Here is a 68790-nt window from a genome sequence, read left to right as displayed (position 1 = left end):
AGGTGAAAGTCTATAAATACTCCTCAACCTTCATTGAGGAAAGAATCCAGAACTTAACCTAAAAGACACTATTCATCTGGTATAATCTTCCTTATCTCTCTACAATATACTTTCAGCCAAGTAACAACTTATCCCTTAAGTTTACTGACTTGAGCGTCGGAGTGAGTACGCTTGGCACAAAGCCAAGCCCTCAGTTCGTTCATTGTTGCAGGAGAGGCCGAGAGGAACAATTAAGGAAAGAAGGATTCAACCAAAGACGACATTCTACAAGCTACGAGTGGTAACGAATATCTGCTCTGGAATTACACCCGGAACAATTGGCGCCGTCTGTGGGAAAATCGCTACTAGACGCTAGTCACATTCATTCCCAAACAAAAAAAAAACACAAAAACCCACCCAAAAAGCTAAGAAGATGTCGAAACAATAAGACGCAGTCGTGACCGACGAAACCGCGTTCTACCAAGATGATACCTTCAACAATTGAGTCGTGCGGCCCTCCACCGTGAGAGTAATCCAACCGGAGTTCGGGATGCCAATAATACCAGACACGCGCCGCGCCACCAACCAGTCACCATCATGGGACATGTGGTTGACGTAGCAAAACCGAAAATGCTCCCGGACCTAATTAGTAATACGCCCGCTCACACCGTCACGCCCGACAAGAGCGGCGGAAAACCGTCCAGGAGACCAGGGGCCAAAATGTGACTCCGAGAAATTTGAACGGAGCACTAGGAGAAGCGACCCGTCAAGTCGCCGGGGGAGCCCAAAGTGGGCGTGGTAGACCTAAGTCCTTCCCGTACTCATGGGAGGACAGCGTCCCCGCAAAGACGAACGAGGCTTACCCCAAAGGAGCCGAGGAGTCCGACTCGGCGAGTTGGAGAAGAAGTCCAAGTCGAAGAAGGAGTCCTTCCCGCTACGAGGAGAGGAGCCGGATTAGGAATGCGAGGAGCCGATCGCCGCGTGTCGTTCGACACGTGGTCGACACCCCCTCGGCGCCTACGTCCTAGAAGTCCAGGTGCCAACTAAGCTCAAGTTGCCACCCATATCATACAAAGGGGAAAGTGATCCAGCCGACCACGCCGAGGCTTTCGAGTCTTACATGTCGGTATGGGAGCAGCCCGATGAGGTCTAGTGCCGAGTTTTCCCAACAACTTTGCATGGGATGGCTCAAAGTTGGTACAAGGGGCTCCCCGACGGCTCGATATACTATTACGCCGACCTAAGGGACGCCTTTTCTAGCCCAAGACTCTTGCAACAAGAGAAGGGCCGTGGAGACATCGGACCTCCTAACTATCAAACATGAGGGGGGGCGAGTCTCTACGAAGCTATGTGAAGAGGTTCGACGGAAAGGTCCAAGCAGATTCGAGAAATTAATCCCGAACCGGCGGCCTTCGCGGCGATGAAGGGCCTCCCAAGGAGACTTAAAAATGAGCTCATCAAGTGCGGAGGCACGGGGTTGGATGCCGCCAGAAGATGGCCGACCAGGCCATCAAGGTAGAGGACTATCACAAGACCCGGTAGGCCCCATCGAGGCCGAGCACTCGAGAAAAGAAGAGCCGACGGGAGGACAACCCGGATGAAAGACGCCGTGACAACAACGGGTCACGGTCCGATGAAAGACGCCGTGAGAATAACAGTCACGGTCGGACAAATCTGCCCGGAAACAGGACTCGACGGCGCCGGGTGGAGTTCAGAACGTACCACCGAGGCGGTATAATGATAAAACCCCTCTCGTCGTATCGCCCGCCGAGGTCTTCGCCCGAGCAAAAACGAGGGCCGAAGTGGGAGAGACCCCCAAGCCAAAAAGACGACGGTGACACGAGCCAAGATCTTGAGTACCACGCCACACCGCCATTTAACCAACGATCACCCGCATCCAAGAATGCCATTGAAGAGCTGATCCGGAAGGGGAGCCTCGGCAAGTACGTTGCCAAAGGCCAAAAGACCGACGCCGATTCGGGTAAGAAATCCGTCTTTGAACGGATAGGAGTGATCCATGTTGTCATCGGGGGTAACGAGAACGGAGGGTCCGCTCATGGACACAAACGGCACTCCGAACGAGCTATATCGAGCCATCAACTTTGTGCCCAACACAACGATCCCCGCTTCCAACATCCCCGATATAACCATTGGAAGGAAGGACTACGAAGGAGTCATCGCTCCTCACAAACACCCACTTGTAGTCAATTTGGACATATCCAACCACCTGGTCAAGAGGTGCCCGATTGACACGGGCGCGTACACGAACATCATGTTCGGGAGTGCTTCCTCGGCCTCGGCACTGAAAGTCAAGGACTTGAGCCCCCGCACCAACCCACTATACGACTTCTCTGGGGCCGGCCTGGTACCACTGGGATCAATCAGACTCCCGGTGACGTTCGGCGAAAAGAATGCGGCTAAGAATGTCCTAGCTGAGTTCGTGGTCATCGACGGCTCGTCCGCCTACAACGTTCTCATAGGCCGAGTCACCCTGAGCGAGGCTGACGCAGTGATGTCCATCCGGGCCCTAACACTGATGTATGTCTCGGACCGGGGGGGAAGCGCATAAGCTCGTCTCCAAAGACGAGAATGACGAGGTGGTCAACGTCCAGATAGCTGCCAGAGGATGCAACATGCAATCCCTCAAAGTGGCAAAGAAATCAGAGAAAGGGAAAAGTCTATCCTTACAACAGGAGGGCGACCTCATGGATGTAGCCAGCGGTTGACCGGGAAGGTGTGCCTTTGATAAAACCGTTAGGACACTGGTAATCTCGGGAAAACTCTGTGTAGCGGCGGAGGTGTCCAAAACAGCTGTGGGCACCCCGACGCATGTTTTTATCTAATGAAAAATCGTCCAAGTCTTCCATCAAAATGTTCATTTTCCCCATAGTCACTAGGAAGCGTGAGACGCGGCCGCACTGTCATACCGACAAGAGCGGCGATCTCTATCGATGTGACGTCGACTCACACCGTCATACCGACAAGAGCGGCGCTCCATCAAGAAGTAGGCGCCGTCGCAGTCACCCCAAGTAGTAGACGCCACGGCAGTCACCCCAAGAGGTTTGACGCCGTCGCAGTCACTCCAAGTGGTAGACGCCACGGCAGTCTCCATCAAGAAGTAGGCGCCGTCGCAGTCACCCCAAGTAGTAGACGCCACGGCAGTCACCCCCAGAGGTTTGACGCCGTCGCAGTCACTCCAAGTGGTAGATGCCACGGCGGTCACCCCAAGAGGTTTGACGCCGTCGCAGTCACTCCAAATGGTAGACGCCACGGCAGTCAATAACAAGGAGCACTTGCCGGCTGACACCGTCACACCGGCAAGAATGGCAATCACCCTCAGGAAACAAACACCTCGACGGTCACGACCGGCGCAGTTGATACTCGCAAAGCGATCAAAACGCCTTAGAAGCGTTACACAGTTGAGGAACGCACTCTAGACTGCCTCGGCCAAGCCAAGGCGGAAACAAAGGAGACGCCCAATTAATAACATGAAAAAAAAAAAAAAAAAACTCAGACAAGGACGAGAAAAGACCTCGGCCGAGCCAGAGACAAAGTGAAAACGTTAAGTACAGATTGAGGCGCTCAACTATTAGCACAAGAAAAAGGAATGAGGTAAAGACCTCGGCCAAGCCGGAGGCAGAAGAAACGAGCTCTTATTAAATATGTTCAACAAATTACAAGAAATACAAACGACGGCCGTCCCCATAAGGGTCAGCCAAAAGACAACCTACCAAAGTTGTACAAAATACAAAGACAGAAAGGCAAAAGGGTACAGATATCATCTCCCTATGTCTGTTGCTGCTCGCCATCAGCAGCGGTAGCAGCATCTCCTTCGATGGGCAACCCAACGGTTTTCTGGCGGCCTCGGCTTTCGGCGCCTCGGCCTTTGCCTCGCGGCCTCGGCTTCCTCATTCTCTTGGCCTCCTCATTGGCCGTCTTTGCCTTCTCAGCAAGGGCTGCTGCCTCCTCGGCCGCCTCTTTCTCTATCTTCACCCTCACCGCCTCCTTGGCTCTCTCCTCCACGGCATTCTCCTTAGCTTCGAGCTTGTCGTCAAACAGCTCATTAAATCTGCCCCACGGGAAGGAACCTTCAAGAGGGAAGAGTTCCCCAATCACTTCCCTGGCAGCGTCTTCGGCCAGATCCCGGAATTCGGCGCACATGTTAGGGAGCATGTCGGTTTGGAGCATCTCAATGTCGTCCTCCTTTTGCCTGATGATGGCCTCCTTGCTCCGAATCACCTTCCCCGGATCTCGAAACCGTTCCTCGAATTCATTCCTCTGCTGGAGATAAAGGTCGGCGTGCCTCGAACAAGGTCACACTTCGCAAGACGACTTTTCAACTTCGGCCGCAGCGGCCTCGGCCTTGGCTCTCTCAAAGAAGGACCTCCTTTTCAGCGTCCTCCCCGAGCTTTCTCTCCCAAGAGCGCTTTCTCAGCCTCCCCCTAAGCCTCTCGCTCATTGAGAAGATCCACTTCGCCTTCGCGGCCACCTTCTTAGTGGCATTAAGCTCAAAAGCGGATTGAGCCACGGCCTTCTCTGCTCCATGATACGAGCACCGGTCGGCTCGTTCGCCTCGCCGCTCTTGATCAACCTCGCGCTTTCCGCTACAAGCTGGGAGGGGGAAACCTTCTGGGATGAAGAGTCAATGGCGACGTTATGATCACCAGCCTGCGCGGGGTTCTCCTCCACTCGCTGCTCAACAAGAGCGGCGGTCGACAGCGGCTGATCTACAAAATTAAAAAAAAAAAAAAAAAAAAAAAAAAAAAAAAAAAGCATCGTATCAACATACATAGGCATGCCAAGAGCTGTCATCATCGCGGCGCTGATGAACCGGCTAAATCTGAGCCACCGGATAGATCAATACCGTGCTTGGCCTTCTTGGCCGAAGGGCGCATTTCCTCGTCGGCAGCAGGCAAAACAAGCGGAAAAGGCATGCGCTTTCTTTTACGGACAAGGGGCGACCCCTCCTCCTCATCGGAGTCATCCCCATTGGAGATATAAACGATCTCCACCGTCTCCTTCTGAACAGGGGGGATGGAAGGCGGAGCCGATGTCGACGCCATCACCGCCGAAGGCTTTGTTTTTCGCGTATGGCGCGGCATGTTACTAACAACCTTCGCCTGGGCCTCCACCACATTCAAGCTTTTCAGCTGCTGGTCCATAAGATCATTCGGCGACGTCCTGCGGTCATGGGTCAGAGCCTTGGGATGCAAGTTAGCAACGGTTTTGTCTTTGTGCAGCCCCATTCTCCGGAGGATATCCTCAGACAAATCCGGTCCAAAGTAGTCTGCGAAGGAAATAAAGCAAGAATTAAGTAGAAGAAATAAATCGAAGTTCGAAAAACAGGAACATTGACAGCGGTGATGGGCCTCATACCGACCCCACTCACCCTGTGCTAAGGCCGGTATGAGGCCGACATGGCAGAGCGGCTCATCCTGAAGAATGATCTGCGTTGGGGGAATCCATCTTTTCGGCACCCCACTCTTGTCCGCCTCAAAAAGCCTCATCGCCAGCTTCTCATCCTCTTTAAGAAGGACCTTGCTGGCATCCATCTTGAGCTTTTTCCGGGTGACCCATCTGTCATGCTCCGCCTTAGTCTCACACCGCAAGTTAACTTGGTGCTGAAAGCAGCGGGGCAGCGGATAGTCATCCGGCACCTTAACGTACACCCACCGGTCTCTCCCGTCTTTGCAAGAAGTAAGTTTGTCAACAGAGACATAACCCTTCTCCATGTGCACACTGTACCAACCAACGCGGCCAGAGATTGACGGCTGGAGATAATGAAGCCGGCGGAATAAATTCACCGTCGGGCCTCCCCTTGAAAAGACAAAGCCACACAAAGCCGACTATCGTCCTCATGGCCAACGGATGCGGTTGGGCCACAGCGACGTTCATAGCTTTGATAATGGCCATGACGTACTCATTCAAATGAAACCGGAGCCCGTACTCCAAGTGTCGCATGTATACGCCCGGTATGGCCCGTGGAGGGCAACAGACGGCCTGACCCTCCTCGGGGATAACAATCTTGTATCCCCTGCCAAAGAAGAAATGGCCCTCGAAAAATGTCTCACCGGAACAACCGGCCAACTTATGGGTCCAAGCTCGGTCAACGCGTACCTTGCGTACGTCACCGTGATCCATAACGTCTTGCCTCCCCTCTTTGGGACGAGCCTTTTCAGCATCATCACCAAAATCGTCTGCGTCATTTTCGACATCATCGTCATCCTCCCATTCCTCCAAAATTCGAGGATCAACTTCAGGAGAAGGAGACCTAGGGCCCCCAGGCCTTATCAGGAGGGCGTCCAACTTCTCCTCCTCATCAAGACGCGACGGGGAACCCCCCCGCGCCGGTTTGCTAGGCCCGACGTCAGCAGAAGACATAATAGCAATAATTATTTAACAAAATAAAAAGTGAAGAAATTTGTTTGTTTACCTTGAAGAAAAACACTCGCCGGAGTAACAACTCTGAAAATTAGAAGACAAAGAAGCCCTTGAAAGTTTAGAGAGAAGAAAATTTTGGAGAATGAAATTGGTGGCCAATTTCACGGAATAATCGCCCTATTTATAGGAAAAGCCCATAAAGAAGGACCAATCGAGAAAAACGACCCATGAAGCGTCATCCAATCAAAAACGGACACGTGTCGGACATGCAACCACGGGATGTCAATCGTTGCAACAGTTGGACGTCAATCAATGCAACAGTGACCAAGCGTCTTCAACACGCTCATTCATATCTCTCCGCCTATTCACCTTCCTCAACAAATTCCCAAGCATCTGTTCTCCGCCGGCCACTCGATCAACCAAGCTAGGTAGCGCCGGCCGGGGGCAATCAAAAACAACCGGCACTCTCAACCCTGGTCTCGGCCAGCGTCACTTTGTTTTCCACATCGGATGCCCTTTACGCATCCACGTGGAGGGGCGATATGGTACGGCCTAAGAAAGACCAGGCCGAGGTAAAAGAAGCCGCCGCAGAAGAAGCCGATGCAGAAAATTTTTTACAAATTACTTGCGCAGAATATACGCTCAAATGTACATCGGAGCCCATACCACGACATAGACTACGCTGGGGGCAAATTGATGGGGCATATTCTGCACCGCTGACCAAGTCAACATATTGAGCAAGGTCAAAGATATCCACAGCAAGTCGACGACTTAGGCAGCCTAGCCGATGCAGCCCATCGGCCTATCAGCCTGGGTCTCGGCATGGCAACCCGCCAGCCGGGACACATACCCGCGTACTCATATCCAAGACCCCTCGGCGGTGAGCCAACAGGGCCCGCCGGCCTGCCATAGGTCCCTCGGCCGAGGGGTAGATCAGTCTTTCCACCTGCTAGCCACTTGGCCACTTGGCCACTACGTGACAAAAGGTGAAAGTCTATAAATACTCCTCAACCTTCATTGAGGAAAGAATCCAGAACTTAACCTAAAAGACACTATTCATCTGGTATAATCTTCCTTATCTCTCTACAATATACTTTCAGCCAAGTAACAACTTATCCCTTAAGTTTACTGACTTGAGCGTCGGAGTGAGTACGCTTGGTACAAAGCCAAGCCCTCAGTTCGTTCATTGTTGCAGGAGAGGCCGAGAGGAACAATTAAGGAAAGAAGGATTCAACCAAAGACGACATTCTACAAGCTACGAGTGGTAACGAATATCTGCTCTGGAATTACACCCGGAACAATTGTTAATACCCATTGTTTGTGATTAGTTCAATGGTTGAGTTTAAATTGTCATTAGTATCTTAGTTAGTAAGTAGAGTCTTAACTAGTGGTTAATAGTTTACAATTCAAGACTTTAGCTTAAATGTCATTCTCTTGGGTTCGACCCTTATTTGCACTATGTTATTTTAACAATTAGAGTAGTCTAGAGTTAGTTTGACTTATAAATTGTTTGTTTGATAGGTTAATTCTAGCATTTACGACAACCGGTATTTTTCCTTTCAAGCTGAACTGAACTTTATAAGAACTGAAATTAAGTCCAAAAGAATAGGCCTTAGATATCCAATGAATTCTAACTACTCCCTCCGTCCCGGTCAATTGTTGTCCTTTGGTTTTGGCACAAAGACCAAGGAAAGAGGATAGGACCAATAACCAAATGACAAGTGGAACAAATTGAATGAGAATGATCAAATTACTCATCAAGTTCATTCTTAAAATAGAAATGACAACAAATGACTGAGACACCCAAAAATGGAAAAGGACAACAAATGACCGGGACAGAGGGAGTACATGTTAACCCCTTGAAATCTCATATTCACCTCTTCTCCATGTATTCAAACTTTATACATTTATGTTTATTTTCTCAATGAACCAACAAGTTTTAAAAGGTATGGAGTTAGAATCTCATACTCCTATGATTTTAAATTCCAATCCATCCTATTTATTAAAGGAACAACCTCAGAGCCTATGTGTCGCTCTGTGGTTAAAAATCAAAAAGTCAAAAGTAGAATTTTCTTTGCTGAAAAATTGGGCCACGTTCTATGATAGAATTAATTACACATTTGATATTTGATACATGCGAGAAGAAACAGGCTAAACTTTACAAAAGTTTACAACAATTCACAGTTTACCTCAATACAAGTTTATAATTTATTAAAAACATTATTTACAATTTTTTATAATTGACAAATTATTTTTTTTGACTCTTATAATTGACAAATTATTAGTTATGAATCGATTATATAATTTTCAAAAAATAGATTTCATTGCATATATAGCATACTACCGCAGTCTTATACTTTTTATATTGGGATTTAACAAAATTTGCACGAGTTTTGTATAACGGATTTAACAAATTTTGCACGGGTTTCGTATATTTTTTTTTACGGTAAAAATAATAATAATAAATTATTATTAGTAGTAATTAATTTTTGAAAATAAATATAGCTAATAATTAACCAATATAACTAATAACCAAGTGAGTACATCTTATTTACACCCAAAAATCATAATTAAAATTTAAATAACCTTCAGTTAAAAAGAAAATTTATAAAATGATCATATAAACAAAAAAAATGATTTTTTTTATAAAAGAAATGCACGTAAATTATCCAGCTCAATTGTTAATCACCAAAAAAATAGATTTTACATTATCAAAACGAAATCAGTATAACTACACAAGTAAATAAGAAGGATTCAGTCTAATATGAAAATACCTAATATATAAGAGCACTAGATTTGGATTGTCACATGCTCAGAAGTAATTTTGCATAAAAGACTGATGAAATCAATAATCAAAGATTGGGTTTTTTTTTTTTTGGGTAAAGTTTAAATCAAAGATTGTTGAAATTAATTAATCAAAAATTGAGATGGAGAAGGATTAAAAGAGACAAAAGGGGTAGAGGAGCGGCTACTTACTAAGTTGGAGGCTTGGAGGCTGGAGCAACTGATTGTAGTGGCCAGGGCTACTTTCTTTTGCATTTTATATAAAATTTAATTGATAAGAAAATATAATGAGCATTTGATGTGTTTATGTGGGCCATTTTTTCTGAAATTTGATTTACATGGGCCTTATTAAGATCGGTCTACTTAACACCGTCTTAAGTTAAGACACTTTATAACTTTTTTATTTACAACTTTACTTTAGTCGGATGAAAGAATTGTTTTAAACTAAAACCGTCTTTATACGAATTTGTATATTAAGATATCTCATATTGTTATTCGTTCTATATCTCATAAATCTGTTCCTCTTATGAGAATACTCTCACAAATAATATAAATTGTGAACAAAAGATAGGAGTACCAAATCTTAACTTGAAAAAAAAATTATCATATTATCACTTTTTTTAAAATATTAATCTTATAATACGTATTTTTCTATTTATATATACATATACAAATTTAGCTAATTTATCTTATTTGTGAGTTAGGTCACATATATTAACCCCAAATTAGCATTAAGTAGGCTATATATCTGATGTATTACATTATATGGTATAGTTTTTGTGTTTAAGATAAAAAATTTGAGTTTTATTTTAAAAATTATGAGTTTTATTATAAAGCTTTTGAATTCATACACTTAACCATTAAACTCGAAAAATTACAACATAGCTCAAAAACATTACATATAAACTCAGAAAAAGTTTAAGGTAAAAAAAACTAAAATGTAATTTATAAACTTTATAAAATTCAGAAAAAATACACAAAAATTCAATTATATATTAAGTGATATAGTACATCCGATATATAATAATTTTTCCCCCCAAATTTTGGGGTTATTTTGTTTCGGGCCTTTTAAATCGCAAGTCAAGATCTAGCGGGTCAATTTAACACGTCCTTCCAAATTTTTCATCTTCACCTGATTGTATTGTGCTATGTTCCTATTATTAACTTAGAGTAGATCTCCTGAGAGACGATCTGCCAATTCAGTTTTTGAGAGACCGGTTACAAATTGATAAAAAAATGGTACAAAACACAATAAAACGAGTATAAATAGTATACAATGAGATACTAATAAAATGATTACAATATATAATAAAAACAATTGAAACTTGCACGGGTCAATTCTTATTTTGTTCGTCTACCAAGTAACAATTTGTACTAAATGAAAATTAGGTCAGAATTTACATTTTAAGATATGTACGGGTCAAAACTTTCATTTGGTCATGTGCACGGGTGCAATTAAATGGAAAAACGGATTAACAATTTGTAATTTCAATTCACTAATTCTATGGTAATTTTAAATCAATAATTTAGTTTTATCTATGTAAGTCAACTTTTTTTGAGGCCGCCTGAGTAACAAGGCCGAGTAGAGACTCAAATTTAGCTAACAAGACTCAAGATGGCGTATTTTACCATGACAATTATCCGGCCAATTGACACTAATATATTATTTATACTAATTGCACATGAAATTTTTAATTCAAATCTAAAATCTTCTTTATTATAACTCAATTGTCTATATAGTTAAACAAAAAATAGGGAGATTTGATTACTTTATTTTAAAACTTACTCTATAATTACAATTTTTATAATTCCTTCTCAAATAATTTACCCGTGCAATTTGCACGGGTTTAAAACTAGTTCCATTTCTAAGCGGCCAACCAAACGACAATTTTTTTTTTTTTTAAAAAATGGTTGTAATTCGGTGGTGATGAAGATTGAAGCGTTGAGCAATAGAGAGTCTCGATTCCAAAATGTTGGGCGAAGACGATTGGGAGTGGGAGTAAAGGCCGAAAAAGAAGGTAGTCCTGTAGTCCGTATTAAATTAATATAATAATAGAGAAAAATGGCGTTAGTGCAGTGGACGACAATAACAAGAGTGAGACACACATACACATACAAACCCCCGTACTTGGGCAGCAGCAGCAGCATGTCCAGTAGTTATTACAGACCCATTATGTCATCATCATTATCATCATCGTCGGAGGTTGGTGTGCATCCTTCTCTTGATGTATGCGGGGGTGGCCTGATTAAGTACCTCCCTTCCCTCCACAACACTCTACAGCGCCCCTACCGCCCTTTCCCTGTTATCGGATTGAACCGTCACTTGGAAACCATTTTCGCATCATTCTTCAGGTCACTCCCCACTCTCACTTTCAAGCGCGAGTGTATCAGAACTCCTGATGATGGCGCTGTCGCTCTCGATTGGGTCGCCGGAGATCACTTCAACCTTCCTCCCGACTCTCCTACCTTGATTTTGCTGCCGGGTCTTACTGGAGGTAGCGGCGACTCTTACGTCAGACACATGTTGATCAGGGCCAGGAATCTGGGTTGGCGTGTTGTTGTCTTCAATAGTCGTGGCTGTGCTAATAGCCCCGTTACTACCCCTCAGGTATCAATCAATTCCTCAACAATTTAAACAAATCCCTAATAATTATAGAATACTACTCATACATTATTTTATTATCAATTATTATTGCTGCAGTTTTATTCCGCTTCATTCACAGGGGATATCACTCAAGTGGTTGCCCATGTTGGGGCTAGGTATCCTCAGGCCAATCTATATGCTGTTGGCTGGTCTCTTGGTGCTAATATTCTTGTTCGTTATTTGGCTCAGGTTTCCCATTACTCCTTTATTCTTGCCCCCCCTCTCGTTCTGCTTCGTTTCATTTATCATCTTCTTCGTCTTCTTACCTACTACGGAGTACATTATCAGATTCTCATATGAATTCTGCCAATGCTCACTAATGGACTTTACCAAGAATCATAATGCTACCTAGTGTATAACGTAAATATAGATGCTCATGCTGCTACTATAGCCCATGTTTAGGAAGGAGAATATGCACATACCCATCACCCATGCCCTCTTGAATTACCAGTCACGATTCATGCTTCACTTTGGGCCAACTTCCGTAACAAGATCAGATAGGTTACATGATCATATGCATTTGTTTTGCGCTCATTTCTACCTTTTCATCTTTCAATATGTTGCTAACCTTGCATCTTGGTCTGTGTCAATCGATTTTAGCGATATAGTAATCCGTAGTCTGGTAGAAATGTTATTTTTTAGTGAACGATACTTTTTATTTCGTGTGAATTTGTATGGAAGCTATACTTTTGCCATATATAGTGAAACAAAACCGTTGCAGTTCATTATGTTGAAAAGCTTGACCGAGATTTTAACATTCTCTGTGTTTTCGGCATCGCAGCATTGAGTAGATGATAGTATCTTTGCTTTAGTTGTGTACACTCTCGTCTGCCTCCAGCAAATTTTGCAGTCCTAGTTATTCTTACCATTGCTAATCTGCTATCTGTTTCAGGAATCTCATAACTGCTCACTTGCTGGGGCGGTGTCCCTGTGTAACCCTTTCAATCTGCCCATCGCAGATGAGGACTTCCGCAAGGGGTTTAATAACATTTATGATAAAGCACTTGCAAACAGTCTCTCTAGAATTTTCAAAGTGTAATGATGCTGAAACTGAAAACCTGTTATCCTTGTTTAGATGCTCTTAAAACTGCTGCTGTGATTTCTTAAATTTTTGGTTTGAACTGCATTTCATGATCAATTTGCTTCCTCAGACATGCCCCATTATTTGAAGACATTGGTGGGGATTACAACATCCCAATGGTTGCAAATGCCAAGACTGTGAAGGAGTTTGATGAAGGGTTGACACGAGGTCCATTCAAGTCTTTTGCTATTCAGTATAAACAGTTTTCTGTTTATCTTTTCGGTATCTGTGGCTTATGTGCATTACTATTGAAAATTGCTGCAGTTTCTTTCGGGTTCAAGTCAGCTGACGACTACTATTTGCATTCAAGCAGTGCAGACTCAATTAAATACGTTCAGACGCCATTGCTTTGCATCCAAGTATACTTAACATTGCCTACATTCGTGGTTTTTCATTTTGCTGGCATTGATTGTTGCTAAAAATAGAACAGAGGAGGGCATCAATGCCTTCTTAGGGTGTGTTTGGATAGCAAAAGTGGAGGGAAAGGGAGGGGAGGGAGAAGGGGGGAAGAGAAAAGGAGGGAAGGGAAGGGGAGGGGAAATGGGATGTGGGTGTTTGGATACAATTTCCTTCCAAATCTTGCCTATTGTGGAGAGATTTTGATTTGCCTTGGAGGAGGGAAAATGGATCCCTCCCAATCTCTCCCCCTCCATTTCGCTCCACCCTTATTTCCTATCCAAACAAGGGAGTTTAAGTCCCCTACTTTCCCTCCCTTTCCTTTCCCTCCAAATCCATCAATCCAAACACACCCTTAAGGTCTTCTGCCTGATAAATAGAACGATATCTTACAATAAATGACGCCATAAAGTAGGAGAAGAAATTGAAGTACTGTAGATAGATCTGCCTTAACTTTGTTCTTCGGGCATGGGTATTGGTATCTCACACGGTTATATATCTAAGTGTCCGACTCGTAATGGCTCAAACCCTTAGACACCATGATAGAGATATGTCTTTAGAACATAAATCTTATAAAAAGTGTGAAATATTGAGATTATTGTAAGTGAAAAGAAAACATGTATGAGACACGTCTCCTTAAAATCGTCAAAAAAATCATACAGGAAGTTTCACATACCATACATTTCCTCCACTTTTGTCATGCTCATGCAAGCCTTTCTTTTTTGCATTTTCCTCAGAGAAGTGTCTAATTGGCGAGTGTTAGGTAAGGATTCAATACCCAGGTTCTTGAGTGTTACAACAGATAAGAATATGGCCTCAAAATTGAAGAGTCTGAGTACCATAGCCAAGAAAATGGGTAACCTGGCTCCTTTTTGGGCTTTTTTTTTCTTTTGTTTTTTTCAGGCGTGCTTTTGGAAAGGTCATTTCATTCTCTTTGGGCCATTCAGGATTGGCTGGTTTAGGGTAGAGTGGTTTTGGTTAGGTCATTTGCGGTCCCAACAGAGTACTGAGGCTGTGTACTTGTCTAATGAGTCACATAATAGGTCTTTAGGGTGTGTTTGGATGGAGGGATTTGGAGGGAAAGGAAAGGGAGGGAGAGTGGGGATTTAAAATCCCTTGTTTGGATAGCAAATAAGGGTAGAGGGAAATGGAGGGGGAGGGATTTGTAGGGATCCATTTTCCCTCCTCAGGCAAATCAAAATCTTTCCACCATAGGAAAGATTTGGAGGGAAATTGTATCCAAACATCCACTTTCCATTCCCATTTCCACTTCCCTTCCCTTCCCCTCCCCTCCTTTCCCTTTCCCTCCTATTTTGGTATCCAAACAAGCCCTTAGACAAGAGACAAGGTTTACTCTTTTCGGTTTTATGTAACAATCGGTTGAGCGAGAGTATTACCCTTTGTTTCGATAAAAAAATTAAGGGAAAGGGAGCTGATTTTTCCTCCAAATCTTTCTTTTGTTGGCCGGAAATAATAGAGGGAAAATAATTTGCATTGGAGGAGAGAAATGGAGGATCCATTTTCCCTTCCCGTCAAATCACTCTATCCCCATTTTGGTACCCAAACAAAGGAAATTGTCTCCCTCCAAATCCCTTCCCTCCCTTTCCCTCGGAATTGATGGAAGGGTGTTGGATGAAATGGGAGGGATGTGATTTCCCTTGTTTGGGTAGTAGGTTGGGTTTGAGAAAAATGAACGGAAGGAAATGGAGGGATTAATTTTCCCTCTTATATGGCAAATATTTGGAATAAAATTGTCTACATCCCTTTCCGTCCCTTGACCTTCCATCCTTTTTTGAATTTGTATCCAAACAAAAGAGTTGCTATTGTGCAGGCTGCAAATGATCCCATTGCTCCAGCCAGGGGCATTCCCCGCAAAGCCATTGAGGTATGGCTTATCTTGTTTCATTTTGTTTTAAGGCTAAATTATCAATTACTCCCTTTTATAGTACACTTTTTCAAAATTACTCCCTTTTATAAAAATTTTTAAAAATTACTCCCAAAAAATTGCTGAAATTTTTAAATTGCTCCCAAATCCCTATTTTTGTACATTTAGGACGAAAATGCCCTTGATTCTCATATTATTTTTTCATTCTTCTTTCTCTCTTTCTAATTGGGCAGAATTGAGTCATTTTGTTTGCTTCATATCTGGAGTTTCACATACACAAAAATTACGTTCTTTATACGGATAGAATCTTGAAGAAGTCTACTTTCTAATGGCGTTGGAATCAATAAGTTTTACCGTGTGAATTTTGCCCAACAAGCCTTCAAAAACTGATACGATTTTATGACAGATTTGCGTCCTTCCACGAGAATTGCGATTCCCGACAAACTACAAATCACCCAGAAGTCTACCTTACTAATTCGGAAACTAGACTCAAAGGGCTACAACCATGTAAAAGGGCGTTTACATTAAATCAAAATAACACCAAGGAAATGGCTCCTCAATATCAGACACGAATCTGGAAAAACAGGGAATTCCAAACCCGAATTGGGTCATTTTGTTTGCTTCATATCTGGAGTTTTACATAGACAAAAATTACGTTCTTTATACGGATAGAATCTTGAAGAAGTCTACTTTCCAATGGCGTTGGAATCAATAAGTTTTACTGTGTGAATTTTGCCCAACAAGCCTTCAAAGACCGATACGATTTTAAGACCAAATTCCCTATTTTTCCAGATTCGTGTCTGATATTGAGGAGCCATTTCCATGGTGTTATTTTGATTTAATGTAAACGCCCTTTCACATGGTTGTAGCCCTTTGAGTCTAGTTTCCGAATTGGTAAGGTAGACTTCTGGGTGATTTGTAGTTTGTCGGGAATCGTAATTCTCGTGGAAAGACGCAAAATCATCATAAAATCGTATCGATCTTTGAAGGCTTGTTGGGCAAAATTCACATGGTAAAACTTATTGATTCCAACGCCATTAGAAAGTAGACTTCTTCAAGATTCTATCCGTATAAAGAACGTAATTTTTGTGTATGTGAAACTCCAGATATGAAGCAAACAAAATGACTCAATTCTGCCCAATTAGAAAGAGAGAAGAAGAATGAAAAAATAATATGAGAATCAAGGGCATTTTCGTCCTAAATGTACAAAAATAGGGATTTGGGAGCAATTTAAAAATTTCAGCAATTTTTTGGGAGTAATTTTTAAAAAATTTTATAAAAGGGAGTAATTTTGAAAAAGTGTACTATAAAAGGGAGTAATTGATAATTTAGCCTTGTTTTAATTATTTTTCAGGATTATACTTCAGAGTTTTGCATTTCGCTCCTATCTCACTATCTCAGTACCTACATAGCTAATAAATATTTTTTTGGTGGTGTTATGTTTTGAACGACAATACCATATTTTACCACCATTGTAGATTTTGTTTTCTGAGCTGTCTATGTTGTTGGCTTAGTCCTTACTCCCTAATAGTGTCTAATTTGGCTGGAGGCAGTTTGCTGTATACCCTGAAGGCCTGAAAGTCTGAAACCATGTACTTATTTAGACTGTTACCTTGTGTCAGGAAAATGAGAACTGTGTATTGATTATCACTCCAAAGGGTGGTCATTTGGGATGGGTTGCTGGAAATGAAGCGCCGTTTGGGGCACCGTGGACTGACCCATGCGTGATAGATTTTTTACAACACCTTGAAAAGAGTTCAGCTGAAGTTTCAACCCTATCAAACCAATCGAACTGTGCCCAGCCGGTATACAGGTGACTTGTTGATGGCAGAGGTATGATTTTCGGTTGAATGCTGCTGTTAAGTTTGTACAATAGTTAACTGTAATATGATTCATTGTCCAACTTGGCCATTTATTTATTGAATATACACAAAGAATGTCCAATTTGTTCAGCTGGAAAATACACGGTGAATACAGAATACTATATGGGATGGAGACGAGGCATACATGATATGCTCAAATTTTAAATAAACATGAGAATATTATTATCATACGAAGTAGTTATTACTCCAGTAGTTAGGCCCTGTTCTTTCTGGCTTTTTAGAGCTGAGCTGAAATAATCATATTAATAATAATAATAATAGTATTCAATATTATTGTTATTATCAACTATAATATATTAATATTCATAGTATAATAGTAATACTAAAATTAATATTTATAAGAAAAAAATTATAATATTATATATGAATAATCATGAAAAAATAGTATTTTTCTACTAATAATATTTTTAATAACAATAATAAATAATGTCATATTAATAATGATATTAGTAAAATAATTGTTTAGAATAAAACACTCTCGAATTCAGGTCGAGTCAACGCCCTACTCTCATATGGCATCTCGAGCCTATGCTTGCTCTCTTCGGATGGATCTTTCACGCGTAACAAAGGCCTCAGAGGGTATGCAAAAGGTCCTTCTCTGATGCCTTACGGTAATGGTGGATAGTCGGGACCTTGCTTGAAGCTAAGGTCTATGTGCCCTCTTGTAGTAGCTCGAGTAGTCTTACTTCTAGAGAGAGGAAGTTGTTGGTGAGAAGTTTTTACTATTGATTGGTGAATAGTGAGATATTTATAGGTTTTATGTGTACCTCAAATGATGGTTTGACAAGCACGGTTACCATATTCGCTATGAATACGCCTTACCGATTCGCGATTCGCTTATAAAAAATGTGTTACATGTATTTTCGATGAATCAACTTAGATTAGAATTTTAACGATTTGTGATTCGTAGGGTACCAAGCGAATTTGTAACCATGTTGGCAAGCGTGTTGACTTGTAAGACCCCGTATTGGCAAGTGAGTCAAATCGGTTCGGTGTGCCTCATTAATAATATTAATAATAAATGTTATGAAATTTAATAATAATACCAATAAATGTTATGAATTTTAATAATAATATCAATAATAATTATAATAACAACGACAATAATAATAATAATAATAATAATAATAATAATAATAACAACCACAACAACATTAATAACATTATTATTCATTTTAATAATAATATTCATCATCATCATAATAATAATAATAGTAATAATAATAAATAAGTAAATAAATAAATTATTAACAATATTATTAATTATAATTATAATAATAATAAATAATATTAATATTTAAAAAATAGTATTATTGTTAACAAAATTAATAATAACTATTATTTAAATTAGTAAAGTTCTAAAATGAAATTTGAATTTAATGGAGAGTGAATTGAATTTGAATCAATCGAATGGAGTCAATCAATCGAATCGAATGGAGTTGAACTTAATCGAATTTAATCAATAGAAATTGAAATTTGAATCGAAATTTGAAAATAAAAGCGGAAAAACAAGCGCTTTATTGGTTTAGTGGTGGGAAAAGGAGTGTTGATACTACTAATCCCGGGGGCCACGTCAATGATTCTATCATCGTGATGATTTACTTTAATACACTTTAGAATTTGTGGAATTCTTGTTGGCTATACTTGTATACACTAATGTGGTCGTACTAATCGCTCTCTACTTTGTATTTGTCGTTGGCTTCTACGATGGATATTGACGTTCTGAGTTGTGACACCATTGGAACGGAACACAAGGTGGCATACTGTTGGTTTTCAGTGGTTTACAGACATGGTAAAAAGGGCGACTTTGATGATATAGTGTCATCTTAACTCGAGTGATGGAATACTCGATTATTTATTTGAAAATATAAGATGCAACAACATGACAAGTGCATCTCGAACCTAGTCGAGGAGGAGGGTATATGAATTTGACATGTTGGAATCTAGTCAAGTCTAGAGATTACTACTACAAAAGGAGGTTGAACCGATGATGAAGTTAGTTAACTTTATTTAGAAAGAGATGAGGACAAGCACACTTAGCACAGGTGGAAGGAAGGAAGGAAGGAAGAGTATGGGAAAAAGAAAACAAACATGATAGGGTAAACGACGTGGATACTTATAGTGCCTTGTTGACTTGAGACCCACATGTGTTCAAATAAAGTATAAAAACTCATTTACAAATTGATAAGATGGATGGAGGAGAATCCGACTTTGTCCAAGGCAACTGGAAGGATATTATCCATTTCTTAAAATGAACACAAATTCTCACTTGTGATGGACACTATCCTTTACAAGTAAGACTAGCTGTAAAATGAAATAGAGTTTCATTACCTCTTTACTTTAAAGGTATTAGGGGAACCATAAAGAGTTCCCACCAACTTGGAGAATTAGATTTAGACTTGGTGCTTTATTAGGCTTTTGTTTCGGTGGAATTTGGTAATCATTCTTATCTCGTTAATTAACAACTCACTTTATGTATGTACTCCATGACGTACCACACTCTCTCCACACCGACGACGCTGTTTACCTTGTTTTTTTTTTTTTTTTGCGAAGATTAAATCTTTCGATTGGTCGCGCAAGTTCAAATTTCAGCTAAGGCTCGTACGAGGAAATGAAAATCCATTGGGTATGGGAGCCATACTTGCCAGTTACCACTAAGAAGGTGATATTAAACAAAAACAAAAAAAAAAACGTGGTAACAAAGAACAGTCTGAGAACGAATGGAGGGTGTGGTGTGAGTGATCCGGCCCCAATCAAATATGAACCGTCCACTTTGCCTTTGATACCTCACATGCAAAACACGTAAAAGACGAAACATTTAAAGCCCAAATCAATTCATTCAACTTTTTTGTCCAAACATAACTTAGACTCGCATGCATGACGAGTAGGGGTACCTAACTTCCTCATCGATCCATCATTTTTTAATTCTATTATGAATTTTATTCAGTCTTGGCTAATTTTATGTAATTATTAAAACGTAATTATAATTTAGTAATACTCCTCCGTAGTTAATTGTTCGTTATTGAATTTAATTCTGAAACGATTTACTATATCATTAAAAAAAAAGGAAGGTTACCCGTGATAGTGTAACCAATGGAAAGAGAAATCATTTACTCCATTTGGCAATGTTTGTGGAATATTCAAAAATATACTCCGTAATGTATTTGGACACGAAACTATTCTGTATTACAAGAACAATTAATATTGACCCTCTAACAAGACCTGGTGAATTTTATAGAAAGGAGCCAAGGCTGCTATTCACACCAACCTGATATGTTTACTGTTATAGAAGATATAATTACTTATTTTAAATTATACATTAATTAATAAATATATTATACTCCGTATTTATTATTAAGAGAAAAATGACGTACGTATCTGGGTAGTTTTGATATGAAACGGGAAACCTGAGGGCTGGCAGTGGCCCCCTCTACTCTATATAAGTATCCTCAATCTTTGGGACTCAAACTCACCACTTTTCTCTCTTAAACCCTTCTTTTTTTTCATTCATTCATTCATCCATTCATTTCCGAGCAAAGAGTATTATGGCCACCGAAATTAGTGGAGCAAATATGGTTGCAACTGCTTTCCCCCACACCAAGGGTAATAAGAAACGCAGTGCCGGTGATGATGACAATGACAATTTCACCCCCACCATCCTCATAACCAAGAAACCCCACCTCAACAAGGAAGACCCTGTTGTGGCCCTAGCCAACGTGAGACACGAGTTTGGGGAACACGGAGGGGTAAACATGTCAATTGAGGCATCCGCCACGTTTACAGTCATGGAGCCTGAGACTATGGGGAGATTGTTCTCAGGGGAACTCGGTCCTGACAGGGACTTTTATGTATACAGCCGCCACTTCAACCCCACTGTCCTCAACCTCGGACGGTTGATGGCCGCCATGGAGGGAACCGAGGCAGCCTACTGCACTGCCAGCGGCATGTCTGCAATCTCCTCGGTTCTCTTTCAACTGGTGGGTGCTGGAGGGCATGTGGTTGCCTCCCAGACCCTCTACGGAGGCACCCACGCCCTCCTCACCCACTTTCTTCCCCGTGCCTGCGGTATTACCACCTCCTTTGTCAACATTAGTGACCATGCGGCCGTGGAGGCTGCTATTCAGGTGGGCAGGACTAAGCTCCTCTACTTTGAATCTATCTCTAATCCAACCCTCACGGTAGCCGACATTCCTGAGCTCTGCAGGATTGCTCATGCCAAAGGGACTGTGGCCGTGGTGGATAATACTTTTGCGCCCATGGTCATTTCTCCTGCGCGCCTTGGTGCTGATGTCGTCCTCCACAGCATCTCCAAGTATATTAGCGGTGGCGCCGACATCATCGCAGGTATATTATTATTATTATTATTATTATTATTATTATGAGCGTCACCGAACCAAGTGTGTGATTTCTCTTGAGGGTTTATCTAATGTCCATAGAAATTGATTCACATAGAGATATGTCACATGTAAGGTACTCCTGTTCTTTTGATGGAAGTATTCCCTCCATCTTAATCATTTGTTTACCTTGGCTTTGATTAAAATACTCATCAGAAAGAATACTAAAGTTAAACAAATGAATGAGACGGAGAGGCACATTGCAAATTAATATTGTTAAGAAAATTTGAATTAGGCTTGTACTCTGTATGAGCAAGTTTGGTCTATGTGGAGTTAAAGTCTATGGTTAAGTGTAGCTATCATAATGATATTTTGATACCTTAAATTCGGATGTGATTATGATATATTGGCATGGAGTACTAGTTTAGGAATGTGGTGGTGTTACTATCGCAACCACGTACCTTGATTACAATTTATGCGAGTAGTTAACAATCAACACCAAGATTAAGTAAAACTGGTACTATTCAATTCGTAGGATATAACCTGCATCTCATTTATATTCTGTTTATGTAATTTTGATGATCAATGATATAGAGACTTAACTATAATTTGTCACTTTTGATTATCAAAACCATTTGTTTTAGGGTCCGTTTGGATACAATTTTAGGAGGGAAGGGGAGGGGAGGGGGAGTGAGGGGAGGGGAGAGAAGGGGAGGGCAAATGAAATGTGGGTGTTTGGATAACAAAAAATATGAAGGGAAATGGAAGGGGAGGAAGGAGGGAGATGAAGAATGGATGGAGGATTGAAGGATGTTGGTGGTATAATTAGAGTGCAAATAATGTTTTCTTTCCAAATCTTGCCACCATTGGAAAGATTATAGTTTGTTCTATAGGAGGGAAAACAAGTCCTCTCATTTCTCTCCCCTTCCATTTCCTTTCTCCCATATTTTTTATCCAAACAAAGAAAATTAAATCCCTCCCTTTCCCTCCCCTCCCCTTCTCTCTAATTCCTTCAATCCAAACGAACCCTTAATGTTGTCAAAGTGATAGACGATGTGAAGTCACCAAAAAAAAAGCTATTTGCGTGTATTGTGATAATATATCAATCAATCGAAGTTGACTTCATTTGATCATAAAAATCAAATGGGTTAATAATGCCTACTTTATGTTGTTTTTTAGTAATGGCCCGTGCATTTTTACACGTGTTTAAAACTAGTAATGTTTGATGATTGTACTTTGATTAATGCAGGTGCTGTATGTGGACCGGCGAGCCTGATAAATTCAATGATGGACTTGCAACATGGGGCCTTGATGTTACTTGGTCCAACAATGAACGCAAAAGTAGCCTTTGAATTATCAGAAAGAATACCGCACTTGGGGTTGAGGATGAAAGAGCATTGTACAAGGGCATTGGAATATGCTAACAGGATGAACAAGTTGGGTCTGAAAGTCATATACCCAGGTCTAGAAGATCATCCCCAGCACCAGCTACTCAAGTCCATTGGGAATCCCCAGTATGGATTTGGCGGTATCTTGTGCGTGGATATGGAAACCGAGGAGCGGGCTAACAGGCTCATGTATCAGCTCCAGAACTGCACCCAGTTTGGGTTAATGGCCGTAAGCTTGGGTTACTATGAGACTCTTATGTCTTGCTCCGGCAGCAGCACCAGCAGTGAGATGAACGACGAGGAAAAGGCCCGTGCTGGCATTTCACCTGGCCTCGTCCGCATGTCTGTCGGCTATACTGGCACTCTCGACCAGAAATGGGCTCAATTTGACAAGGCTTTCTCTAAATTACAAGCTCCTACAAAGTTCTCTGTTTAACTCTATGCTTTGATTTCCTCTGCTCATAATCATCACTCTTCCAGATCTTTGTACATTTGCTCTCTCAATTAATGTCCAAGTGTGGCTAATTTTATTGCATTAGCAAATCAATAAATAAATAAATACGGAGTACAATAAAACAACTCTCACTGATAGGTGACAACCACACCATTAAATTTATCATTCTCCTATAATATACTAATATAATATGGTTTATATCTATATTTTTTGTATCACCCTCCTTTAATCCCAATCAAAAGTCATCTATTACTTTTAACACAAAAACAAAAATAAGAAAAATAGGTAATTTTGGAGCACACAAAACATATAACTCCACATGCACATAGAAGACGACCTAAAAAAAACTACCAAAAAAGAAAATAGATAACCTAAATATTCCATTACGAGGGTATATATACACATACAATGGTAGAGTTTCCATAAGATACTATATTCTATAATCTTATAATATATGGACATCCATATAATAATAATATTTCATAACACTCCCCCTTGGATGTCCATTACTAAATAACCCTATGGGAAAATGCTAGAAAGGAAAATGGTATAATAATCTTCAAACACACGTGATAATAGCTGCCTCGTTAAAACCTTTTCATGGACCCAGTGAGACAAAACCACGGATAAGGAAAAAGAGTACAGCGCGTGTCAACTCCCCCTGATGGTTACATAACTTGATAAATCTTGAAATGAACCATGTTTTGACGTAATTTCTCGATCGTTGAATAAAATCCATCGTAGTTGATAAACTTGATATCTTCAAATCCTTGATAATTTCAATCTTCATATTTCTTTAATTCTCACAATCAGGGTGTGTCATTTGTGATGACTCTTGGATCATCATTTCAAATAATATTTCCACAATAGTGATAAGGAACTTCTTGATAGATGACATAACATTATATGTTAAGAATAACTCATCTTAATAATCATAGCATATCAATGCGCTTATTGTGCTACCTCCTTAAAACCTTGCTAGGAAAACCCTTTGGGACAAAAAACCTAGTCGAAGGGAAAAAAGAGTGTAGCCATCATTCCTTAATTCCTTATCTTAAGGAGAATCAATCCGATAATTATTGAATAAATCATTCAATAATTTTGAGCGCTTTTCTTTACTAAACCACATATGTATGAATTGACATTCTCATTGTAGACTTTGACTACATTATTTTTCAATCGTTATGGTACTTCTGGATCATAAACTAATTTCACATGTTTAGCATGAAGCTCATTTAAATCATTATTCTCATATGCTCAAACTTCAGGTTGAGACAATAATAATTTCCTTCAAGTAAACTCTACATGAATTTAAATATTCCATTTTGGAAATAATCAAGATAACATTTCAATCGTGTCGTAGAGGTTCATATATAATCATGAGTTCCCAAAACTCAAGAGGCTCCTATAGGGAGTTATCCTCGTTGGAGTATCTCGTAAGATAACATTTCTCCTTTTTTTAAACATTTATCCATTTAAAACAATATTATAAAACATGTTCATACATATGATATAAAACTAATTCTAAACAACAGTTATATAACAATGCAATAATTTATATAAAATAAAACTAATTAACATGCAAAGGATGAACTTAATCTCTAAATGCACAAGATAATGACTCGATAATGCAAACTGTACAGTTTCATTTTCCAATATTCATAACTTCAATTGACTTCAGGTCAATAATTGAACATTTAGTCCATGAGCTCATTTATAATCATAGATTAGATGTCGACAATCAAAATTGGACTTACTTATAAGATCCCCATTTTCTAGTCCATTAATTTCCGCGCGCAAATGCATATCGGTTTGTGGACATGGGTCACCCGCGCCTCGCGCACCCGCGCCTCGCGCACCCGCGCGTTGATTTTGTGGCGGCGACACTTCTCCCACGGAACCTTGGTTTGCCAAAGCACGTCATGGGCCGTTACCGATTTGTGAGGCATTGAAACCGGTGAAAGGTTGGATAAGCCTGCATTTGTGGAGAGGCCACCAATTTATTGTGGAAAAAATGGAAACCATTCGAATACCTCGTGCCATGTCAAGACACAAAGTAATGACATAGACACTAAGAACTCGTTACCCTTAGCATTCTATGTCTAGAATGACTCTCGAGATGTCAATGGACACGGATGTCCAGAGATAACTGGAGTAAGGGGTGATGGTACGTATTAGGAAGCTCTTTAATTCGAACACCTAATCCCGCCCGCCTCGATAGCGGCCTCTACTAATGATTAGGGAAATCGTTCATATTTGATATGCCGTCGATGTAATGCATGCAATGCAACAAACATAGATTTATCCTAGCATGTGAGATTAGACTATGTCGGTGAACACGTAATTTAGCAAATAATTTGGGTCGAAATAGAAAGTTAGAATAATTACATGTGAATGCCATACAATTAAATCATACATAAATAATAATTACGGTAAATAAAATATGATAACCAAAATTACAAGAATTACAAAGTTATTTGATCTACGTCAAAAGCACGCTCAAAACGGGATTTTGAAGAAGAAAATAAAAGAAAAGTAAAATAGCTAATTCCGCTCCAACTCCGTCCCGCTAAAGCTCCCGAGCAAGGTACCTACAAGAAGGTCAACAAAAGCAAGTAACATAGCTCGAAAACACCATGTGTGCAAGGCATGGTGGGAGGGACACAGATTAAGCTAAAACGAGTTAAACTGACATACTAAGCTAGCTAAGGGGCGACAAAAAGGAGACCTAAGTATCGAATTATGAGGGGTAAAACGCAACTAAAATCCTACTTATTATTATTATTATTATTATTATTATTATTATTATTATTATTATTATTATTATTATTATTATTATTTTTTATTTTTATTATAAAGGGATGCGCGCAGCTTTCATTAAAAGAAAAACAAAAGTTTACATGAAATTGGTGGGGAGCCGAGAAACAAGCTGGGCTCCGACACCCTTAGCAACAGCAAAGCTAAGTTTAGTAAAAATGTAAGCGGCCACCCGAGCCCCCGCATCCTGAGATACCGAGAATTTCTGGATCCGCTTGAGCAAGGCAACAGCATCCGAAACCAACTCTCCAAGTGATAAGAAAGAGAATGGAAGGAAACCATAACCCGCTACCGCGCACAAATCCCCATACTTAGCACACTTCCGCTGAGCAGCATCAGCAACAACCCGGCCAGACACAAAATTCGTCATCTCAGTCTGAGTCAAAGGAGAAGACCCGGTCAAGTCAACGCACACATCACGCTCCCTGTCCCAAGAATAAAGCAGCAAATCCGCAGGACGAAGAGAACCCCCATGCCCGTCAACCAAACCAACATCAACCTCCTTTCCCGCCGAAATACCAGATCTATAGCAAATGTCGAAAAGAGTGTCACGGACGAGGTTATGCCGATGTTTAACGCCCACAGTACCAGTACAAGAAACAGCGTGGTCCCCAAAAGCATCATCAGTAAAATCCCGAGAGCAAGCTGGACATGGCCGAGAGACCGTGAATAACGGAACACCCAGACGATACCCAAGCACACTACGCTACGTCCTCCCGTTCATAGTCTGCCCAACCCCGAGATAGGAACGCACGCAACCAATCGGAGGAGTGGGAACCTGCGAGATCGCCACAAAGCAAGTCAAGCGAGGTATCAAAGAGAAAACAGACCCTGAGGCAGCAGCAACCGTAGCGAAATAAATATCTGCCAATTTCTTCATAAGTTTGGGGACAGCAACTTCACTAGGGTTACCTATGATACCAGAGCCTATAGTCGCAGTAAAATACCGCGCGGCATCATCAAAAGCAGGGCCAGCAACTACAATACCAGAGGGTCCGAGGAGCTTAGCCTGCAAATCGGCAGACTGCAAACGGGACGCAATAAAAGCATAATGTAAAACATCCCCCGCCGCATAGACACCAAGGCCACCAAGATGAAAAGGGAAAGTAGCAAGGCGCCACTGCCAATCTCCAAAACCCGGGCCAAACGCGGTGACGATACGTTCCAAGCTGGAACGAAGAGTAGCAACAAAGCTGAAATTGTCTTTTTTTACTGAACGGCCTTGTTCTTTTGGATTGAAATTGTCTGAACTGAAATGAACTGAACTGAACTTAATAAATCTGAACTGAACTGAACTGATCTGAACTTAATTTAACTTAATTGAATTGAACTGAACGGAAGTAATAATAAAAAGATTATGATTATTAATAATAATAATACCAACAATAATAATAATAATAATAATAATAATAATAATAATAATAATAATAATAGTAATAGTAATAATATATAACAACAACAACAACAAAAATAATAATAATATTTAAGTTGAATTAATTTAAGTTAATTTGAATTCGAATCCTATAAATTTAGTTCAGCTTCTATAAATTTAGTTCAGTTCAGTTAAGATCCTACAAGTTCAGTTCAGTTTAGATCCAATAAGTTTAGTTCAGATCCAATAAGTTCAGTTCAGTTCAATCGTATAAGTTCAGTTCCTATAAGTTCAGTTCAGTGCAGTTCAAATTCTATAAATTCAGTTCAGTTCAAATACGTTTCAATCCAAAAGAACCGGGCCTAAAGGGCCGCCTACTAAAATAAGGCGTCTATATATAAAGTAAAAACATAAGACAAGTAGAGACGAAGACGAGTTTGACATTAAAGAAAGTGAAATTGAAGAAGGAATAATGGAAGGAGGAAACAACAATAACAATAAGAAGAACGGTATGACGACGACGATGATAAACAACAATGGTAAAGAGGAAGTTGTTGAAAAGGGTGACGAAAACCTAAGTGATGTGATCAAGTCTATTGAGAAGACTTTGGGGCTTCTTCATCAGCTTTACCTCACCGTCTCTTCCTTCAACATCGCCTCTCAGCTCCCTCTCCTCCACCGCATGTACTATTACTATTACTATTACTACTTGTTCTTTTTATTATTGTTTTGTCTTCTTGATTGATTTTATTGATTGATTGATTGAATTAGGGTTTGTTGTTGTTTTACTGTTTGTTGAAGTAATGCTTTGGTTGCGGAGTTAGATAACATGATGAAATTGTCAGACAACTCCAACATCCAAGTTCCCTTAGAGATTCTCAATTTAATCGACGATGGTAAGAACCCAGATGCCTTTACCAGGGATGTTCTCAACTCCTGTATCTCCAAAAATCAAATCACCAAAGGCAAAACCGATTCCTTCAAGGTTCCCCAATATTCTTACTCCCTTCCTTTTCCTCCCTCCTATTTTAATCACAAACACTACCTAATTACAGACTTTTAATAATTATAAGGCATTATATTATATTGATATGATGCAGAGCTTACGCAAGCACCTCCTTGAGGAACTTGACCAGGCGTTTCCCAATGAAGTCGATGCTTACAGGGAGATTCGCGCTGCTTCTGCTGCTGTAAGTGCAACACATAACCTCTAATTACTCTCATTATTTTGACAAATAATAGCGTTTCCACTATTTTGTCTAGACATCGCAAGTTCTGCCCGCTCAAACTATTGTGTCTTCTGCACCATCAAATCTATATACTATGTGTCTAGTTTGGTGTAATCTCACCAATACTCTCTGCACAGGAAATGAAACGAGTGGCACAAACTCAGGCTGTTTTGCCAAACGGAGACATAAAGGTTAAGAATGAACTGTAAGTCCAGATGTCAGCCATCCATCTGTTTTTTCTTTTCTACTTTCATTGGACTTGCTTACTTTCTACAATCTACGTGGAGCTTGGCGATGTATATTTGACTTTGCTAATGAAATGATTACTCATATCAAATACTCTGGAATGAACGTCTTTTTGTACTAATTCTCTCTTTTCTTCTACGTGTAATAATTATTTGATCACATGATCTTGTTTCTATTTGGGATCTCATCCACCCTACAAGGCTACAATTATTGACTATGTTCTAATTTTATATTGATTATGTGATCAGTTAAAAGGGGTTTTACTTCGATTGTTTTGAATTATTATGAGGGTTTAACTTTGCAGCAGGGATGCGTGTGAGTAGTTGTGACGTTTTGTGCGACATGAGTAATTCCGTTTGTAGGTTTTTAGTGTCCGTATGCAATCAGATATTTGATACTGTCTAGATGTAGTTAGTGATTGTGGAAAGGCTTACAAGGACTAAGAAGTTTAAGAATTGAGTTGCGTAGAAGAAGCAGCCAAAGAACTGTGAAATGACAACTTGACAAAGTGAGAAGTGGAAATAGAAGTCAAATAGCCTATGTAGTTCATAAATCTGAATTCTGTCTACTTTATCAGCTTGAGTGGTAAAATTGAGCCGTGGGTGAGGATGATGTTGCTGAAGGGATTTGAGTCCTGTCTTTCTTGATGAGTTGCTCCAATACTCCACTGGTAAATGTGTAAAAAGTTAGACTTGTCAATAGAAAAGAATTGTCTATTTTGGTTATCTGCTAGACTTTGACATTGATTATAGGCTCAGGTTGATTAGCTAGTAAAGATGTGTCTAATCAAGTCCACAAGAGGGGATAGTCCGCTTTTTAAAGTCGAAACATTATGTGAACCCATTGCCTTATCTGGTGGTAAAAATGCATTTATATGGTGAGTGCGAGTGAAGGTATTTTACTAGCATTATTAGAATGGTCGTGTCTCGTGGATTTTAATCTTGACCTATCAATAACCGGCCCACATTTTAATCGTAGTTGTTAGAATCTTTTTGGGCATTGTCTCGCAAGTCTTGATATTTGTTACTTCGTAGCTTGTAATTTGCCATTCTATACATCCAACGTTTCTTGTTAATAGCTGTGTATCTTAAGCTCTTTAGGAGATGCTTGTCAATCATATCCACTTCCTGTTTTAGGATTTGTTAATGCTTGTTGCTTTTCAACATTAGAATAGATTATTCATTTGCCGTCCATTGATTACAGAAACTAGGATTTGACACACTGACTCCAAACCGCAACCTTTTGGGCAGTGCCTAGTGCACAATCCCTCTTAAAACAGGCTTGCATTCTTACCGCATACGGAGTATAAGATTAGGGTGCACAACCGCGTTATTTAAAGGGAAAACTCAAGAATCTCGGTGTTTGTCCTCCCCTCCCTGTAATACTAATTAGATTATGTCATCTACGAACTGGCTCTTACACCCATTGAAGTTGGAGTGGTTGAGTATCAGAAATTGACAAGCCATGGGATCGGAACAAGAGGTAAGATGCCTCAAGTTTTTCGGTTGAGGAGCATTTATAGAGTAAAGATGGCAACAGAAGTTAATGGTTGTTAGTGTTAGTCTAATAATTTGAATTAAATAAATTAATGAGATTCAGTAGAGAATACAATAGGATAGATTCAGTGATGAAGATGTGAGTGACCCACCAGCAGCAGGAATCGCAATTTCTCATGATCATGAGGGTCTCCTTTATTTCACATTTATTCCTCGGCCAATCTCTGTATGAAATGTGTCCCACCTCCTCACCGACCGACGTTCACCTTTTATTTATTTTAATGAACAAATGAAGTTCCACCTCAGTATCCTCCTACTACATAGAGTGTACCCTTTCCTCGTGATGCCAATTAACATATTTCTTTAAATCCACAACTAATTTTACATTGTATTGTAAGCCAAGTACCACAAAGTAGTAGTCTACTAGAACCACAAGTTTAAACATTCAAGCATTTCTATCTCTAGCTACAATTTTCGGTTTTTCCGAGATTATTACTCCTTGTAGATGAATATATAGCCTTCTTTCTTCTTTTCTTCTTTCTTTTTACATACCCACCACATCTATAAGAAATAAGAAAGTCGACGGTTGGCAAAGAAAATATAACTCCCAATAAAGGATGAAATCACAAAGGAAACGTGGAATTGATTGTTTTACTATCCATACCAATGTCCAAGATGTTAAAATTATGTGCTTTATGAAAAACAATGGGACAATTGACAATGCCTGCTCAACGGAAGGGGAACAATAATAATAATAATATGACATCTCCATTCTTTAGGAGCTTTTTACTTGTTGTATCAACAAAAAAAGTTACTGACTTATAACGGAGAAGAGGATGACGTGTTCCAAATCGCCTCTAGCTCTTGTGCGAAAGCCTTTTGTTGGCCAACTACGATGGTGATATGATCTCTATTATCAACCACCTTAACTCGAGCACGAGGAATTTTAGACTGCACATCATAGCTGCATTCAATAGGAAGAAGCTCATCGTCTCTGCCATGAAATATGGTGACGTCACAATCAAGTTTGTCGTGGACAATCTCCATGTATTTATCAAGTTTGCTGGCCGCTCCACAGATAATATTGTGTAATGTGTGCCAGGCCGCATAATGGGTGTGACACATGAAACCCTCTATTAAGAATGTTCGTATCCTGCAACCAAATAGACTCAATCTGTTTTAGCGAATTACACAAACGAGTCATAATAAGCAAGCGTTTGAGCAGCAGTATAAACAAATTCGAGCATACTTGTTGAAAGGGGTTTGGCACCGTAATAATCATAATGTTTGAATTCATTGTTATATACTTGTTTTGTGGAAGTCGTGGTGTATTAAGTAACCAATTTTTGTGTATTACTAGAATTAGAAGTAGACAAATTAACCACACCAACTAACTCACCCACCCTACACATACCCTACACGCAATGGGTACTCACAACATGGCATTTTGTTCATAAATATGAAGAAGATAATCAAACACCCAATCTAAGCCCAGGTACAGTTAGTTGGTGAATGAATGGTGATGCAATACACAGATGCCTGGTAATAGACGGAGCTCAAGTTGGTAGTCGGAATGACGCATTAGACTCTGTACTAGACTTGAAATAGTCCGTACCCGCTTTCATATGTGGAGTAACTTGGTTATGCCTGAAAGTAGTAGTACTCCTTAACAAATAGGAGCTGATGATTGCACACATGCATTACTGTTATATATTGTGTTTGAATGACGTGAATGTAAACAAAGTTTGAGAATCTACAAATACTCGTGATTTTGATTGTTGCGTCTACATTTTAGCCATCTTCTTAAACTAAACACTAAACAACAAAATTAAAATATAATCTGGATATGTATATAACAACAATAAGTCAGGGTGTGGGCCCTACTACTTGGGTGATTAAAAATTAAAATCAGACGTCATGTTGTAAGATTGGAAAATAGTAGGAAAAGTTGGAGTGACTAGAATTTAAGGTTTACCTATTTCTGGTGACAATATTGGTAAGAAGATCCAACAACTGATGGTTTTTGCAAATCAGAAGGCACACTGTTCTTGATATATGCTCGTACCAACATGCTATCGATGCTCCGAATGCAATCGGTGGCCATACACGTCTTGGCGCTACTCTCCTTAGCACGTACTGTGTCCCTTGCTCCCCCTTAGGTACTGGAAAATATGGCTGTCCACCACCATTCCATTTTTTTTGGAGGTGGGATAATCACAATGTTAGGTTTAATTTTTTATTTTTAGTTTCTCAAGGTAAAAAAAACTCAGTAAACTTTTAAAGCAAACTTACAGGTGCAATTAAGGTAAGAGACTTGATTTTGGAGGGGTGTCTGACAGCAAGGGCTAGAGCCAATATGCAACCAAGAGAATGAGCAACAATGTGGAAGGACTTTAGTTTGTGTTTGTCCAACACAGATCGCTCTATCATTTCTAGATGCTCCCTCAGTGTGTAGAGCGAGTCTGTAGGCTTTGGACTCCTTCCGAATCCAAGTAAATCTACTGCAAATAGGCGGTACTTGGATTTTGCAGAGGCTGAGAAGTTTGGGAACACAGTTTCCGTCCAGAACTTGGATGATGATATGAAACCATGTATAAACAGAACATTCTCTGTGGCCTTCCCTCCTGTCACATTAATTATCATTATGATTATTAATATAAGCACGGGAGATTAAGACAGAAATTATGTATGACGATAATGACGTATATTAATGGATTTGACAGTAAATATATATACCTTTAGCACCAGCAGCATGAACAAAAAGAGTGTCCTTGGAGGAGGAAGTGGAGGTCCAAGAAGCGCAAGTGTTGCAGTCACAGTCAGACCATCTAGGCACAGGAAGGGACTGGTGACGGCCAATCTTGCCTTGGAGCATCTCCACAGTGAATGAAGTTGTAACACCTTTCTTAAGACGTTTAATCTCATTGACGGTGGTCTTAGAGATCTCGGAGACTAGGGAAGGGCGAACGTAGAGTGTATCGGAGACGTCTTCAAGGAGGAGTTTAGTGGAGCAAGTAAGACGTACGACCTTGGTGGGTTGTCCTTTCTCGGAAACCAAGATCTTGCCACAGCTGGTGAGGGCGGAGGAAGAGCATTGCTTCCACTCGGCCTCAATGACGAAATCTGCAACCTTGAACAGGAGGGAGAGAATAAAGTCAAGAAGATCAAGGAAGATGAAGACGAGGAAGCTAACAGCGTCATTGAGGGCTCTACCGGTATGAAGCAATGCGGACATGGCTTTCCCCATAGAAATGTATGGGGAGGAATAATGTGAATAAACCAGAAGCTTAATTAGAAGGAAGGAAGGAAGGAAGGAAGTTTGGTAAGAAAGAATGAATGAGATGAGATGAAAGGAGAGTGGAAGCTATAATAATAATAAAGAGGGAAAAACCCTGATTAATAGGCCAGCCACTCCTAATTGAATGTACATTTTTGGAAATTCAGGAAAGCATAGCCAACCCAAATGTATAGTAAAGTCTCTTAAACCATACAACTACAAGCAAACTCCCTCCCTTTGCATTTGCGTTTGCATGTATGTATGTGTTTAAGAAATAAGAGGGGAATCCAAGTCAACAGACAGAGCGTATGGGACACGTAGTATTAGTAAATTAGTAATAGTAGTAGTAGTAGTAACTAGTAAAGGAGATGGGAAAGACTATAACAAAGGAGAGATCATAGAATTGATTGGTGTCATTAAAAATGTTGGGTTATGGTAGTTGGTGGTTCAACTTCCCCCTTCCCCTTCCTCCTCTCATACATCACACATGCTTTCTCTAGTTAAAACACCTCCTCATTATCTATTTTCACTCTTTCCTTAATTACTTGCTAATTTTAATTTTTACTTTTTCGTTTTTTTGATGTAAAGAGAGTTGAGAAGACGATTTTAGTGCTTACGGGATTTGAACTCAGGTCATGAGCACTAGTACCTCTCGCTAATAATTAATTAATTAGTCACTTAATTATTGTAATCTTTATTTCTTGCAAGCTACCTCCTCCTCCTTTTATCTTTATTTCTTCAAATTTGTTTCCTTAATTTCTTCTTTATTTAAGCTAATTGTTTGTTTGTTTACATAGCTACTCTAGTTATGTAACAAAGCACATTTTCCCACCACCCTTGCATTAATTGCGTGCTTGCTCATGACACCTATCTTTACTCTGAACTACAAACCTTTTCCTCATCATCCACAATAACTCCCTTCAACCTCTACTACTACTATTTCTCTCAAACTCATTACACCTAGCTTCCTCTGACCTGTAAGCTCGATTAAATGTAAGTCCTACAAATACTACTATTAAACTACTTTATGGGTATAAGTCATACATTCAAAAATATGGCTCACATTTACCTCATCCCTTATTATACACTAAAAGAATAAGTGTTCATTAGAATTTTTCCTTCAAAATGCCTTTTATCATATAAGGAAACTAATGATAATTAAATGCATTCACTTAAATTTAAAAAAAAAAAACTAATAATAATATACAAGTAATATACTAAAAATAGAAAATTCTATATATCGTGCATGATTGCACGGGTCTAGACTAACTCTTAACAAAAATATATACTCTTTTTGTTTCCGTTAATTTTTTACCATTTTTATATAATGTGAGGGGTGAAAAACAAATAAGCGAAACGAAGGGAGAAATGAGTAATATGTTGTTGGTGTTGGAAACTTGCGAACTCAAAATGTTTGGAAATTACCCCCCGACATTTGAGTTGAAGGACGAAAACTTTGATATGTTTATGGATACACATACATAGATACAGTTGAAATAGCAAAAACACAAAATCTAGTTGAAATGTGAGTAGTTATTACAGTAGGTAGTAAAGATAAAATGTTGATGACCCCTCCATTTCCCTGCAGTTTGAATTTGCATTTGCAGCTATTACGCGTTAGTAGGTCACAGCTCACAAATACATATATATACCTTGATGGCTTCATCTCTGGCAATGCAATGTTAAAGAGATAAAGTCAATGATTCTCCAAATCATTGTTCATCATCCTATTCTTGTATTGTATACTTACTAACATAAAAGGAATACACACAAGATATGTTAGCATGATATTAGGGATATGATTACAAAAGATTGATACTTAATTGATACATGCTTATTGATTTGGAAAATCATTGACTTTATCTTTAACATTAGCTGCTACAAACCAAGCAAATCATGAGGAGAATTAGTTATTGCATGCATAAGAACGAACGTCACCCACGTAGAAAGAGAAACCATCAGCTAGCCCATCTGATGAATTAGTTGCATATGCATCATGCATGGAAGAATGCTTCAAACTTACAACCAAGACTTGTTCAACATGTTATTACATCACAGATTCACAGACCCACCTCAACTGCATGCATATAACATATACTCACATGAGTATCAACTGGATTATTTAACTCCCTAACTTATCTTTGTATTTCTTTTCCCACTATTTTTTTTGCAATATCAACATGACAATCTCTTCCTGTTCCTGTTCTTGTATTAATGCAGCCGTTTTTATCCAAATCCTTTCTTTCCTTCTTTTACCCTGTGTTTCCCCTACCTCTTTCTTATTTGGCGACTCTTTAATTGATGCTGGAAACAATGACTACATCTTCACCCTCTCTAAGGCTGACTCTCCTCCTTACGGTATTGATTTCTCACCTTCTGGCGGACTCCCTACTGGAAGGTTTACAAATGGCCGCACTGTTTCCGACATCATAGGTAACCGGCCTATATATCAATATCAACAATGACTTTCTCTCTTCTTGCTAATTAAACCTTTACTATGTAGTATTGCCTTTCTCAGCTTAAAAGTGTGTGCGCAGGCCAGTCACTAGGATCGCAATCTTTGCCGCCGCCTTTCCTTGCTCCAAACTCCCAAAATCAAGTCATTCATGCTGGAATAAATTACGCCTCAGGATCAGCTGGAATACTCCCTGAAACAGGACAGTTGTTTGTATGACTTCACTTGCAATTACAATTTTACTACTTGTGATAGATAACATGCACAACGTCTCGTCAGTTTTCTAGCTTTTTGCAAAAATAAGGTAGTTCTAACGTAAGTATTTAATTTGGTTCGATACAGATCGGAAGGATCCCTCTGCCAGACCAAGTAGGGTATTTTGTAATAAGAATATTTATAATAGTTGGGCCTCAACCATCACCTTAAGGTTTTGGTTGAGATGGTTCATCTATCATGGTATCAGAGCCAGTGTGACCGAAGGTCACGGGTTCGAATCCTGGCAACCTCAAAACCCCTCAAAAACTCGAAGTGGAAACCCAGCACACGGTACGGGGGAGCCGGTGCACAACCAACCACTCTTCAAGCCCAACGGGCATTTGAGTGAGGGAGCGTAATAAGAATATTTATAATAGTTGGGCCTCAACCATCACCTTAAGGTTTTGGTTGAGATGGTTCATCTATCATTTTGAACAAACAAGAGCTAACATTGTCCGATTGACAGGAGGGAAAGCTGCACAAGACGCGATAAAAAATGCAATTTTCACCATAGCAATTGGTTCTAACGACATTCTCAATTATGTCCAGCCATTTGTACCACTTGCAGGAAAGCAATTTATCGAACCTGAAGTCTTTCAAGACCTAATACTGTCCAATTTGACAGTACAGCTCAAGGTACAAATTACACATTTTCTTTCATAAAATCATCGCCTGCACCAACTTTATAACATAACGGAAAAGTGTCACTGGTTCATGCAGAGATTACAGAAATTAGGGGCAAGCAGGTTCATTGTAATCGGGATTGGACCTTTGGGATGCATACCATACATCAGAGCTACCAAGTTACTGTGGCTCGGAAAATGCTCTAAGGAGGTGAATGGGTTCATACAAGACTACAACAGAAAACTGAAAAGAGAGCTAGAATTGCTAAATAACGAGCTGGGACAGGACGCCGTTTTTGTGTATGCCAACGCCTACAACATTTTCATGGACCTCATAACTAATTATCATCAATATGGTAAGTTGGATTAACTATGCCAACTGTGAGATCAGTCATAGTTTTCAAATATCTAAAGAGTTTGTAACGTGGGCGACTACATACAGGATTTGTGAACGCTGAGGACCCGTGTTGTGGTGGATACTTTCCTCCTTTTGTTTGCTTTCAAATCAAAGATACCAACAGCAGCTCAAGTTTGTGTCAAGATAGGTCCAAGTATGTGTTTTGGGACGCATTTCATCCTACAGAAGCTGCCAACTTGATCATTGCAAAAAAACTACTTGACGGTGATCAAACGGTCACTTCTCCGATTAATATCCGACAACTTTACCATAGTTTCTCTTAGAGCCGGCCACCTGAGTACTTGAAAGGCCAATGTTAAGCACATCACTCCCTCTAATTTGTGCTTACATTTCTCTTCCTAAAATTCAAAATGTTAATTAGTAAGCCATAGTTGGCATATCTAGTGATCACTGACTGTATCTTATTCGGAGTATAAGATGTGGTAGACGAATCATCAGTTAATTAATATTAAGATCAAGAAAATATTAAGATTCTTAAGTATATACAATTAAATCACCAATAATTTATTGTATGTCTCAACTTTTTCACTTCTAAACCTATTTGCCCCGAAAATATTTAACTAACCTTAACTCTTGTCTAGGAGCTCATAAATCGGTAATTTTTTTTCCAAAATAAATATCTAGTAAAAATGATTTTTTTTTTTTTGTAAATTTCTCATGGTACCCTTCTGATTTGTCACTTTGTCCACGACATCCCTATTTTAAGAATGCGCCAATGGTGCCCTTGAGGTTCAATATTTATGCCAATGGTACCTGATGGGGCATATTCTGCACCCTCTGACCAAGTCAACATATTGAGCAAGGTCAAAGATATCCACAGCAAGTCAACGACTTAGACAGCCTAACCGACGCAACCTGTCAGCCTGTCTCTTGTGCCTCGGCTAGGACAACTAGCTGGCACTAGGGCACATATCCGCGAACTCATATCCAAGACCCTCGGCGGCGAGTCAACAGGGCCCGCCGGCCTCGCCATGGGTCGATCGGTAGGGTACATCGCCTTTCCACCTGTTAGCCACTTGGCCACTACGTGACAAAAGGTGAAAGTCTATAAATACTCCTCAACCCTCATTGAGGAGGGGATCCACAATTTAACCTAAGAATCATTATTCATCTGGTAATATCTTCCTTATCTCTCTACATTATATACTTCCCCAAGTAACAACAACTTACCTCTCTAAGTTACTGACTTGAGCGTCGGAGTGAGTTCGCTCGGTCCAAAGCCGAGCCCTCAGTTTGTTCACTGTTTCAGGAGACCGAAAGGAGAAGTCAACCAAAGACGTCATTCTACAAGCATGGGTGGTAACAAATAACTGCTCTGAAATTACACCCGGAACAGTACCCTTGTTGAATAATGGACGTTAAATTTAATTGACGGAATATGATTGGGATTACTAATTTTGGCGGAAATTTTTATTTCAAAACAAATATTTTTAAAAAATGGTAATTGCATTAAATACCACTGAACTTTGAACTATTACACAAAAAAAATTGGTTTTAAAATTTGCCCATTCAACGGCTATCATCAGCTATTTATAAAGTATCTATCAAATATCTATTTAAATCATAATCAGCTATTTAAATAATTTGCCCATAAATAAAGGGCAATGATAATGCTACTACCGTTTTTACTACCGTGTGTCTATATAATATTAGACCATGCGAACTACAAAATGCCAGAAGATAGTCATTCAACTTTACTCGTAATATTTTAAGTAGAACAAGAAGTGATATCTTAAGTACAAACTTAACATTAAGAGCTGAAAATATAGATCAGACATTTTAAAGAGTGAAACTAGTAAAGAATGAATCAATTTGGAAAAAATGATCAAAAGATTCCATTATTTTTAAATTTAATCATTATTTTGAAATAGTTACTCTCCCGGTCTACGTACCATTGAGAACAACTAAGTCTAGTAGACATATAACAACCAATCAGTGATGGAGCTAAGGGGCCTAGCTCCTAACGGATGAAATTTTCGAATTTTTTAGTTAAAATTTCTAAAAATAATTCGAGTGTACTTTATATTATTATCTGTTCGCCGTTTTAAATTTTCCGCCCGTAAACTTAAACCTCAACTCCTCCACCACTGCGACTAACTTCTTTTACAAGAAGTAATATTGGCAAAGGTTTGACCAAATTCCTTATCAGCCTTCATTTGCCAAATGGAAACGGGAAGCTAAAACGAGAAAAAAAAAATAGTCAATTTAAGTCTCAAGTCGAAAACTGTCAACTGCATGACATTTAACGCAGGGAGTTGACTTATGAATGGATTGAAAGCTCATAATGCCTCTGAGACACCTCAGGATTCTCTTTTGTGTACATCACGGCATTGGCTTTTCCTTGACCTATTGCAGATTCTATTGGGTAGGGATTGCTTGCAATTTTTTAAAATTACAAATTAATTATGGGTAATGCTAAATACAACTCACTGGGTTGTATTTAAGCATTAAATACCTTCTAATTTGGGTATTAATTTAGAAATTAAGAACTAAATTACACATTAACCAATACAATTAATGCATATATCAAGAATTTATTTCCTCTTTTGGTTTCTTAAATACAACCCACTGGGTTGTATTTATCATTACCCATTAATTATTGTATTATTGGAGAAGGCTAATTAGGATAACTTGGCTTAAGCTAGTTACTTACAATGTACCACATTTACAAAACAATCAATAGAAATTTAGCTAAACCTAGCTAAACCATTGAAATAGTTTAGTAACTTAGCCGTGCTCTTTTGGAGTTAAAGTCACTTAATTTAAGTTCACTTCACATTCTATAAGTTCAGTCAGTTCAGTTCAGATCCTATAATAAGTTCAGTTCAAATCTTATAAGTTCAGTTCAGTTCAGATCCTATAAGCTCAGTTCAGATCTTATAAGTTTAGTTCAGTTCAGATCCTATAAGTTTAGTTCAAATCCTATAAATTCATTCAGAAAAGTTATATACGGAATATTATTTTTAAAAATCGATGCAAAAACATTTGACATTAATTTTTCGATACATATATACTACATAATTATTTTTAAAACAAAGTTATCACTCTTCTCATTATTTTTTATCGTATTGTAATCGTAGTATAATGTATGAATAAACCAATATATATAAAGCGGAAAAATGTTATTATCTTACCTTTGTTTTAGACTATATTTTCTTATCAATGTTCTCTCTTGGCTGCCCACTTGACCAATCTGGGTAAACAAGTAAATATGAATCAGGTATGAAGTCAATCCAATCTCACTCCGCCTCACCAACCATGACAGATGCAATATTCAATCCATAATCACACAGTCACACTACATAATTATAGTTATATGTTAGAAAAAACGGGGCGCAAAAGATAATTTACGAAAAAGAGGGGAACATCATAGAACCGCAAAAACACATGTGTGCAACGTGCAATTCCCCCCATTTTTTGTGCTCACCTATTGGTTAAAAAACATGAAATCGCTACGTATTTAAAGAGTTTTAGTATATTCTTATATGATAACTAATCATTTATTACACTTATACGGAGTATAATATAATTTATTGTGTTTAGTACGTATATTTTTAAATCATTTGAAGTTTGTAACTACATATTAGAACAGCCTCTGAATTTCACGGGTTTAAACCTAGTATACTCTAATAACATACACAATAATAATAATTTGATTAACACTGTTCTTAAAACTTGAAGCTATCTAATACGGGATATGGATGTATATGATCTAATGACTAATATGAGTATCTTTATATTAGTTGAAACAAGACGAAAAAATAAGGAGTTTAATCACTTACTTATGTTCATATTAATCTTATTTGTACCCTAATCAATTAGTTTAATTAAAATTTTGGGATTTTCTACGGTGCATCCATATGTTTTTACCATATACCCTCGATTTTTAAGAAACATCAAATATAATCCTAAAATCCTAGATTATTTTCTTAAATACCCTGAGTGTCAAAATTTGGATTTTTTAAGCGTGAAATATCGTCACTTAAGAATGCATATTTATGAGTAAATGATGATTATGTTGATGACTCGACGTATTTCGGATGAGGGTAATCCACTAAAACGACCAAATATAATATTTAAAATTGTAAAGTTTGGGCATTTAGGGTCGTTCTAGAGCATTTTATAGAGTTTAAGGGTATCTTGTGCGTTTCTGAAAATCCAAGGGTATATCGTAGAATTCGAATAAATACGGGGGTACATCATAGGAAAACCCATTTAGAAGCAACGACCCATGCAATTCTGCACGGGGATAAAACTAGTTGGATTAAGTAAAGTTGTGTTTAGTATGGGGCAAGTGTTTAGACAAGAAAAAGAATGTCTATGACTTGTATTTTATTATTTAGTATAGATCAATATTACGGGAGCATCCATATCTTAAAGAATATTAGATTCTTGGATTTTAGTAGTAGTGTTTTATGAAAGGCATAAGATAAGAAACCCAAAAAGAAAATAATTAAAGGATAATATCATGGAAAATAATTAAATGATGTTTGTGAAAGGCCATAGGATCAATCACACAATTAATTTGGGCAAAATTAGAGAGGTAAGCAAAAGTACCCCTCAATCCCTGATAGAGTTCATAACAGCAGCAACAACAATAAAAATTGCACCTAGATTGGCCATAAATAAGGTGGAAGGAACAAGCAGTCAAGCATAAATCATCTATCAGCTCATCAGTCTGAACAACTGTCAGGAACTGATTTAAGTGGCTCAGTCTCACCGTCTTCCATTTGTGATTGGAAAGCTGCTTGCTTGCTCTTGTATAGGCAAGACCTTCTTAGTACCGACGCTACATCCATACCCTTCAATGCTGACATGCTGCAGGATAGTAAATTTGGATTAACAGTACATTAAGTTTTTGGAGGAAACGTTTTAAACAATGCGATTATCACCAACTTGTTTCAATTTTGTAACACTTACTCCAACTTCTTCTCGTCCCTTGCACTCCCACTACCTTTAGCTTCTGGTAAAAGATAAAAAAGAAAACAGAAGGCAGAATTAGAAAAAGCATTCACCCGATTTTTAGCAAAAGAAAGCCATTAAGCATTATAGCTCAGCATAACTGAATTTACGAGTAGCTAAATGATGACCCGCTATCTATCAGAAATTTCAGATGTCGTCCCATTTGACAAAAGTATCGAATTAACAGCTAATTGATGCAATTCTCAACATTATTGCTGCACACCCTTGACCCCTCATATGCAGTGGCTGATGAGGCACTGGATACCAAGTGGCCAACTGATAAAGGCTGACAAGAAGACAGAGAGTTGGAGAAAACAATTTACCGTGTTGGGATGTCACCTTATCTCCTTCGCTTTCTCCTTCAGAGGAATCAGCTGAAGATGAATCATCCAGGGTTCCAATACTTGAACCACTTCTTTCACTTTCAATATCAGGACTGTCACAAAAGAAACCCACGAAACCCAAGGAACTCACAGGCATCCCCATATTTTTGTGTGAAGGCACAGTCTCCTGATTCTTCTTCTTGTGGATTGTCTTGGCCGATTTGACAGAAATCAAGCTCGATGTTGCAGAAGACTTTCTTCTAGCATTCAAATTTGGACGCAAAACACCATTTTTTCTCGCAGGATTATTTTGACCAGGCTTTCTTGCCCCAGAGTTCACAGTATCACCAAGAGGAACTTGACTTTTCATCACTTGTTTTGAACTTGTCGAAATTGTCAAGTTTTCTTCCTTGAACTCAGCAACTGCAGACATAGGCAGATCAGTATTCCTTACCTTTTGCTCACTTGCTCGTAGTGTTTTTGGACTCGCCATCTCAGCTAAATTAGATGAATCTTCTTGCCATGGGATATCGTTGAGATCATTATAGAGTCCCTCACTAGCTGACTTTCCTGTTCTATGGTTAGTAGCATTACTGGTACCATTAGTCTGCAGAAAATCACGCTGCTCCGCCTGAAAAGAAAAACAAGGATCAATAACATATTCAGCAGCAAAGATTACTTTAAGAGAGTAAAAACAGCTATGATGATGGTGGAAATCTGTGCAGGTTTGACTGCTAAAGATGAACTACTGAAATCAATTTTTAGTGTTGTTTCCATTTTCAAAGGAGTAATGGAATAGTTATTTTTTAGGTTTTGGGCAATAACTCCTAATGCATAAAAAAAATAGGTCATTAAACTCGCTGCAAATTCTTTTAGTTATGAGGTATCATTCAGTCGTTGCAACTTTCATTTTCGTCTACCTCAGGCTGATGGTTGACAGAAAAGGTTGGTGTCTTTTCAACCGGCTTGACGACTTCAACACTCTGAACATTCAGATGCTCTTCATGTTGGCTGATCTGATGTAGTGGTAAGGGTTTTGTGCCAAGCTGACCTGAGACTTCTGATTCTTGAACATTATTCTGAAGTTGAGCATTTCTTTCACTTACTTGAGTATTTGGAATGATCAAGTTTTGTCCATCAAGCTTCTTTGACTTCAAGTTAGTTGGAGGTTGATTATCAAGTTGCCTTACTTCTTCAGTTGAACCATCATGTGTCTTCTCATGGAGTGAAACTTTCTCTTGGGAGTCAACATCATTAACCTTGTGATTCGGTGTAAGATCAGCCTGTTCAACAACCTACTCAAAAGAGAATTTGAGTGAAAAGAAAGATGAAGTAGGTCAACATTCAATTGATACACACAGCACATAAAACTCGATAATGATAATACTTACTGTTTTCTGTGTGTTTGCGTTTAACTGTTGCTCCGTATGTACAGTGGAACTGCTGCCTCCAGAATTAGAACGCTTCTTTTGCATCCTCTTTTTGGGTTTGACACTTGCATTTTCTCCATTGACTCGAGGAGTACTGAGTTGAGGAGGCCTAAAGGATTCAACACCAATCACCTTCGTCTGCTCAGCTTCGTGAACTTCACTCTGAAGTTGATGGCTGACCAGAGAGATTCTTTCATTTTCATTACCCTTCTCCACAGTCATCAAGTTAGATGAGGGATGATCATGCTTCTTTCGTTTAGACTTGCGTATTGTCTGTTTTGTCAGATTTCTCATATTGGCTTCATCACTACCCTTCTTTTTTCCCTTCCCTTTTTTTGGCGGCGCCTGAAATATAGCATCAGCATTGTGGACTACACTTTCTGGGTCAATAATGCTACATGAAATTTTGCCAGTCCCTGCACAAGAATGAGCTGTCAGAGTAAAATAGACATATCAATATAGTAGAGGTTATATCAGGGTGACCGACAAAGAAAATTGCATTAAATTAGACGGACTGTAACATCACAATCACATGTAGAAATAGTTGCAGCAGCGTTTAATAAGTGATCTTGCCTTTTCTATCATAAACAAGAACCAAAGAGGAGTAGAGGAGTGATCATTTAGGTTGGATAATAATGGAAAAACAAGAGACCAAAAGCCGAGTAAAGGAAGAAAAACTTAAAAACACCAAAGAATTACCTTCGAGTTGACCGAGAAGTGCAGGGGTTCCCTTAGCATCAGTAGAGGCAGAAGAAGCATTATGAACATGAGCAGCTGTGTCACGACAACCGTATCTCATTTTCTTCTTCCTCATTTCACAGCCAATAGAAGTTCCAACAAATTCAGACTGCATAACATTTGAAACATCTCTATGAGAACGTTTTTTCTTCCCGGACTTAGACTTTGAAATATTAAAGTTTCCAGGACTAGGATTATCTCCTGCTTTGATTTCAAAATTCGTAGATGGATGATTTGACACTTGCAGGTTTAAGACATGTTCATGATTTGCCATGTTTAGCTGAGGTTTCCTTACAGGAATGGATAGTGCTTTAGGTGGGTGATCAGGAGGGGTCCAATCGACATTGGCAAAAACAGACCAGGTCTTAACCCCATGAAAAGCTGTTTTCAAAAGCATTCTTTCTGATAGGGGATAGTGCGTCTGGTCTCGCTTAACCTACAAAGCATCCATATAATAAATAAGCACTAGCAAAACATACACATAAAAGCCGATACTTAGAAAACGTCTACAAGTACTAGTAGTTGCTTTCTTTTATAACAGCAGTTTCTTCGGTTGTTTAGTCATGAAAGCAGCTCGATTTACACACATGGGCCATGGCAAAACCTTTTATTTAAGGTCACACTTTTGCACAAGCAAATTAGCTAAGACAACAAAAATTGAAGTAGATTACATAACAAACTAGACGACACAATGTTTCCATCAAAGGTTTAGTTATTTTCACAGAGAAACAACCATGCATCAAGTCTCCAAGTGATGCTAACAATCATAACGAAAGTATGAGTAAAAAACCTTAAGCCAATTGATGGTGATGTTGCCAAAATCTGTGTAAAACTCGCCATGCTCTTTCACGATTTGTTCTGCAATATTACATATGCAATATATATGAGTACAGAGTACACACAGTGGATGACTTGACATTTTAAGAGAAAATAAATAATCGGATTAGCTTAATGTAGCAGCGACTTTAAGAGTATATGAGACGACACAGCAATTGCAATTCAGTATCAGTAGGCTATCAAAACCATAATATAATCTAATTGTAATTTTGTAAAATGTTTACCTCTAAGTTGATAAAAATTGGAATGCGGAGAGATAAGACAGAGCAAATGAGTTTTTAGGTTAGTATCAACGTACACTCCTTTCATATCCTCTTCTTCTACGTGAATGTGTTGAACCATTTTTGAGCAATCACTTTAATGGTGGAACTAACAATTATCTGTAGTTTATATTATTTTTTATTATTTTTTTTGTGAGGAATCTATCTACTACATTCTACAGTTCATATATATGTGAGTAGAGTAGTATTTATAACATGCATTCCTAAATAGTGAGTAAATACTATACGCCTCGTAAAACTATACACGAAACCATCTAACTCCCCTGACTCCCTCCATTCCGTATCTATCTATCTATCTACCGTTTTTTTCAAAAATATACTAGTACTGTATTAATTTCGTCTTCTTTACTGATTTGATTTTATCTGAATGAGCGATACTATGAAATAACCAGTGTTTATTTTCTGAGTTTTATTTTAAAGTTTTTGAGCACATTTACTAAAACATTACACTAAGAAAATATAATATTGCTCAAAAACTATATTTATAAATGGTAATACGCTAAAAAAAATGTGTATATGCTCAAAAACTATAAGGTCATGCGTAATCCTTTTTCTCATTTTCTACCGTGTTTAGTTGATATCTCTAACATTAGTTTTTTTTTAAAGCCCATCTTATACGAAAAATAAATTCGAGTAGAACAAAAGACTTGAAATGTTACTTTTTTGTGTTTACCGGGTTTATCCACTAACAATAATTGGATCAATCTTCTTCCGGATATTGGATCAATCTTCTTCCGGATATGTAAAACATTGTAAGTGATTTCAACATTATTACGTTGAAAATTGTTACCAAGATTATCACTATGACTTTTATACAAATGTATTTTTACGTTTGTATGAATATTATTGTAGATTGAGAGAAATTTTTGGTAGTGATAGAAAGCGATGACTATTAAATACGAAGTAACAACTATACGAAATAAAATGGAACTTATTTAATTTACATGTTATAAGTTATAACTAAAAGTCCATCGCAATCGCAAGAGTAATACTTTATTTTGGCAAAACCTCTACCAAGGTCCAATTCACTTAAGCAATATAATATCATACGGTACCAACTAACTCCTAAACTAAAATAAAAGTTGGCTCGTATTTTTACTCGTTTTTTGTATGATTTCTTAGTTTATGTTGTATATTTGTGGAATTTAAAACCTACCAGATCCTCCTTTTCAGTCTGGGCAAAATCATATTTTCAAGTTTTCAAAAATCACTCCATTTTAACGTTTCTCTTTTAAAAAAAACTAGTATTGGTGTCCAGCTTCGCCCGGGCTATCTCTACTCACAATTAATTTTTTTTCCCATTAAATAAAATATTTAAAGTTGCATAACCCATAAATTTATCATTAATATTCTATGCATATACTAAAATTACGATGAAATAAATTTTGAAACAAATTCACTACTCCCGCTATTAATATTTTACTCTTATAAATGAAACAATAGTAATAACATTTCACTACTTGCCCGTAATCATTGTTACTTCCACTACTCCCGCCGTAATTATTATTACTATCACTACCGTCGCATTAATATTGATAATTTCACTACTCCCTCCGTAATTCTTGTTACTTTCACTATTGCCGCATTAATATTGATTATTTCACTACTCTTGTTGTTGTTTCTACCACTTTCACTAATCTCGCTGATAATATTGTTATTTTTACTATTCAAATGAGTGATTACTATCATATCACTATATCCAATGTTACTACAACTCTTTTCTTTACTGACGAAATTACTTTTACTATTTAGGCATGCAATTTTAAGAGGATAATATATTTATATAAATATATTACATATATGCATTAAATCAAATTGAAATAATTATGCAAATATTATATGTTATAGAATCTAACTTGAATTATTTATAACCTACTTATATTATATTTTTGTATGTTAAATAATTAACATCTCTATACATCTAATAAACTATAAAGTTTAATAAAATTGCATAGATTTTAAATTTAATATATAATTTTATGATGATAATAATTAATACCATAAGTGTGCATGTTTATACTAATTAATTATTTTATTTTATGGAAATTGATCATCTTCTATCTTCTTTCTTTTAGTCTCCTTGAAATTGACCATCTTAATTAATTATTTTATTTTAAGGAAATTGACCATCTTAATTAATTATTTTTTTAAGGAAATTGACCATGTTTTAGTCTCGTACAAATGTTTAGGAAAATTACCAAGCTTCTATATAATTTAATTTTAACCCAAACTATATAATATTTGCATTGAGATCCCTTAATCAGGTCCATCACACGGTGCTAGTGATTTAAAACTATATAGTATAATTAATTTGTATAATTTTCTTTAATTACATTGAAGTCCCTTGGTTTCTAGATTTAATATATAGTATTGATATATACCATTATTTTTATGCTGGTTGATTTTATTAGCTGTTGAATATTTTCATTCCAATCGTTGGTTGGCGCAGTGGTAGCATGGGGCTGCGCTTGGTAGGGAGGTCTGCGGATCGATCCCCCACAACTGCGACGGGGAGGGGTTTAAATACCGTAATCCTTGGACACGCCCCGAAATCCGGATTAGTCGGCCCAATGTGGTTCGGATTGCCGGATGGTTTAGACCCAAAAAAAAATAAAAAATATACGTTTTGAAGAGGAAAATAAGAGGTGCAACTTAACAGAAGGAGCCTAGGGCTGTAAATGAACTGAGCCTGCTCGACAAGCTTTCGGGATCGGCTCGGTCAAAGCTCGGCTCGAGATCGGTCAAACTGAGCACGAGCTCGGGCTCGAAATAAGCTAAGCCCAAACCAAGCCGAGCTCGAGCACACTAAGGCTCGGCTCGGGAGCTCGTTTGGGCTCGTTATTTTTAAAATTACTTAATGTTTTTCAATATATTTACTTAAATTGTATCAATTTTAAAATAAATAAATTAAAATATTAGTTTATAAGATAAAATTACATTATAATTGTTATTATAAGCTAACAAAAAAATAATATTCTCGTTTGAATTTGAATTTTTAAATCAAAAATTACTTTATAATTAAAATAATGCTTGAAAAATTGGTACGCAAACAAAGCTCGGGCTCGGGTTCGAGCTCGTAAAATATTATATGAGCCGATCCCGAGCCTTGATTTCAAGAGCTCGGGTTCAGACTCGAACTCGATTTTTACAATATGAGCCGAGCTCAATCATAGGTAAGCTCGAGCTCGGCTCGGCTCAGTTACACTCCTAGAAGGAGCCAAGGCCAAATTCCGACATTAAGTGAACAACCCGTCATTCTACCTCGACTTTATCTATAAAATATAATTAAAAGGCTACCCTAAAATGACTAATAAACTCCACGTAGACAAAGCCACGTAGGATCCAAAAATGCCACGTAAATGCCACGGAAATGTGAGCATCAAAACTCATTGCCACGTAATTGTCTTATTTTATAGATTTAATTTATTTTTCGATAAATTAATTTAATTTATGTAACTCTTACAAATTTACATGTTCTGAACCAAAAATAGCACCAGGTTTGGACCCTGTTAGAGTCATTAAGGCACATTTTTCCAAGACTTTCATTCTTCCCAAAAAAAAAAACACTCCCCAAGACACATTATTCATGTTCTGTGAGGCTCATCATTGGGACATTCTGCAATCTCCTATTACTGAACAGGAGATCAAGGATGCCATTTTTTCCATTCCTGATCACAAAGCTCCAGGTCCTGATGGGTTTTCAAGCTCTTTTTTTAAGGATTCTTGGAGTGTTATTGGGAATGAAGTCTCTGGTGCTATTTTGGATGTCATGGTGTTGGTACAAGGTTTGGACCCTGTTAGAGTCATTAAGGCATATTTTTCCAAGACTTTCATTCTTCCCCCAAAAAAAAAAAACACTCCCCAAGACTTTCATTTTTCATTCTTCCAAGACGGTGTAACGTCAACTCCATACTTCCCTTCCAAGAGAACAAACAGCCTTTGGTTGACATCATGTCTTACCAACCTCATCAACATGAGGTTATTTACTAGGACTTCCCCATTCTTATATTTTGGCCCAGTTTAAAAATGACGTGTAAAAGAGCGGTACCAAGACATGAGGCCTCAAAATATTCAATGTAATTACTGGGTTAAAATAAAAGAAATCTTCGAAACAATAAAAGGAAAAGATCAAGAAATAATGACATGAACAAATACCTGCGCGAGCTATGGTGGTCGTGAGACGAAGAGGCTCCAGGATCATCACGCCAAGCCATCTTCCCGTGTCTAACAGCGAACAAACCATCGATGAAGATTAATTTATTTTATGTAACTCTTACAAATTTACATCAAAATTTCATAATTTATAATCAATATTGATATTTTAATTGAACTTTTGTGATAAAAACATGTTAATAAATGTCATAATTTATAATTAAAATTGACATTTTAATTGAAATTTTGGTAATAGAACATGTTAATAAATTAAAACTTTTCATATTACTTAACATGCACCCACCATTTTTATTAACACTTTTTCCCATTTAATTCATTTTTTTAATTAAACATTATAATAAATTGATTAAAACTCTTCATAATACTTAACACCCACCAAATTAATTAAAATTTCTTCCTATCTAATTAATTTTTGTAATATAATATGTTATAGATTTCTTTATACTACTTAATACCGATAATTTTCATTAACATTTTTACTTATTTAATTCACTTCTTGAGTTGCCCAGGAATCAATTATCTAATTTAATAATACCACAAAATAAATTAAAAATAAAATTAAAATATGGGAGTCTATGGTTGTGTGTGATGGCTATAAAACCTAAAATACCTATGATAGTTTCTATTCACAATATTTATTTAAAATCTATTGCTCATTTGCCCATGAGCTTCTAAGTTGTGGATTATATTTTATGGTTTAATTTATTTATTTGGTTATAGAGAGTAAATTGAGTATTATTATTGAGTATTGTTGTTATTATGTCCAATAAAGTATATTTTAATTTGTTATGTTATTAGTTTTATAAATCCTTTGATTTATATTTAAATTTATGTTATCCAATTGGTTTAATTTCAATGATTTACATGTGACAATGTTGATTGGTTTGTGAAGTTTTTGCCATCTTGATGTTTTACCTTTTGGTCAATATATTTTTTATATGAATTTTAAAGCATCGTGAAATGTACGTGAATGTAGATAAGACAAAGTATCACGTGGGTAATCTGAAGAGGGAAGAAATACAAAAGGCACGAAACTGAGGTAAAATCTATCTATACAATATAATTAAGGATTAATTAATGACAATAATCCATACTATGACCCCCCTTCTTATAATACTCCATACTATCAATTAACTCACTATAATACAAACTATCCTAAACTCTTCCCTTACAAAACTTAGCCATTTTGTTTACCTGAAAGTTCCGGTAAAATCTTATTTTACCAATTAAAAGGTTCATCTTCATCTTTCTAGGTATTCTTTCTCTCTCTGCTTCTTATTTTCCTCCCTCCATTTCTGGGTTCATCTACATCAAATTGTTTCCCTCAAACTATCATCTTCATCACATTTCCTTTTAAAAAATGAACAAGTACTCCTCATATGCAAGTTCAAGCAATTCGAAAATGATAAATGGTGTATTATGCAAACATAATTTAAAGGCAGTGTTGAGGACTATTAGGAAGGGTGTTCATATAGGGAAGAAGTTTTATGGGTGTCCTCTTTGGCCAGTAAGTGATTTTTTTTTTTTTATAAATAATTTTATTTATTTATTTGATTAATTTAGAAAGTGATAAATGGTGTATTATACACATGTAGGATAATGATTGCAAATTTTTTCAACTGGAGGATGAATTTATGTCGGGGCGTACTTTGGAGGCCATGGGAAGTGAAATTGATGACTTAGAAAAAAAGATTTTGAAAGAAAAAGTGAAGAAATTAGAGTTGAAGAAAGAGAATTTGAAGAAGCTAGTGGTTGAATTAAGAAATGAAGTTAGGAAACATAGCAAAGGAGAGAAGGTTGCTCTAATTATGTTGATAGTTTCCTGGTGTTTTTTTTCAATTTGTTGGATGTTGCAAAAGTAGATTATGAACTATGTTGTTGCAAACCCATTGTACTGTGTTCAATGTAGAAGCTTTTGGAGTAGTAATTAATGAAAAGTTTGACATTCATTTGAACATGAAAATTATGTCATTACAAGGCAAAATACTTCCAGTGAATGCACATTCTGAATGCATTCAGATTGCATATTGTTTCAGAATTTGGCAAGATTCTGGCAAATTACAGCAATTCACCAAAATACACATGTCCTGATAAGTTTGCACATAACACCAAAATACACATGTCCTAATTACAGCAATTCACCAAAAGCTACTCTTAACTTCTAACTTCCAACTTCAAATGTACTTCACTTCATGGTTGGTTGACTGGTGCTTGAGTGGGCTGTTGGCTGAAAGTTAGAGGAACTGATTGTAAGCTTCTTGGTCCACATTGATTACCTGGTGGATTAATGAAGGCATTTCCCTGCTCATCAATCAAAACGCCTACTCCTTGGGGTGCCTAAAACGAAAAGTAATGATAATATATACTCTAAACAAACAGAAATTAAGACTATAATGCTCCTTGATCAGAAATAAAGAAAAATAAAGACTATACCTTTCCTCTTCCACCTCTGCTCCATCTCCCTGCTCCTCTTGCAGACCCTCTTCCTCCTCTACCTGACCTAATAACTCTTCCATTCCTCCCCAATCTTGTTGGCTGTGCAATAGCCCCATGGTGAGAAGTTGAGGTCGTGTTCAGTCCAACCTCTTCTCTGACAGTGGCATTGCTCCTAGGCCTACCCCTTCCTCTTTTTGTTGGTGGTGGCATGACTTTATCCTTATCAGGGCATTTCCTCTTGTTATGAGTGTTAGACTTGCAAACTGAACAAGTCATTTCAATACCATGCTTAGTCAACTTGCCACTCTTTTTGGGATCCTCATGTGGATCCCTTCTTCTTTTTTTCCTCGGTCTGCCAGGGCCAACTTTAATTGGAGGGGGGTTTAAAGGGAAGTCAATCTTTGGCCAGTGTCTTTGGCCAGGACAAGGGGCAATGGAACCATTGTATGCATTCATATAAGCTTCTTTTTTGTACATGTCATAGACATAGTCTTCAGCCTGTCCATGCCTGTCAAAGATTGCAGCTACCGCATGACTACAAGGGATCCCAGTTAGATCCCATTTCTTACAAGTACAGGTTCTCTTCACCAAATCAACTTTCACCTCATCAATGCCATGTTTTACTTGGAATAATGTTGTTGATGAAGGTAGTACTTTGTATGCAGCAGCTAGTTCCTTTTCTTCTTCTAACTTGTCCTGAACCCTAGGACATACTGTAAGGATTTTCTTTCCCATCTCAGCTTTCTTCAGTGCTAACCTTTCCATCATGCTTGATCTTATGTCCTCTAACATGTAGATCAAATGCTTAGACCTTGCTTCTATAATATAAGCATTAAAGGTTTCAGCCATGTTGCTAACAATAACATCAGATTTGCTTTGATTGTCCACAAAAGCTCTACAGAACAGTTCTGGTTTACAAGCTAAAAAGGCTTCTGCTGCCTTATGGTCTACCTCCCTCATCTCATTCAGAGCTCCCTCAAAGTCAGCTTTGTTGTATGCTTTGGCACAACTCCAAAACAACAACTTCATTTCATCTCCCTTGTAGGACTTGTGCCAGTTTGCAAAGATGTGTCTGGCACAATGCCTATGTTCAGCCTTAGGAAATTCTTTAGCAACCATTGACACTATACTCTACGCATCAACAACAAATAACACAACATCATCAGAATTAACATTTGAACAACTCCTACAATATTTGTTTAGAACCATAGAAATTAATAGATAATAAAAAAATTACCTCGATCTTTGGTCGAAATTATTGTCCAGCCATCACCATTTTCCTCTCCAAGTGTCTTCTTTAATTGCTGAAAAAACCACTCATAACTCTCATTATTTTCCCCTTCCACTACAGCCCAAGCTATAATGCTCCTTCATAGAGCCATGTAACATCCTATGAGCATTGTACTTAACCTTATATGCAAAACCTTTTTTGATAAGCACTTTATAAGCTCTCCTCACAGTCTCAATTATGTCAGCAGCTGGCCAATGAGGCCTAGCTTTGAAAACCTCCAAAAACTGCTTAGCTAACCAGGTTGACTTCAACTGCCTATTAGTTTCCATATTCCTATGACAGGTGTGATGGGGATCTACAGACTTCACAAGTATGCAAGCCAATTTCTTATCCCAGCTCCCATACAAGTTGAATGGGCAACCTGGGATACACCTAACTCCAAGCCTTTGACCTCTTGCTTTATCACTCCTATTAAAAGTTAGATTTCTACCTTGAGCTATAGCATACCTTGTTACACACTCCCTGAACACCTCTCTGTTTGGAAATCTTATGCCCACCGACCACCTAAGTTTATTGAAATCTGACTTTTCATCCACTACAGGAACATTATTTTTTTTTCTCTTACCTGGAACAGGTTCTTCATCACTTTCATTTGGAGTGTGAATTTCATCTCCACTTTTGTCATAATCACTTAGTCTTCCTTCATTTTCAGCAGCTTTAACACTTTCAACAACCAGTTCCTTCTCCTTCTCCTGACCTTGCAACAGTTTGGATGCTGCTTCTATTTGTAGTTGTTTTGCTATTTTTATAGCATTAGCATTCCAACACTTCACCTTTTCCCTTGCTTGATGCACTTCCTCATCTGAGTTGTCATCTGAATAGACTTCTTTCTCAATAAAATTCTCAATAACCTCTCCAGTTTCATTCAAATCCCCATCATTCAACTCCTCATCACTTAACTCCTCATCACTGTTACTCTCCTCATCACCACTACAAACATCCTCCTCATTTTCAGGTTCATATCCAGGGTCCTCTCCCTTACTCAAATCATCCCATTCAACATCTTGAAAGACATTGAAACCACCTAAATCTGCCTCTTCCTCAAAGGTGTCAAATAAATCTGATATTCTTAGGTCATTCAAATCATATGTTGTCTCACTATAACCTTGGGTCAAATTTTCAGGGTATTTTTGAGTGGATTCAGTATTTTTTTCAGAAATAAGTTCACTTCTAGGAGTTTGAGAGGGTGCACTGATTTGTTTTTGAGAGGAGGGACTGCTTTGTTTTTTAGAGGGAGCAGTACTTGGTTTTTGTGAGGGGACACTTTGTTTTTTAGAGGATTTTTTAAGAGTTTCCTTTAAAGTTTCAGAAGTGGTACTTGACTTTTGTGGTCCATTCTTATCACAAGCCTTTAAGGGTCTTTTATCTTCTTTCTTCCTCTTAGGTGTCAACTTTTGTGGACAATTGACAACAGCTTCATAATTCCCCTTTACTACACTCTCATTTATGAGGTTCATTAACTGAGGTATATCCCTTTCATCAACAAGGTAACACTCAATCATCCTATTAAGTAATGCCACTTCACACATGACTTGAGCATCCTTGTCATCCTCAGCCTTTGTTAAGCCAATATCAGGTTGCCTATAAAATATCCCATCAACATTTCTCCTAAAGTTATCGCATTTCTCAGCCTCTTCAATAATGGTGAACCAACATAATTCATCCGGGTCAACACTTACTGTCCTAAAACCTCTACCAGTATACCCAAAACCCTTCTCAGATTTCTTAAAGGATCCACCAAACCATAGTTTTAAAGTCACGGATTGCCAAGCAGCCTAAATAAGCATCAATAATTTTTACTCAATAAGACAAGAACAAAATTTTAATAAACTAACCCAAAATAATAAAATGGATTTAAAATAAAACTGTATAAATTAAACAATGCGTCTTAGTCATACTCCATAATCTAACCAAAATTAAACAAAATAAGATAATTAAACAATTAAAAATTAAGACAAGCACTTACAGTTGTCATCCCTGGGAATGTATAACCAAGTTAGGCTAAATGGGAGATGAAAGAGTAAATGGCGTGTTGAAGATCAATACCGTGCCGAAAATTAATGGCGAAAAAAATTGCAGGCGTAATGTGGGAGATGATACTGATTCATTGGATTGGAAGTGAAAGGGGAAATAGGGTAAATTGGAGATGAAGGGTCTTACTAAGTCTTACTGTGGAAGATAAGTAAGAAAATAAGATAATAAAGACCACACAATTGGTTTTAAGTAAAAGATAACCCGTTTTTCAGGTAACAAGTCATACAAGTGTAATATGGGAAAAGTTTAGGATAGTTTGTATTATAGTGAATTAATTGATAGTATGGAGTATTATAAGAAGGGGGGTCATAGTATGGATTATTGTCATTAATTAATCCTATAATTAAAAGGCTACTTAAAACATTTAACTAGTTTTGTGACCCGTGAAATTCACGGGTTGTTCTGTTTCTAGTGTAATACTTTAGTGATTTAATACAATAACATACTACGATCAATTCAATTTACGGTTTTCATGTTTTAAGGGTTGTATAAATTCAATTAGTCTTTTATACAATAGTTTATCAGAAATTAAAATTTCATACATTAGATATACTAAGATACCCCTATTAAGTAATTAAGTGAGAATGGTTAGAGATAGAGAGAGAAAAGAGAGGAAAAGATAAAAACACAAAAAGCGGAAAAAAAGAACCCTAAAAGATCTGCATCACGGAAATCATGACGGCTGCAGCTAAAAATACAAGATCTTCATCGTTTTCTTCAAAAAATTCACAAGAAAATCATCAAAATAGTAATAAGTTTAGTCTGCTTTCTCAATCTACTTTGGAGGAATTCCCAACTCTAACCAAAAATACTCAAGGCCCTTCTACCTCAGATGTGCGTAAGGAAAAGAGTATTCATGAGGTGGTTGGTGTTACAGCACTAAATCTGGAGGTTTTGGTTGAGGATGAGCCGTATACAGAGGAAACTGCTCCCACGGTGGAACCTTTAGCAGTTATTGATGAGGAACCTGAGGAACAGCCTGGGCTCCTGCAATTTACTGCTGAAGAGGTTAAAGTGGAGATGGAGTACTGGAAGAACTCTGTGTATTGTTTCATTCTTGGGGCAAACCCACCATGGGACATCATTGAAGGGTTTATCAGGCGTCTATGGCTGAACCATCAGGTAGACAAACTTTCTTTCCTACCTAATGGAGTTTTTATGGTCAGATTTAAAAGTAAGGCTGCTAGAGAGGGTGTGTTAAAACAGGGACACTTTCTGTTTGACAACAAACCTCTCATAGTCAAGCCCTGGACACCTGAGGTTGAATTAGTTAAACATGAGGTTAAGTCTGTTCCTGTATGGATTAAACTCCATAAACTTCCACTAAAATTCTGGGGTAAAGGCATTGTTAAAATCTCAGGCTTGATAGGGAAGTTTATAAAGTGTGATTTGGCTACAGAAGAGAAAACGAGAATTGGCTATGCACGAGCTATGATAGAAGTTAACATTGGACAGAACCTCCCTGATAATGTCAAATTACTTGATGAGAATGGGGATTTGGTGGTTATTGAGGTTGAGTTTGAGTGGAAACCTCTGGTTTGTGATGTCTGTAAGGGTATAGGTCATGGTGCTGATGAATGCAGGAAAGCAAAGAAAGTGGCTCCACCAAAAAAGAAATCAGGGGCTCAGGTATGGAGGCCTAAACAGAAGGTTATGCAATTAGTGCAAGGGGCTTCCTCCTCTTCCACTGTTGTCCCCCCTGCTGTTGTTACACCTCCCCAGCCTGTTGTGCCTCAGTTGAAAACACCTGCTGTCTGGCATAAAAAACCTACTGATTCAACTGGTTCAATTCCTGTTAGACCTATAATTCGTTTGAGTAGACAAGAAATTTCTGATGGAGGGTACACAGTTCATAGATTTGGTCAGCACACCTTCCTAGAGTCTCTGAATGGTTCAACAACTCCCAAGGTAGAAATTGGGGGTAAGTGGTAGTGTTCCTCACCAGGTGGTGAGGAATGAATAGACTTGGGTTTTGGAGTGTCAGGGGTCTAAACAATCCTACTAAACAAAGACATGTTAAATGGTTTATGCAAATGAACAAGGTGGGATTGTTTGGGCTCCTTGAGACAAAGATCAAAGCTTTGTCTCTAAATAGTTTAAATGGAATAGTAGTTGATGGCTGGAGCATTTCTACTAATAATAAGTGGCATAAGGGGAGTAGAATTTGGATCCTCTGGAACCCTAATATTTTTCTTATTGATTTTGTTGACTATTCTGCTCAGTGCATCAACATGAGAGTGACTGAGAGGAATTCCAATAAGAATTTTTGTCTGTCTATGATATATGCCTTTAATGATATTACTGATAGACGTTGTCTTTGGGGGCAATTAGTTCAATTTGCAGCTACAATTCATGAACCTTGGGTTGTGTGTGGAGATTTTAACTGTGTTCTTTCCCCTTCTAAAAGGTTGGGGGGAGATAGTACAACTGCAGAGATTGATGAGTTTCAACAATGTTTAGATAGGTGTAACCTGGTGGATAGTCCAGCTATGGGATCCTTTTTTACCTGGAATAATAAGCAGGAAGTATCCACTAGAGTCTATAGTAGATTGGACAGGGTGTTAATTAATACTGAATGGAGTATGGAAATGAGTAGTATGTGTGCCAATTTTCTCCCTGAAGGGACCTTTGATCACACCCCTTGTCTGATTCAGAAGCTAGGCAGCAATGATAGCTGTAGGAAACCCTTCAAATATTATAGTATGTGGGGGTAAGTCACCAGTTTATATTTCCAATCTCACTGAGTGGTGGCAAGATGATGTTCAGGGTACTAAAATGTACAGGATAGTCAGGACGTTAAAGCTTTTGAAGCATCATCTGAAGAAGTTCAATAAGGATCAGTTTGATGATATTGAAAATTGTTCTATTAGAGCTATGAAGAACTTGGAATTTATTCAGACCAAATTAGCTGCTGATCCCAATAATGCAGACTGGTTAAGCAAAGAAAGAAATGCACATGATGAGGTTAAGGAATTACAGCAAGCTTGTGCTTTGTTCTTGAGTCAGAAAGCTAAACTTGCCTGGGTCAAGGATGGTGATACCAACTCTAAATTTTTTCATGGAGTCATTAGGAGCAGGTTTATGAGGAATCAGGTGTTCAGTATTAAAGATAAGGATGGGTGTGAACATATTGACCCCAAAGGGGTTAAGACTGCCTTTCTTGAGTACTACAAATCACTGATGGGTACAGAGATAGTTACTGAAGCTGTGAACCAGAGGATAATTCAAAGGGGTAAAATCTGTGAGGCTCATCATTGAGACATTCTGCAATCTCCTATTACTGAACAGGAGATTAAGGATGCCATTTTTTCCATTCCTGATCACAAAGCTCCAAGTCCTGATGGGTTTTCAAGCTCTTTTTTTAAGGATTCTTGGAGTGTTATTGGGAATGAAGTCTCTGGTGCTATTTTGGATGTCTTTAAAACTGGGAAACTCCTCAAGCAAGTGAACTCTACTACTATTACTCTTATCCCTAAATGCAACATGCCTACTTCTGTCACTCAGTTTAGGCCAATAACTTGTTGCAATGTGCTTTATAAGTGTATCTCTAAGCTATTGTGCAACAGGCTGGCCAGGGTTCTCCCTGATCTGATTAGTAAGAACCAGGGTGGCTTTATTAGAGGGAGGAGTATTATTGAGAATATTATGGTGTGTCAAGATTTAGTAAGATTATACAATAGACAATCTTGCTCACCTAGAAGTATGTTCAAGATGGATTTAATGAAGGCTTATGATTCAGTTAGTTGGAAATACATGAAGGAACTACTGGATGCCTTTAACTTCCCTGATAAATTCAAGCATCTGGTCATGGAGTGTATTACTAGTGCTGCTTTCAGTTTAGCTCTTAATGGTGAAACATTTGGTTTTTTCCATGGCAGGAGGGGTTTAAGGCAAGGGGACTCAATTTCCCCCCCTTTTATTCACTCTATGTATGGAGTACTTAACCAGAATTTTGGATTGTGCTACTGAGAAGTTGCCTGTTCACTATCATCCTTTGTGTAAGCAAATGAAATTGACCCATCTTATGTTTGCAGATGACTTAATTACGTTTTGTAAAGGTGATGCAAAATCTATGGTGCTACTCTTAAGAGCTTTCTCTGCTTTTTCTAATGCCTCTGGCCTGAAAATGAACTCTCACAAATCCTGTGCTTATTTTAATGGAGTGAACCACAGGCTCAAAGGGGAAATTCTTTCTATCTCTGGTTTTGTGGAGGGTAAGCTGCCTTTTAAATATCTTGGAGTACCAATAACTGCTGGAAGATTGAAAGTGACTGACTGTGCAGTGCTAATAGATAAGATAGTGGACAGAATCAGGAGTCTGGTTGCGAAGAAACTCTCCTATGCTGGCAGACTTGTCCTGGTTCAATCAGTCCTCACTACCATGCACACTTACTGGGCTTCAATGTTTATTTTACCAAAAGGAGTTATTAATAGGGTGGACTCTATTTGTAGGAACTATCTTTGGGAAGGAGGGACTAAATTCCAAAGAGTTCCTATGATTTCTTGGCAGAGAGTTTGCTCACCAAAGAAGGAAGGAGGTCTTGGTTTGAAAGATAGTGGGTTATGGAATATTGCTAATATTGGTAAGCTTGTATGGTGGATGGCCACTAAACCTGATAAACTTTGGGTGCAATGGGTTTATCACATTTATATGAAAGGCATGCCTTGGCATACTTATACTCCTTCTGCAGATACGAGTTGGCATTGGAGGAAAGTTTGCCATGTCAGGGACATTATCCAGGCAGGATTTGTGGATGAATACTGGATCATTGGTAATGGTGCATATACTGTTAGTGGTTGCTATAACTGGCTGAGGGAGAAAAGGATACAGGTGGATTGGTACAATTCTATCTGGAATACTGTTGCTGCTCCTAAACACTCATTCATGGCGTGGTTAATTACAAATCAGGCCTTGAGATTGAAAGATAGACTGTACTGTTACAATGTTTCTACTGATGATTTGTGTTGCATCTGTGCACTCAGCCCTGAGACTCATGAACATCTATTTCAGGAGTGCCTGTATGCTCAACAGGTCTTGAAGTTTGTCCTCTGCAGATTAGGGATCCAACTGCGGGGCAGTGACATTCTCAAACAGATTGCACGAAGAAGATGGAGCTCTGGGAGGAAGCATGTGACCACAACTGCAATTCTGGCAGTGTGGTACATGATTTGGATGCAACGTAACAATGCTCGACTAACACATCAGGTTATTTCCCCTTGGGTGTTAGCTGGGCAGATCCTTAATAGTGTTAAAAGTAGAATTCAAGTTTGTAAGTCAAAGTCTTTCTCTATTAGAGATGGGCAATGGTTGTCTAAGGTGCATATGATGTAATACGGGCACACAAAAATGTGATCCGATGAGTTGTAAGTTGCTGATTATTAATGATAAGCTGACATTTTAGCAAAAAAAAAAAGATACCCCTATTAAAACTAAAGTAACTCAATGCAAGCTAAAATGAATTAATAATATAAGTATTCATATAAACAAATTAAACAAAACTATATTATCAAACAAAGATCCCCAAAGATAGAGCACCCTCACAAATTAGATATTAAAATTTCATCAACAATTCTGAAAATAACATAAAACATGCAATTAGAAATGTTATGACAAAACTAACATTTCATACCCCCATAAAATTGAAGCTAATACAATAATAAATTGCGGAACTAAAAATTTTAAAGCAGCAACAACTTGAATAACAATTGGATCATTATTGCCGAATACTTCACCTATTAAACAATATTATACAAAAAATGCTATGTCATCCCCTCAAATTTTCCACCTTTTTGTGATATTTCAAAATATATATATAATAAATGCTCAAAAAATTATTAATCATCCACGATTCCACGTTGATGTCACCAATATTTAGTTAGCATGTAAAATATAGTTATTTAAGCAATCTTAGATTCTTAGTATTTCACTTCTCCTTATAATCTTCTTTCTTCAATAAATCATACCCATTAAAAAAAAAGTAACACAATAATAGTGGAATTTGTTTTATGCAACATTATTGTTATTAACTTAGTTTCACCTTAAGTAATGAAAAAAAGAGGAAATGATACTCAAATCGTAGAGATGTAAGTATATTTACCTTGGAAGAGCTTAACACAATAAATAATCTTGACAGCACCTAAATGAGAACAAATTGAAAATGTGATGAACACTTCATAACCCAATGAAACTTCCAATAAAAAAATAAAAAAATAAAAAAAATTAGTTAATAATATCGGTGACACATACCATTCTACTAACGATAGAGATAAGAAATTTTTTGCTTACAAATTTTGCCTTCCATAAAAAATATATAAACAATTGAGGATGCGTTTTATGGCTATTAAATATTATTTTTTCATTATTATCAAATTTAATATAGGTATAAATAAAGATCAAGTTTATGGCTTTTGAGCATCCATTTTTCATTATTATGAAGTTTAGTAAACATAAATATGGGAAAATGAGAAATGGTATGTAAAAGGTTTGCATTATTATTATCATTATTATTATTATTATTATTATTATTATTATTATTATTATTATTATTATTATTATTATTATTATTATTATTATTATTATTATTATTATTATTATTATTATTATTATTATTATTATTGTTAATATTATTATTATTATTAATAATTTTTTTTCTTACAAACTCCACTTTGCATGAAAGTCGTTTAAAAAGTTATCTTGTATATGTAATTAAAATATGACATATTGATGATGATACATATTTTGGTTTTCCTTTTAATTATATTTATAAATTTGTAGATATTAGTAGCTTTATAATCCAAATTATTAGATTTTTTATTTACTACAAATCAGACCTTTTGGCTACTATTTTTATGGTTAAGGAGGAGTTAGATGAACAAAATGAACGATTTAAATGATGAGAGTAAATTCTTAATTTATTTTATAATTTAAATCATGATCTTATGGTTTCCACACAAAAATAAATATTACTAAACCTTATAATGAGTTTTAATAAATATTAACAATATAAATTAATATAATTTAATTATGATAATCCTACATGGCAAAAAATTAAATTTATTAAGTTGTCTTTTAACTATATAGTTAAAATATGACATATTGATGATGATAGATATTTTGGTTTTCCTTTTAATTATATTTATAAATTTGTAGATATTAGTAGCTTTATAATCCAAATTATTAGATTTTTTATTTACTATATAAGACCTTTTAACTATTATATTTATGGTTAAGGAGGAGTTAGATGAACAAATTGAATGATTTAAATGATGAGACTAAATTCTTAATTTATTTTTATAATTTAAATCATGTTCTTATGGTTTCCACATAAAAAAAATATTACTAAACCTTATAATGAATTTTAATAAATTTATTAAAGTAGCCTTAATATTACCAATATAAATTAATAGAATTTAATTATGATAATCCTACATGGCAAAAAAATAAATGTATTAAGTTGCCTTTTAACTATATAGTATAAATTATATATATTTATAGATGTGGCATTCGTAATGCACGTGTGGCTTTTTCTTCGCCTATGTGGCTTTGTCTACGTGGCCTTTTAAGGTTACTCTTTTAATATAGTTTTATAGATTTTAATTCACATGGCATTTTTATAGAGGTTAATACTAATTCATCTATATTAATTACTTAGTTATTTATTTTTATACAATATTATAAAAAGGCAAAACTATGTATTAAAAAGTTAATTATCTCCAAAATTGTCACATGCTTATAAGTACCAAGAAAAAAAAAATAGTAGTAATCAAGCCAAACTATCTACCATAATCTATATGTCATATTTAATTACATACGATAATATCTTAAACCACTCATGTATAAAGTAGATTTTGTAAAAAAAAAATTATAATTATTACGGAGTAGTAATCAAGGAAACCTTATACATTCCATTTCTCCTTACTCCTTATTTATGTTTATATCACATTTCATAATAAAGAAAAAAATGATGCTCAAAACTCAAAAGTCATGAACCTTGATTCATATTTATACTTATATTAAATTCAATTTACGCGTGCATTACGAATGCCACATCTATAAATCTATATAATCTATATCTATACTATATAGTTAAAAGGCAACTTAATACATTTAATTTTTTGCCATGTAGGATTATCATAATTAAATTCTATTAATTTATATTGTTAATATTAAGTCTACTTTAAGAAATTTATTAAAATTCATTATAAGGTTTAGTAATTTTTTTTTGTATGAAAATCATAAGATCATGATTTAAATTATAAAAATAAATTAAGAATTTAGTCTCATCATTTAAATCATTCAATTAGTTCATCTAACTCCTCCTTAACCATAAATATAGTAGTTAAAAGGTCTTATATAGTAAATAAAAAATCTAATAATTTGGATTATAAAGCTACTAATATCTACAAATTTATAAATATAATTAAAAGGAAAACCAAAATAGCTATCATCATCAATATGTCATATTTTAACTATATAGTTAAAAGGCAACTTAATACATTTAATTTTTTTGCCATGTATGATTATCATAATTAAATTTTATTAATTTATATTGTTAATATTAAGGCTACTTTAATAAATTTATTAAAACTCATTATAAGGTTTAGTAATATTTATTTTTGTGTGGAAACCATAAGATCGTGATTTAAATTATAAAAATAAATTAAGAATTTACTCTCATCATTTAAATCATTCAATTTGTTCATCTAACTCCTCCTTAACCATAAAGATAGTAGCTAAAAGGTCTGAAACTGTTGTATAAAAGACTAATTGAATTTATACAACTCTTAAAACATGAAAACCGTAAATTGAATTGATCGTAGTGTGTTATTGTATTAAATCACTAAAGTATTACACTAGAAACAGAACAACCCGTGAATTTCACGGGTCACAAAACTAGTTTATAATTAAAATTGAAATTTTAATTGAAATTTTTGTAGTAAAACATGTTAAGGAATTAATTAAACCTCTTCATATTACTAAACACTCGCCATTATTAACATTTTCCTATTTATTTCATTTTTTAAAAAAAGTTTTGTAATAAAACCTGTTAATAAATTAATTAACCTCTTCATATTACTAAACATGCACCATTATTAACATTTTCCTATTTAATTCATTCATAACCACGGCAAGAGCGAAATTCCAAGAAGTCAAGCCGAGCAAATCATGAGCGCACATGAGCAGCCTGAGCATTGAGGTTGTTTTTGAAATTAAGCACTTTCAAAGAAAGAGCTTTGGCAGCCTCCAAAGTTGTGGTAACCTCGGTTCTCATGCTCTATAATGAGTGCACCGCTTTGACTCACCAAATGATCTATGCGACGGCCATGACGGAATACCTCCCTCACGCATGGGGTCTAGCACGTCAGGTCATAGAAATGTAAAAACCTTTATCTACAGTTACCAAAAAAAAAAAAATCAAGTAAAGAAATCAAAAACGCATACTTCGTATCTGCTCATCCAAACTTTATACTCCATAAGTTATTGTTCACTACTCTTAATTACAAATTCGGTAAGAACAACAACTCAACAAGTATACGTGAGTAATAGCCTAAAATTAGATAAATATAGTGTGCGGGAGAACTGCAATTGAAAGAATCAAAAACATTGATTAGATAACCATGTTCATATATTTTTCTGATCAAAACTATACTAAAGAAAATAGATTAAATAAGCATTGCATAGTTATTATCAAATTATAAGCTAATTTGTAATACTAAAAACATACCGAAAACAACTTAATAATATGAAGGGTGATCTGTAGATTGAACCAATCTTTGGGGTTGCTACTCATACAAATAAAGAAGCATAAATAGCACACCATACTTGCACTATTAGTTTAACAACTAGTCTTGCTATAGACGGATATATCCGTTTATAACTAAAAACGGGTCAAATAGCTCGAAAGTGGTGACATTTTTAGCCCCCACCACCCTACTTGTTGCTTGTCCTATTAGAAATGTGGTATTGTATCTATTAGAATCGGAGAGAGGAGAATTCATAAAGATAGATCGTTGTATTATTGATAATAGTTCGTGTCTGAAACAATTACAATAATATCGTATTTATACTACTCCAAAGATCTGAAGATAATAATCGTATCTTCTAATAGTAGTAGCATAATATTCTTATTCTATAATATAATATTATTACGATTACGGTATATATTACAATATACCGTAATATCTTCAACAGTATCTGGCTCGTCTTTAGTTATAGACGGATATATGCCGTCTATAATGAGATTTTGTGTTAGTTTAATTACCACACCATTGATTAGCCTCATCCTCAGATTAATGTCATGTAAATGATAATGATTTTTGTAATCGTGTTCAAAAGACCACATCCACGGATAAACATTAGAAATAGAGAGGAGGGATTTAGGAGAAATAGAGAGAAGGAGGGATTTACTAGCTCAATTGGTGGAGCGTGCTGATAAAATTAGAAATAAAGAAGAAATTGTAGAGAGAACTTGGAAGAAAATAAGTATAAATAGATTGAGAGAGATGAGAGAGAGTTACTTACTTCCTTCGTTCCATTTGTTTCTTTACGTTTGTTTTTTACACAAAGATTAAGAAAATAGAAGCAAGTCGGGAATATAATTTTTACACCTAGACCAGAAGGTAGGTACTAACTTCGGCAGAGACTCGACGTTATCGAGACGACTTGACTTGAAATCGACTGGACTCTAATCGACTCGAGGCTATGCTGGATCGAAAAGGTGGACTGAAATTTTCGAAAATAGAAATTTTCAAAAAAGATTCATTTGTCATTTTATGGACGGCTTCCGAAGAGTAGGGATCTTTAGAAGGTCCGCCAGTTGAAAGGGTTGTCTAGGTTTGTTTTCAAAAGACGGTTTAAATTGAAATTGCGGCGGCTCTGAAAACAATGTGTTGTTTCCGAATACGGTTTTTGAAATTCCGAATCACGGGTTTGAAAATCGAGAATTGAAGAACTTGGAATCGTCATCACAATGGCCATGAAAACAGTTAAATTTGTTTTCAAAGGATTTAAAATTGGGTTGAAAATTTGAAAACGGTTAAGTTTGTTTTCAAAGATTTGATTTTGGAGAATTTTAAATTTGAAAACGGTTAAATTTGTTTTCAAAAAGTTGATTTTGAATTGAAATTTGAAAACGGTTAAATTTGTTTTCAAATAATTTGAAATTGGATTTGAAATCTGAAAACGGTTAAGTTTGTTTTCAAAGATTTGATTTTGAATTGAAATTTGAAAACGGTTAAATTTGTTTTCAAAGATTTGATTTTGAATTGAAATTTGAAAATGGTTAAATTTGTTTTCAAATGGTTTGATTTTTGATTGAAATTTGAAAGCGATTAAATTGCCTTTCAAACGATTTGATTTTTGATTGAAAATTGAAAGCGGTTAAATTGGCCTTCAAATGACTTGATTTTGAATTGGAATTTGAAAACGGTTAAATTCGTTTTCAAATGATTTGATTTTGAATTGGAATTTGAAAACGGTTAAATTCGTTTTCAAATGATTTGATTTTTGATTTGAGATTTGAAAACAGTTAAAATCATTTTCAAGACTTGAAATTGGAAATTGTGAGGATTGAATTCGTCATTACAACGGGTTAGAATACCGTTTTAACCTTTGAAAGAAGGTATGCAAATCGAAAAGTGTGAGAATTGAAAACGTCATTACGACGGCTTAGAAAAGCCAAATTTGACTTCGAAAACGAGATTTTGAAATTCGGAAAGTTGCACGTGTTGAAATCGTCATTACGACGGTTTGAAAAAACATTCTTGTTTGAAAATTGATTTCGAATTTTGAAAATTTGAGGGTAGAATTCATCATTACGTCGGCGTAAAAGGGCGCTTTGAGAATGCAATGGTTGGCTAACGACCGAGGTTTAAAACGGCCATTATGACGACGTAAAAGGGTATTTTGAAATGGTTTATGAAAACCGAGTTTGAAATTATCATTAGAACGACATGAAAAGGTGCATTTGAAATGGTTATTAAAACCGGGTTTTGAAATGGCCATTATAACGGCATAAAAAGGTGCTTTGAAACGATTGTAAAAACCGGGTTTGAAAATCGTCATTACGACGGCATAAAAGGTGTGCTGAAATGGTTATAAAAAACCGGGTTTGAAAATCGTCATTACGACGGCCTAGAAAGGCGTGCAACGGTCGGCGAAAGACCGAGGTTTAAAATGGCCATTATAACGGCACAAAGGATGTTTTGAAAGTTGAAAATGACACGGAAGGACTTATGATGACATAACACATAAGCACTCGCAGTTCATTATATTATGCATAATGCTGACACGAGTTTTGACTTAAAAGGGTGGGTTACACACCAAGCAATCAAACCCCGATTTGCGAGAGAGATACCAATCCAAACAAAATGTGTAAGGAGGGTGCCCTAGCCTCGTGTTCAAAGGTGATGAAAGCTTTTTGACGAAACATAAATGTGTATCGTCAACGGTATGCTTGACTAAATCGGGATTCGAAACGCGGGGATGAGAAGACTCACGCCGACGAGACGAGCCAATTGGTCGAAAAGGGTTAGGTTATGGACCCGGACAAGGAACCCGACTTATGACCGTAATATCAATTAATGCACTTTAACCACGACCTCGTTCGAGTTTCACCTCTAAGGATCACAAAGACACAAGTGTCCTAGTTTTCCCCAGCGGAGTCGCCAATCTGTGGACATGGGCCACAGGCCGGTCTGCGGGTGAGATGCCGCCTACCGGTCCGTATTCACGGGCTACCTGCACGCCAAGCCAATCTGTGGACATGCAGCGGTCTAGAAAGCCACGCTTGGTGACGTAAAAAATGCTTTCGACCGGATCGCTTTAGATCGGTCGGTTTCGTCTCGGTAAAGGTCTCGTAACGATTAGAGATGTTCGGAGTCGCCACC

At 37.3% G+C, this 68790-nt stretch overlaps 8 protein-coding genes across 10 annotated transcripts; 6 read left to right on the top strand and 2 right to left on the bottom strand.

Annotated features, from left to right (window-relative positions):
• The first annotated feature begins 11073 nt into the window (after positions 1-11073).
• On the top strand, positions 11074-17863 carry LOC141653715 (embryogenesis-associated protein EMB8). 3 transcript variants are annotated; one of them, XM_074461556.1, is made up of 8 exons: positions 11123-11752; positions 11846-11977; positions 12681-12823; positions 12940-13037; positions 13134-13228; positions 15097-15150; positions 16773-16983; positions 17522-17863. In XM_074461556.1, exons 1-7 carry the CDS (start codon positions 11207-11209, stop codon positions 16965-16967), a joined length of 1263 nt encoding a protein of 420 aa, XP_074317657.1. In that variant the 5' UTR covers positions 11123-11206; the 3' UTR covers positions 16968-16983; positions 17522-17863. The 3 variants fall into 3 exon arrangements, with proteins under 3 accessions (XP_074317656.1, XP_074317657.1, XP_074317658.1); XM_074461555.1 differs by lacking the exon at positions 17522-17863 and having other exon boundaries at positions 11074-11752; positions 16773-17182; XM_074461557.1 differs by lacking the exons at positions 15097-15150; positions 16773-16983; positions 17522-17863 and adding an exon at positions 13626-13938 and having other exon boundaries at positions 13134-13324.
• A 2620-nt stretch (positions 17864-20483) lies between these two features.
• LOC141653713 (methionine gamma-lyase) lies at positions 20484-23316 on the top strand. Its single transcript, XM_074461553.1, has 2 exons — positions 20484-21377; positions 22617-23316. The coding sequence occupies exons 1-2, from the start codon at positions 20579-20581 to the stop codon at positions 23189-23191; spliced, it is 1374 nt and encodes a 457-aa protein (XP_074317654.1). The 5' UTR covers positions 20484-20578; the 3' UTR covers positions 23192-23316.
• A 4486-nt stretch (positions 23317-27802) lies between these two features.
• On the top strand, positions 27803-28994 carry LOC141653714 (mediator of RNA polymerase II transcription subunit 10b-like). Its single transcript, XM_074461554.1, has 4 exons — positions 27803-28082; positions 28200-28383; positions 28499-28588; positions 28765-28994. Exons 1-4 carry the CDS (start codon positions 27871-27873, stop codon positions 28834-28836), a joined length of 558 nt encoding a protein of 185 aa, XP_074317655.1. The 5' UTR covers positions 27803-27870; the 3' UTR covers positions 28837-28994.
• A 1995-nt stretch (positions 28995-30989) lies between these two features.
• LOC141653712 (putative lysophospholipase BODYGUARD 3) lies at positions 30990-34000 on the bottom strand. The gene is made up of 4 exons (XM_074461552.1): positions 33106-34000; positions 32662-32993; positions 32345-32544; positions 30990-31522 (listed from the first exon to the last, which is right to left on the bottom strand). Exons 1-4 carry the CDS (start codon positions 33614-33616, stop codon positions 31189-31191), a joined length of 1377 nt encoding a protein of 458 aa, XP_074317653.1. The 5' UTR covers positions 33617-34000; the 3' UTR covers positions 30990-31188.
• A 1688-nt stretch (positions 34001-35688) lies between these two features.
• On the top strand, positions 35689-37875 carry LOC141653711 (GDSL esterase/lipase At5g41890). The gene is made up of 6 exons (XM_074461551.1): positions 35689-36079; positions 36184-36314; positions 36444-36483; positions 36790-36992; positions 37077-37335; positions 37422-37875. The coding sequence occupies exons 1-6, from the start codon at positions 35827-35829 to the stop codon at positions 37658-37660; spliced, it is 1125 nt and encodes a 374-aa protein (XP_074317652.1). The 5' UTR covers positions 35689-35826; the 3' UTR covers positions 37661-37875.
• Positions 37876-41905: 4030 nt separating this feature from the next.
• LOC141652381 (uncharacterized) lies at positions 41906-46342 on the bottom strand. The gene is made up of 7 exons (XM_074459845.1): positions 45641-46342; positions 44812-45286; positions 44074-44528; positions 43603-43977; positions 42683-43313; positions 42318-42360; positions 41906-42215 (listed from the first exon to the last, which is right to left on the bottom strand). Exons 1-7 carry the CDS (start codon positions 45767-45769, stop codon positions 42071-42073), a joined length of 2253 nt encoding a protein of 750 aa, XP_074315946.1. The 5' UTR covers positions 45770-46342; the 3' UTR covers positions 41906-42070.
• An 11593-nt stretch (positions 46343-57935) lies between these two features.
• Positions 57936-58616, top strand: LOC141651874 (uncharacterized). Its single transcript, XM_074459566.1, has one exon. It carries the CDS (start codon positions 57936-57938, stop codon positions 58614-58616), a length of 681 nt encoding a protein of 226 aa, XP_074315667.1.
• A 1358-nt stretch (positions 58617-59974) lies between these two features.
• LOC141651873 (uncharacterized) lies at positions 59975-61234 on the top strand. The gene has a single exon (XM_074459565.1). It carries the CDS (start codon positions 59975-59977, stop codon positions 61232-61234), a length of 1260 nt encoding a protein of 419 aa, XP_074315666.1.
• The last annotated feature ends 7556 nt before the right edge of the window (positions 61235-68790 follow it).

The sequence above is a fragment of the Silene latifolia genome, chromosome 4, assembly GCF_048544455.1.
Source record: "Silene latifolia isolate original U9 population chromosome 4, ASM4854445v1, whole genome shotgun sequence".
Taxonomy (NCBI): domain Eukaryota; kingdom Viridiplantae; phylum Streptophyta; class Magnoliopsida; order Caryophyllales; family Caryophyllaceae; genus Silene; species Silene latifolia.
This window is presented reverse-complemented; position numbering and strand designations above follow the sequence as displayed.

Bases quoted from the DNA above. Each gene is read 5' to 3' on its own strand.
- LOC141653712 (XM_074461552.1), bottom strand. From the start codon at position 33,616: ATGGGGAAAGCCATGTCCGCATTGCTTCATACCGGTAGAGCCCTCAAT. The intron at 32,545-32,661 runs GTAAGTTTGCTT...GGTGGTGGACAG, and splicing joins CTCTTACCTTAATTGCACCT to CCATATTTTCCAGTACCTAA. The intron at 31,523-32,344 runs GTAAACCTTAAA...ATTTGGTTGCAG, and splicing joins AATATTGTCACCAGAAATAG to GATACGAACATTCTTAATAG.
- LOC141653713 (XM_074461553.1), top strand. From the start codon at position 20,579: ATGGCCACCGAAATTAGTGGAGCAAATATGGTTGCAACTGCTTTCCCC. The intron at 21,378-22,616 runs GTATATTATTAT...TGATTAATGCAG, and splicing joins TGGCGCCGACATCATCGCAG to GTGCTGTATGTGGACCGGCG.
- LOC141652381 (XM_074459845.1), bottom strand. From the start codon at position 45,769: ATGTCAAGTCATCCACTGTGTGTACTCTGTACTCATATATATTGCATA. The intron at 45,287-45,640 runs GTTTTTTACTCA...GATGCTTTGTAG, and splicing joins TCACCATCAATTGGCTTAAG to GTTAAGCGAGACCAGACGCA. The intron at 42,361-42,682 runs GTAAATTGTTTT...ATCTTTTACCAG, and splicing joins TAAGGTGACATCCCAACACG to AAGCTAAAGGTAGTGGGAGT.
- LOC141653711 (XM_074461551.1), top strand. From the start codon at position 35,827: ATGACAATCTCTTCCTGTTCCTGTTCTTGTATTAATGCAGCCGTTTTT. The intron at 36,315-36,443 runs GTATGACTTCAC...GGTTCGATACAG, and splicing joins CTGAAACAGGACAGTTGTTT to ATCGGAAGGATCCCTCTGCC. The intron at 36,993-37,076 runs GTACAAATTACA...TGGTTCATGCAG, and splicing joins ATTTGACAGTACAGCTCAAG to AGATTACAGAAATTAGGGGC.
- LOC141651873 (XM_074459565.1), top strand. From the start codon at position 59,975: ATGGTGCTACTCTTAAGAGCTTTCTCTGCTTTTTCTAATGCCTCTGGC.
- LOC141651874 (XM_074459566.1), top strand. From the start codon at position 57,936: ATGAACAAGGTGGGATTGTTTGGGCTCCTTGAGACAAAGATCAAAGCT.
- LOC141653715 (XM_074461556.1), top strand. From the start codon at position 11,207: ATGGCGTTAGTGCAGTGGACGACAATAACAAGAGTGAGACACACATAC. The intron at 13,229-15,096 runs GTATACTTAACA...GCTATTGTGCAG, and splicing joins CGCCATTGCTTTGCATCCAA to GCTGCAAATGATCCCATTGC. The intron at 15,151-16,772 runs GTATGGCTTATC...ACCTTGTGTCAG, and splicing joins TTCCCCGCAAAGCCATTGAG to GAAAATGAGAACTGTGTATT.
- LOC141653714 (XM_074461554.1), top strand. From the start codon at position 27,871: ATGGAAGGAGGAAACAACAATAACAATAAGAAGAACGGTATGACGACG. The intron at 28,384-28,498 runs GTTCCCCAATAT...GATATGATGCAG, and splicing joins GCAAAACCGATTCCTTCAAG to AGCTTACGCAAGCACCTCCT. The intron at 28,589-28,764 runs GTAAGTGCAACA...CTCTCTGCACAG, and splicing joins TTCGCGCTGCTTCTGCTGCT to GAAATGAAACGAGTGGCACA.